Genomic DNA, 60,948 nt, shown 5'->3' on the forward strand with positions numbered 1-60,948 from the left:
CCAGTCATGTCAACTTGAGATAGCTTGGAACTTACTGAGAATCTATTGCTTCTTTGACTTTTTTTTCTTATATTTAGTTTTATAAATTTACTCCAATATAATTTGCACATTCTGAAAAAAATGACATTTGAAACGTTATTTTTCTCTGGATTATGATGTTCAAATTACCAATAATAAGATTCTCAATAAGCGGTATTGTGTTATAACTGGACACCGTTTATCAGTGGAATACCATTATTTCTGAGCTAAACAAAGAAAAAGAAATCCAAATTTGTTTTGTCCTTTTTTTATATAAAAACCGAGAAATCTTCTAGGAATCTATTCGATGATACATGGTGTAATATGACGGAATTATTTTTCCGTTATGCAAGAGAAGAACCCTAATCCAAGGTGTAGGAGTCTTTCGAACTACGCCACTGTCTTTCGAACTTCGTTTCAAACTGATTTTCTGATATTATATCGTTTATTCTCGGCATTTTCCCCAAGTCAAGGTTGCTTAAGATTCCTTGTAATGGTTTGATTTACTAATGAAGCTGTCAGAATGTGATTTATATTTTAGCGTAGTTATGCAACTAGGTGAATAATCATAAATCTAACAGTCTGGGTAATACTGAAAATTTATCCGCAGAATTTATTATTATTTTACAATAAAAAATAAAAATACATATTCAGGGGAATTTTCGAAGAAAAGAAAGAAAAATTATAACAAAAATATGTATTATTTCTTGGATTTATTCAAAAAGAATTATTCGGGAAATTCAACATAATTCGTCTACAGCTGGAGGAACTAAAAGAAATTATTTCCAGTTGGGATGTTGTGTTAATGAAAATTAAAGTATGGGAGCATAAAATAAAAAGCATGTTTTTAGAGATTAAAACGAAAAGAATTAGGAATTATTTTATTATTATTTTATTCTTATAATACAAATCTAAAATCACTTTTTACTTTTTAATAATCTCTCGGTCCTATTTTATTGACATTTAATTCCTGAAAACACCTATTTTATACCTCTTTTACAGAGTGGAAAATTTTCTTTAAAATGATATCAACGTAGCGCAAATGTTTCTTGAATTTAGCAATATTTTTTTTTGTAGAATTTTACAAAAGAAGTTTCATTGTTGTGATGAAATTTACACCATTTATATTGTTTCATCAAATATTCAACCTTGTGATTTTTCTTTCATTTTTAAAAGTTAAGGAAGTAATATTTTGATTAATATTTTTTTGTCAGGACAGTTTTCATGAGGATTCAGAAAATGTATCATATGTCTGCAAAAAAAACAACGAATAGTTCGAAATCGAATATCCGGACACTTAATTTTTAATGGCATGATATCATGCTACTCGACGGCATTTGGAAGATCTATGTTCAGATGAAAAGGACAGACATTTAAATAATATAGCTTTAAAATAATTTATTGGGGAGATCATAAGTATCAAGTAATGGGTAAGAGATTTTATTAATAATAATTTTTAACAAAACATAATCGGCATCCCGATGAAATATCTGGTTACTAAGGCGGTTAAAATTTATTGAAATACTCTTGATTAATTATAAAAAAAGTTACAAATATTTACGATCAAAGCTGACGGTGATAAGAAGTTAGAGGCTCATTATTCTAAAACAATCAACACCAGTGTCGAGGATATCCCGTACGTTAACAAACGGATCTTTCAAGAGGCGGCCATTGAATGGTCAAAAATAATGATATTCAAAATTTCTGGACTGGAAGATTGGAACTTTTTTTTTCTTCAAATAACAGTGCGTGAAGAATATTAATAAATATTAATAATACAATTGGAAAAATGCATAAATATTTAAATTTTATGTATAAATATGTGGAATAAGTATTTTTTAAGTATCATATTTATTAATTTATAATATGAAATACAACGCTTCATGTCCTTTAGAGCAGTTTAATAGTAAAAAGTTTATACACTGTCTTTTATGTTTTAGAAATTAGCTATTAACCCATGATTAGAGAAGATACCCAGTATTTGCAATCTGAGAATATTGCCGCATTGAAAAGAGGCAGTCGACTCTCCATGGCCGGATGGTCATAGCACTGGTCTCTTAATCAAGAGACCGTAAGTTCGAATCCCGCTAGAAATAATGCGATTCACAGTCTGTGTAAATATTTAATTCCTTTATTTCATGTTCCAGCAGATTCTGGACATTTCTTTCGTTTACCAGACAAGTGTTCTGGACTTTTCTTACTGTCTCCAGAAAAGTATTCTGGAACTTTCCCTGTTAGTATAAAAGCAGAAGAACTGTCATTCGCTGTGTTATTAGTTCAGAGTTGAGTTAATAAATTGGTTTAGCTCTACTTCTTGTGTGTGTCATTGAGTTCCACACTAAAGAACTACGTGAGAATATGTTAAAACTTCAACACTTCGCTGACAGGATGTTGTTGGATACTGACATTCTGAAGGCTTACGAACTGATTCCTTGAAATCTGGATTAGACTAATTAGATTTAGACTAATGCCAACATTTTTTTTTTTGGATAAAGTATTGTTTATGTGTCTTTCAACTATAATGGCTTGAAAAGAATTAAGATCGAAATTTCGACAAATAATTTTAGTAGTTACAAATTTAATTCGTTTAATAAAAATTCATTTAAAAGCAGACATTTTAAACATCTTAAAATTGATATTAATCTATATTATTACACATATTGAAAGCTATAATTGAGTTTTAATTTAGATTTCCCCGTTATAGAGATAAAAAAAATCATTAATTTTAATGTACATCTCGAATTATACATTTTTTTATTTTAAAAAGAAAAAATAGTATGGTAAAAAGGTTTAGAAGTATAATTGTAAAGTTCATGACCTTGTTCGTGATTTAAAATTTTTATGCGGAGAGATGGAGATAACCCTTTTAATAGAGAGATCACTTAATTAATAGATTTTTTTTTAATTTAACTTAATTTAATAGAGAGATCACTTAATTAATAGATTTTTTTCATTTAACTTAATTTAATAGAGAGATCACTTAATTAATAGATTTTTTTCATTTAACTTAATTTAATAGAGAGATCACTTAATTAATAGATTTTTTTTTCATTTAACTTAATTTAATAGAGAGATCGAATTACTGAGTTATCACTTCCGCTAAATTGTAATCATCATATCTTTCCAATATTTTTTCTTTTTCTTAAAAAAATCATTTTATATTTTTATTTCTATGTCTTGAAAGGATTAGAAATTTATTACAAATATATAGATACTGAAACCTTAAATTTTCGTAAAAAAATCAAATTAATCCTCTCTTCTCAAAAATGAAATTCTAATTCTATGCCGATAACAAATTGTTCTTATCGTTTTTCTAAACATTTTCCTGTCATGTTTTGCTCGTTGTCCAGTACATGTTAGCATGAACAAGGAAAAGAAAAAAGTACATTTTCGGTGTTTGATGCATTTATTTAGAGCCTAAATGCAAGAATGTATTTCAATTCAAGAAAAGCATATGTTCTGTTAGCCGAGACATTGTTGTCAGACAACGAGTTGACCAATACCATAAATTTAATCCATAAAAATTCAGATGGATTAAACTTGGGGTTTAAGATCAGCAGCATACGTATAGGCCATCTGCGACTTATGATGATTAAAGTATTGATCTCACATAATCAAAGTATTATTCTTCATGAAATAACAGAGAGATCTGGGGCATCGAAATGGATCGCTTAAGAATATTTCATACGACTTGGTTTTATGAATCACCATGATATTTAAGTACTCGATAAGTTTAGAAGGATTTTAACTAAACTGTTTACCCAAATGAAATTTTCTGCTCAAACAGAACAAAAACGATTCATTTTTTAAAAGGTTCATAACGAAAGACGAGAAATGGATCGTTTATAATAATTTTGTGCAAAAACCCACCTGGAATTATTTCAATAAACGAAAATTTAAACTTTCCAGAAAATTATGTTCTAATGATGGTCGATTTGTTAGCAATTGAACATAATTATTAATTACCATTTATCACTAATTACTAACTTTTGCCACTTAAATACACATTTCATTCGGCTAAATAATAGCCATTGGTACAATTTGTGGCAAACCATTGTCCAGAAGCAATCAGAACAAATCAAGTATAAAAAAAAATCTTTCAGCAAGAAAACACTTATAGACGTATGCCTAGGTTGCCCGGCGGAATTTATAATTTGAATAGAATGCCTTACGCAGTCTTCCAAGCAGTATAGACTTGGTATCACTTGTTCTGTTTTTTACAGAATTCTTTAAAAGAAAATTCTTATATTTTTGGAGCATATTGAACTATATTTAGCAATAAGCCAATCGCCTTCTATGAGAACTGGATAACGATACTTCCCAAAAAATGACGAATTTAAGATGCTAAAAATCAAATGGTCTGGGAAATTTTAACAAATTTGAGGGTTCCCTGCAAAAACAATTTGACGCTCCATCAAAATCTAAATTAAGAATAAAATCTGGGCTAGGTATTTGGACTAGTGAAAACAATCACCTAATAAAGTAACTGAGTAACCAAAAAAATTTCACTAGTTCTCTGATAAAAAACTTAGATTTTTTTTCAAAATAGAATTTTCCAAGCAAACCCTTCCCCCTTTCTCGTTGTTTACATGATAAATTTTAATTCTTATAATATTAAAAATTATTTTTTTATATTCTATATGCTTATTCAAATCCAAATTACAACAGTATAAATATTAATATTATTATAACAGCAATATATAGGCATTTTGTATTTGTATCTGTAATGTTATTAAAGAACTAATATGACTCACTATTATGATATTGGGTATCAGAGAGTCACTTATTTTGAATTATAATTAAATAAATTGTTTGATAACACAATCTATCATTTAATAGGACTTTTCGAACGCATATTCTATATAGTTCCCTCTAACACCCTTCACAAATTGAGCAAATATTTTTTGAGCATTCTATATACGAACTTGCCTTATCAACATCTTTGTTTATTTCATAATCATCTTTACAGTCATAACCTTATATTTATATTATTTTACATTCACTACTGTAATATAACTATTAAACGGTTATATTTTTTTAAAAAAATTATATTTAAACAATATTTATGCAGTTAATTATCTACATGTAATAATATTTGAGAACAATTAAATACTGACGACATTGTTATTATATCCTAGCCCAGAAATGAAAAAATATTTATATCACATCCATTTCTAGCAAAAATTGCCAAATGACAAGAATTAGAATCTGCCATCATAAAACAGTGGAATAACAATACGCAACAACTCGTCTATAACTTCAAAAATCTGTTAAGTATTTTGACGCTGTTTTCTTAAGTATAGATTTATAAATATTATATAATTTAATAATCTTTATTTTGATTAAGATATGAAAACTATAACTCCATAAAAAGCGAGGACATTAGCATATAATTACAAATGCCAAGTAAAATGAGAATATACTCTTTTTTTTTCATTCCATTTTATGTGGAATAAGATTTCATTCAATTGGTACTCAGACCTACAATACAATTTTAAGCATTGCAATGCAGAAACACCTGAAAATAAAGTAAGACTGAAATTATCTTTCCAATATTTGAACCAAAAGTAGCTCGTAAGTTATTACAACTCCAAAACTAACAAAAATGAAACTTCTATCTAATTTCCAAACACCCAATGGCTTCACTGTTACATCATCATTGAAATCATCAAAGATTTGGATTATCATGCTTATATCAGAACTTTCTCTTTTGAAATGAGTTTCGCTGCTCCGTGCATGGACTACGGCACTTCTCATTTTCAAAAAAAATGATGGGAATCTCTGCAGACAATGCAACTAAAATAACGAACAGAATGCCATTAATAATCACATTAAAAATAGAATTTTGTGATTCACCATTAGCTATCGAGAAGTCGGAACGTCGATACATTAATTTCGTCAAGTTGAAAAACAGACCTGTCATCCAGAATGCCATAAGGAAAAAAATAATTGGAGATAACACATCATTTGTATTCTTCACGATTCCAGCAATTTTTCTCAAGTCCATCTGCAAAATGGTTTGAATACTTGTCAGCCTATCTTTTCTTATTGCATCCTTCAGAATCTCTAAGAAAGAATTTAACATACAGAGCATTTTAATCAGCAGAACGTAGCAAATAATTGCTGTTAAAAGTGGAAAAGCATGGAAGAAAGCGAAGCATATTGCTATATAAGAGTTCAGTAAAATTATAGTAAATAGAGATTCCATATGAATATCCTTTTGCTGCTTAATACCGAAAGTGAATACGTTTAGAAAAAAATGATATTGTTCTTTTGTCTTCAGTACTCTTGTGGTATTCAAAATAATATAGACAGTCATAAGCAGGGTTAATAAAAACACCATTTTCATGAGATGTTGACATTTTTTCATGTGTCTTGAAGCAAAAAACGTACTCTGAAATAAACTTTGCTTTAATGTTTTTATCCTATAAAACATAAATAACCACAATACCAACATGAATGCAGTCTGAATTGCATGCACTAAGAAAAGTTTGTCAAGAATAAATGCTGAACGCAATGATGATGTGAACGTTATACATATCATTGAACAACAGAAGGACTTGTATATCACACAAATGAATGCAAATATACGCTCAGAAAAGCTTATTCGAACACTTTTCGCAACAATGCTTATTCCAAATAACTTCAATGTGCATATTATCAATTTCTCCTGAAGTGCCATAATGGATATTTGAAGTAGTTTTCAAGATTTAAAACAGTAAAATCAACTTCACAGATATCGTTACTGGTATATAGAAATGCTTCTTCAAAGTTGATACATGACTGAAATATAAGCTCTTTAATTATATATATCTAATATTTAAAAATCTCATGTCACGGTGTTTGTGTTCGTACTCCTCCGAAACGGCTCGACCTATTTTTATGAAATTTTTTATGTGTATTTGGTAGGTATGAGAATCGGTCGTAAAGTATATTTCAAAACGCTAGGTAATTAGGGTGTTCCTATCCACGTTCACCGTACGCTGATGAGATCGATGCTTGAAATCATCGCCAATGTGGCGTAGTGTTGAAAAAATCCAGCTAAAAATAAACATGCGTGTCCAAATGCTACACATTCTCGGACCAATTGTTAGATATCGGCAATGGAAAAGTTGCTGTCTAATAAAATACTCGATGAATAAAATTGCCCTCTAATTTCTGCACTGTATTAGCAAAATGCTCTCATTGACCGCATATTTCCTGATGTACGCACACGATACATAAATCATGCGTGGCTGGCAGAAAGAGCCATTTTGGCAGCAAAAAATGCGGACGTCGACGATTTAAACTTCAAGATACAGCAGTAGTTGCCAGGTGACGTGGTATCATACGATCGATACAGTTTGCGATGCTAACAAGCTGTAAATTATCCAACAGAGTCTTTAAACTCACAGGATTTGCCAGGCATGTCACCAAACCTTCTACGACTGAAAGTTGGATCTCCGGAATTTGAACCCACCATGACTGTGCTATGACACGCGATTGGTCATTTAAATATTGATGATAAACTTTATCGAAGCCACCATTTTGAATGGTAAATTCTGAGCCGAAAATGTTTTGCTGCCACGAATTCTAATGATTCTCACAGACGTGCCAATCGAATTCAAACGCGTTCATTTTCCTATTAGATTCACATTCGCAGTGACAATCAATAAGTCGCAAGGCCAAACGATGTCTGCTTGCGGCTTAGATTTGGGCACATCATGTTTTTCACACGGGGTTTTCACACATTAATTATACGTGGCATGTTCTCGCGTGAGCAAACCATCGAGCTTATTTGTGTTGGCTAAAGACGGACTGAGAAAAAAATATCGTACACTCAATTGCTCTTCGATATGAATATTGATTTTCTTTATTTCATTTTTATATTTTAGGATAAAAAATATATTACTTTTTTTCACTTTACGTTGAACTTTTAAGATATGAAACAATGTATATGTTCGTTACGTTAATGAAATACATTGTATTGAGAAAATGAATGGTTGGTGTTTTTTTTTGCTTTTATCGGCGATCATCGTCTACAGCGTTTCATTCCTCTTTCTTTCATATATCATATCCCCACACACTTACAATGCATTCGTTATTTTTTAATTAACAACCAAAATATTCAATAGTAATCTATACTTATAATAAAGCTCAATGTGTGTGCGTGTGTGTGTGTGTGTGTGTGTGTGTGTGTGTGTGTGTGTGTGTGTTGGCGCTCTACAGGCCAGGTCATTTGACATACAGCTATCAAATTTGGTGCATGTATACCTTAGAGGTCGGGAATGTGCACCTGGGGTCCCTTTTTTGAAATTTTAATTAGAATTTTAATTATTAATTAAAAACTAACTTTCCCGCCAAAAAAATCTTCCATTTTCCACACCGCCAGCTTTTTCGCCAAAAAAATCTTCCATTTTCCCCACCGCCAAATAAGTAAGGCATCAGTTGTTTTTTTCTCCCAACAGTAATGAGGCTAGGGTTAAGATTTTTCGACGGATTATTTCAAACGATTCTGTTTATTTTCTTAATGTTTTATGCATTTAAAATTAAACATTGTTAATTAATCCATGTTTCAGATTCATTCTGAAGTACTTTTGAATTAAAATAACACAGAATAAAGGAAATTAAAAATGTCTAATTTGCATAGCGTTACCCCAACTGGCGTAGAAAAATTTACGCATTTGCGTTAACGTAACTGGCGAAGAAAATCCACGCATGCGCATTGTTCTGATTGTTGGCATGACAACCAACGGACGATTTAAATTATTTTTAGGTTAGTTGCATGCTTTTGTAAGTAAAATGTATTTATGTTAGTTATATATTTTTTGTATATGCTTATAGTTTTAAGTACATCGTTTTTTAAGTAGTTTTTTTTAAACCTGTTTTCGACCGATTATTTTAAACGATTCATTTTATTTTCTTAGTCTTTGATGCATTTAAAATTAAACATTGTTAATGAATCGATCTGTTCATGATGAACCTGAGAAATTTTTGTTGACAAATTCTTGAGATATTACATAAATTAAGAAAGATATTCTTTAGTGACCATAAAGTTTAAACGCTCAGTGACTCTATTATCAGTAATCATATTATTAAAAAAAATGCTTTGTTTCAGTAAAAAATATTATTATATTAATTGCAGATTAATCATTTACACTTTAATTTAAAGCATAATTTCTACGAGGGGTAACAGAAAATGAGAGAGATACATATCACGCTATAACTGAAGGCCTTTATAATATTATGAGTGAATTATATGACTCTCAAAATTTGAAGTTTTAAAATATTTTGCTGAAGAATCTATTAAAGTTGGAATTGCGTAAAATATTTAATGGTACGAATGGAGTTTTATCCCCTGCTTGGCGAAATTTTTAAAAATCACAAACAACGGCCTTGCGAAATGTTCGAAAGCAAAGAAGCAGATGTTCAATTATAGTGCATAATAAAGATTGCCAGCTTTGGTGCGTTATCGCAACTTGGCGAAGAAGGGGGTTAAACTCCGGTTCAACCTATTTAATTATTAAAATTTAAACGAACATTAAGATTGGCGAACCGGCTGGTCGCCAAAGGCGGCTAGTAATTTATAAGGCAGAACAACGTTTGCTGGGTCCGCTAGTATTTACATAATAATTGCCGAGTGAAATAGCTTTTATTTATTTTTAAAACTTGAAATTATAAAGTAAATTATACATCATCTGCTTAAATAATATGTATATACGAAACATTTTAATGACTCTTTTGGCAAGCAATTTCAAACTGACAATAACTTTAAATTTAGTTGAACAATAAACATATATATGTTTATGTATTATTAATTAATGTGCACTTAAATGAATATTTGATTTAAAGATAGTCCAATAAAAAAATTTAAATTGCTTCGTGATATGTTTTCATAATCTCTTTCAAACATAAATGTAACCATATTATTCCCTTGTTTCTTTACTTTTATGAAACATTGTTGTCGCAACCTATGTTGTTGTGAACAGCAGAAAAGTTAATTTTTAAAAAATTTTTTAAAAGAGAGACCAGTTAATTGGCTCTCTGACTGAGATACCGAATATTTAAAGCTCTAATATGCATATAAATTAAACTTACATTTGAAAGAGAGTTAGAAGCTTATTTTATCCATTATGTAGCAGTTATTGAAAAATGTTCCTTGATTGACAGTCACAGTTTTCAAGTGCAGACAAGATGTTTATTTTTGGGTCAGATTATTTAACCAGTTAATTGCGGAATTTATTTTTTAAAGTCCTTAAAATCTTCATTTTAAATAGAACTGATGACGCATACATATCTCAAAAACAATAAAAATAATTGCATAGTAAATTTTACAAAAAAAAAAAAAAAAAAACTATAATGAGGCGAATAAGGCGAATCATTTTTATTAAATAAAAAAACTGCGACTGCCACAAAAATGAAGGTTTGGATTAATGTTATTGCATAGAAAGCTTTTCACCGGTTCAAATATATAAATATTTTATTACGTTTCCCACCGTTAATATTTAACGATGCTAAGGATACAAATTATTGATTTGGTACAAATATTTTAATGTTTTTTATTTACAAGCCACATTTGGTAACCAGCTTGTTTCTTTGAACTGCTCACTTTATAAGATAATATATTTGGAAGATATAGTTAAGTTTAGTTATATATATAAGATAATATTTATCAATATAACATAAGTTATAGTCATATTTATAAGATAATACTTTTGGAAGATATAGTTAAAACGTACTAAAATTTCGTTTATTTATTAATTTGCATATTTTAATTATTTTTGCGAATTTTGTAAAGCTGACAGTGATCTTCCTTATTTTTTTAAAGGCATGCAAGCTAAATTTCATCAAGATCAACCATCAATTGTATATACAAACATACGTAGAGTTTCTCTTTGACATATTAATTTAGAAGTACAGGATGATCAAGAAATAACAGGAGGTGTTCGGAGCTCTGTTGCGTGTTATGTACTGGACGAAATATAACAAAATTTGGCCACTATAGACATAAAAGTATGCGGTTTTGATTTATCAAGAAAAAAAAAATTAGTACTTAAAAACACCGATAGGGGTAATCCTGGCGCTGCAAGCGCATAATATGTGGAAAAAAGAATGCAACTGCCAATGGAAGCAGTAAATAGCAACACACCAAATACCAGTGAAAAACGTTTATTATAGCAACTTACAAATTTAGCTCAAGGTAACCACCAACGTGATGTTCCAATAACTACATGTGGTACACGAGGTTTTCGACGGTGGCGTGAAGCATATCGGCATTTATTTGTCTGACATGAAACGTTATTTGATCTTTTACAGTAGGAATGTCAGAAACATGCCCTTGATGCACAGTGCCTTTCGGTTCAGTGAACCAGAACCGCCTGACAACTAGAAATTACCAAGATTCAGATCAGTGTCATCAGTTAATGGGTGTTATCTTATACGGATAAAATTTCAGGATCTTACTCAATATCTTCTGCATCGTCGAGAACGGGGTATCTGTTTATCGTGATATTGAACGTGCACTGCTGATAATCTGCTTATTAGCTATCGCCTGATCCATAACCACCGTTGCAACTTCTTCAACTTGTTTCTGCTTGATAATTTTACTGGTTACACACCAAGAATTCCTGTTGTTTTAAATCTATGTTAACATTCTTCGTAAGTTATGGCCATCGGTCCTCCACGTAACTGTTTTAACCGCCGGTATTCACGAAATGCAGCTCTGGCATTTTCATCCCACTGCTAAAACAGTTTGAAAAATAAGGCGCGTTTACGTAGTGACAACGCAATCGATGGGCAAATTCTTCCTGAATGATATAAATTCCCGCAACCCTTCCTTTTATCTTCGATGTCATGTCACAAAGTACCGATATAAGCAAATTGCATAATAAAGTTTTCGATCGTAGCTCTAGGATTTCCCATATATGCGTTTTTTGGTACTAATTATTTTCTGGATAAATCGAAACCGTATACTTAAATGTGTATGGTGGCCAAATTTTTTTTATATTTCATCCGGTACACAACACGCTACACACTTTTAAATACCTCCTGTTATTTCTTGATCACCCTGTATTTGCATTTGCTGTTTGGTATATTTATTTAGAGAAAAAAAATTGGAAATAAAATCATATTATTAAAAAAGGAATTTTTTGATTTTTAAGATAGTTGAAAAAAAATATTTATAATATAATGTTTTTTGAAGATATATCGTAATTTCCTGCTTATTATCCGCGACGGCGCATAATCCGAGATGCTCTTTTAACCCTGACAAAAAAAAAGAAAAAAAAAGAAGAAAACAAATTTTTTTCAGTGAATATACCCACAGCCGTATAATCCACGGATTATAAGCAGATAGATTTTCAGCGGAGGCAGATTATTAGTGGCTATTTTTATATTTTTATTAGATAATCCACTGCAGGAAATTAGATTATAACTACAGATTATATGCAGGAAATTACGGTTAAAAGAACCAAAAGTTCGCTTATATATTAATTTGCATATTTAATTTTGTATTTGATTAAATTGAAGATTATTGAATTCCAATAGAATTTTGTGGAATGCCATTCTTGGTGAACTATTTCTAGGGAAAAACACATTGATTATACTGTAAGCACTGTACAATGGTGTATAATACATACTAAACTGTACAGCATTGTCTAATAAATATAGTGACAAATAGAGGATTAGAGGAAGGAAAGCAAATGAGTTTAAATTGGACTTTAACATAATAATATTTGTAAGCTGACTTTCTATTTATAAATATGAATGACAAAAAAAAAAATAGTTTCCGTTTCGGTCGCAAAAAAGAGCAACGATTTTAAAATTTTCTTTAAAAAACTTTTTATTTTAAAAATCCAAATTGCATAAAAAGTAGCAACTAGTTTTTTAATAGAAAAATAGATATTGGCACGAGCAATTTTAATTTTTCTTTTATGGCATTAATTTAAGTTAAATTATACCTCAATTTTTTTGTCTCAAGCATAGATTGTGTGTGTGTGTGTGTGTGTGTGTGTGTGTGTGTGTGTGTGTGTGTGTGTGTGTGTGTGTGTGTGTGTGTGTGTGTGTGTGTGTGTGTGTGTGTGTGTGTGTGTGTGTGTGTGTGTGTGTGTGTGTGTGTGTGAGAGTTCTTAAGAATTGAAATTTTGTCAAAATCAATCACCCATTTTCCACCAATATCCATGAGGTTTTAAATCACAATTTCATTCAAACTTCAAATTAATATAAGAACGAACCAAAATGGCTGATGCCAAGATGTCCCTATTTGGGGCACGGCCCACCTAGGACGTCTCCTCTTTGTTTTCTCCCTCCTACGCGGCGGCGCCTCTCTTCATGTGAAAGATAATAATGTAATATTGTGCAGAGAAGGGTGCGATACTGATTCTGTATTCAAGGGATAGTTTCTTAATTTATCTTCGGATTTGGGAGAAAGGACATACTTGAAGCTAGAAAATATTTCACTCTTGCTTGTTTTTCACGCTCATGCGTAGCTTTATTTTTCGCGATTTTTCTTTCTGAAAATATTTATTTTCATAGTTATGGCAGTTTTCAAATTTTCAATTATTTTTATAAATGAAAATTTGATGCCATCATCAGATGTTCTATTTTATTATTAAAAATCTTCAATTGTATAGAAATTTAAAACTACAAATGATAATTTTCTGACTGCACTTGACAGCAGATTCGATTTCCAAATCAAATTATCTCTCATAATGAATATATTTTTGCATTTCATTATAAGCATTTAATTCTTTTGTTTCTTTTAAATAATATAAGTTTTTAGAAGAAAGCCGATAGTATTAGAATCTAACTTATCATCAAATTAAGTTTTTATTTTATTTACATATTTCATAGTAGAAGTACAAATTTTACCAACTTCTAAAACTTTTAAAGTTCATGCATTATTAAAATTTTTAGCTTTAATTGTTCAATACTTATTCAAATTATACAAAGGTTTGAAACATTCAAATGGAAGCCATTCAAATAATTAAGAAAATAGGAAAGAAATATTTCATATCTCTTATATTCAAGTCAAATATAACTGGGAACTATTCAAATAAAATAAAACAACCTATTATTCAAGCTAATATATAAAACTTGAAGTTATTAAAATCATTTAAAACTTCGAAATAATAAAAAAAATATTAGAAATTTGAAAGTTAAAATCTGAGTAGTATTCAAACTAGGATTTAATAATTTGAATTACAAATCTTCTCACCTTCATCTGATGATCAAACGTTCTAGAATATTGTGCCTAAATCAAAGTTCCAAAATTTTTCATCTCGAATATCTTCAAACGTATTTGGCTTCAAATAAAACTTTCACCTATTTATCGCCATATTTTATTTAAATTTTTCGTTTTATTCTTGAATCTAAATAAAGTGAGGAAAAAGAATTTTTCATAAACATAAAGAAGAATCAAAGCATATTTTTCACAAACATAAAGAAGAATCAAAACATATTTTTCAACTCTATTATAATTAAACCGGATTTGATAATCTCGGTCGGTGTCGAAAGAAACATTCATTTTATATATCTAGTTGAAATACACAACATTAAAATGCATCACAAAAAAGAACAGAGACAGAAACACAGTTGCCAGGACATATTAACACATCTGAAAGAACATTGAAAGAAAAGTTTAAAAGCAGACGAATAATAATTTCCATCAAGGACAAATGCTTTTCTTTTAATCTAAATTGTAGATAATTTCATTTAAAGCAAATTATATAATGCGGCTTTTAATATGAAATAAAAAAAAATATTATATCATTACACTTTTTCTTACTAAACAACATTAAAATGCATCACAAAGAAGAATAAAAACAAAAACATAGTTGCCAAAACATATTAACAAAACTTAAAGAGCACTGAAAGGAAAGTTAAAAGCAGACGATTAATAATTTCCGTCAAGAAGAAATGCTTTACTTTTAATTTAAATTGCAGATAATTTCATTTAAAGCAAATTATATAATGCTGCTTTTAATATGAAATAAAAAAATAATTATATAATTACATTTTTTTTCTTACTAAACAACATTAAAATGCATCACAAAGAAGAATAGAAACAAAAGCATAGTTGCCAAAACATATTAACAAAACTTAAAGAACACTGAAAAAAAGTTTAAAAGCAGACGATTAATAATTTCCATCAAGAACAGATACTTTACTTTAAACATAAATTGCAGATAATTTCATTTAATGCAAATTATATAATGTTGCTTTTAATATGAAATGAGACGAAAATAATCATATTAATATACTTTTTTCTTATTTTCACAAAATGAAGAAAATTTTTAATACAAAGAGAGTTGTTAATTTTATGATGTAGATATCTAATATAACTCAATTATTAAAACTGATTTTTTTAGATTTTTTTTCTGTAAAGTAATCAAGTTTCAAGCAAAAAATTCCTGTATAAAACGCGAAGATGCGACACAAACAGTTCAAAAACTGAATTTCAAAGCATAATTATGCCATTAATTTAGTGGAATTATAAGGGTAAAGAATATTTTTACTTCCTGCTAAGTCACCAAATTATTACTTCAAAAATGAATAATAAAAAAGAAATAGAAAAACAAATATTTAGTATGAAAGTGAATTGCACACTTTTACATGAGCGAAAGAAAAAATTTTCCCTTTTAAAACTTTTTTGCTATAAAAAATGTAAAAAGTTAAAAAGTTATATGTAAAATTTATGTTATATTATATGTAAAAAAATGTTTAAAATTTTATTCTTATTTTTGTGCAATTAAAATGTTTTCATGCAATAGTTTAGTTATATTAACGTCTCATTTGAAAGCAACATTAGAGTTATTTAGTGACGGACCTCGTAATTTTGAACCGCAGTCAAATGACGATGATGACACCTGAGATGGCACCCCCAGCCCCTCTCCACACCACACCACACCACACAAGCGGGAGGACGTTTGGCCCAGATAGATTTAACGTGAACCAGACCAGTTTACACGACGGTTCTTCTGTGAAATCAGATCACGAACCTGAAACCCTCCGGTTCCGAAGCCGAGACCTTACCATAACGCCATTGCGGTCCGTTTTCATACAATAATCTACATTATTTAATGAAATTTTGCAATTAGAACTAAGTGCCTAGTTGTGATAATTATGGAAATATACGCTTGTTCTAGTTTTATTTATTTATTTACTTTGATTACCCTGTATATAAAGATTCCTGTTTTTTAACTCCCACATTAAGGGCAATGTACTATTATTAGGGACAATTACTCTAGCGTTATGCACTCCGTTGGCCTAAGACACATTATTTGCTAATGTTGCTATACACTCTGAAAGCCGAATAATATCTGGAAGATATCGAAACGCTAGGTTTATTTCATTTGTTTTTTAATCCCTTTATTATACTCACTTAAGACATTTAGACTTCTTATTTTAATTATTTTACTATCTTTTCACTGCCAATTTTTTTTAATCACAGCAAATCATCATTAGTTGCAACGTTTACAAGCAAACGCCAATTATTATTAAAACGAAGCGAACTGCTATAATATGTTAGCCGATCATAGAACGATATAGTTCAACTACGTAAAAGATAATAAACTTATTAGAACACGAACCGCAAACATTAGACACGATGCCGCAGAAATACGACTGTTTTCCGATCCGCAGCAATCGCAAAATAATCATTTCGAAGGTAAATGAATCACTTTAATGGATTTGCAAAAAAAAAAGCATATTTTTTTCTTTTTTTTTAATTTCAGCATGTAGAGATAAAAATAATATACAAGTCATTATATTCTTTTCAGTAGGCATGTCCACAACCGTGCAGAAAATCTGAAGAAAAGTAAAATCACAAACGGTTCAACTCTCACGATTCAGTTTACTATAAATCCGTGTTACTAATGATCAGATTTTATTCTATTTTATTATCTAAAAGAATGAAATAATGAATTCACTTATTTATAATTATTCACTTATTAAAATATGAATTCAGTTCTAAAAAGAAGTGAAATCATATTAATATGTAATTAAAATTTGAAAAGATTGTTATAGTAAATCATTATTGATTTACACATTCTATTATCAATTGAACATACTCTCTCCCCAGAACAATCTCAAGTTTGTCATATAATTTTATACAAACGAGCATGCATTGACCAAGATCACCTCAAACTGTTAATTTTAAAGCATTTCTTCAGTCATTTTTCGACGACATCTAACGGTCATTCAATTCGAAGTAATAATGAAATTAAGAAAGAAAACTTCCAGATTTTGAAAAAGATTTGCCTTTTCATATATATAAGAATATTTGTTGTTCTTACAAAAAAGGTAGAGGAATAGAAGCAAAATGGCCCAAAATGCCAACGCCATGCAAGTACATAATACAAGTTTTAAAGGTTATGGATTACTTTTACATTTTCTAAAATTTTCAAGTACAATTACATGGAATATAAAATTAAACAAGCTGGGAAATGGTCATTCTAAAGTCTTCTACTGCTCTTAAATATTTGATCCATATATTCATAATAACATCGTTTGCGATTATTGGGTTCCGTTTTTATGGTGTCATAGCTGTATCATTTATGGGTGCTAATTTGTTTTCCTTCATTCTTTGGCACTTTATGAACAGACAAAAGCGAAAGTTTATAGACTTGCTTATCAAATGCCGAAAAGTAACCTTTAGACTCCGGAATAATCCTAACACAGTAATAAACTCTTCTTTGGTATCAATCTTCTTCATAACACTTTTATCAGCCACGCTTTGTGCAATGAATTTACAGAGTTCTGATGACGATCAAACTGCCTCATACACTTTATACATTGAAATCAAAGGCAACTATAAAATAGCCTTTTTTCTCAGAATCATCATAACTTTTTTCGCATTTTTCTGCTTATACGCGTTTCCGCTAGTAATTGCTGTCTTATGTGGTACGATCTACTATCGGTTTATTGAACTGCTGTCATGTTTCAATGAAAATATCAAGAATTACATTACAGGATAATCCTTCTTACGGTACAATGTCAAAATTAATGGAAAATTACAATCTGCTTTATGATTTATTGCTCGCAATCGAATATGTCTTTTCTCCGGTTGCTTTCTTGCTCCTTTGTTCGCAGGTTTAATGTATGCACATTTCTCTCGCGAGTTTCACTGTATTTGACTCTATACATGCTCAAAACAGCATCAAGTGGCAATTCTTTTCGGGTATAAAAATAATTCCCTCAACTTTGATAGGCATTAACTTATGTGCATCAGCAGTATTATCACAAACGCAATATATAAGAGCAGGCTTGCAAAAGATGCACAATATCTTAATCAAGGACGTCGGAAAGAATTGGAAATCCTTGCTGTTACTGAAAGCAGTGAAAGAAACGGCTTTTCCTCCTCTAATGGCTGGTGGTATAGTGGAAATGAAAAACGGGCTTACTCTCTGAGTGTTCGGAACTTGACTCACATATGGATTACTTTTTATAAACAGTAAACCAGGATAAACGTCGCATTTAAACTACTTCTGCAAGTTATTCTGAAAAGAAATTAAAAAAAAAAAATTGCATTAGATTATTACGTATATGTGATTTTATATTTGAAATCAGTTACGCTGTTTGGAACCAATTTCAAAATGCAAGCTTTGAAATATAGCTGTTTTTGAAAAATGGTACACAAAATATGGAATACCAAGTTTTTTGTTTGTTTGTTTTTAATTTCTCGTATACTTAGCGTAGAGAAAGTATAGTAATTAAAAATAATAGTAAAAAAAATTCGAACTAGAAATTTTGACGAATTTCTGCGTATTAGACCTCCCCCAGTTCAAAAAAAAAAAAAAAAAAAAAATGGAAAATGTCCATCTGTCTATCTGTGACAAAGATAACTCAGAGTTAGATTAGAGTTGGAAGGGTGAAATTTGGTATCCGGTCTTTCCACCAAATTTGCCGACTTCTATCAAATTCTGAATAAAATCGATTTTGAATGTTTTCGTCTACCAGGCCATTATCGGTTCCCTCTTTCAACTTGGAGCACCCCCCATCGAAATCCTCCATAGCCATCGGGCTCCAGAATTCGCAGATCTTGTCACCAAGGCTTTTGGAGGACTCTAATCATTTGCACTAGCACTGTATGCATAGACACGACAACAACAACAACAACACAACAATCGATTCTGAGAGAGTCCGTTTGTCTGGCTGTTCGAATTTAAATTAACATGATAACTTCAAAACGAATAGAACTAGAAGGATAAAATTCTGTACTTATATTTAACATCTATAGCGCAGACACATTTCAAATTAAGACCAACTTGATCATCTTCCTGGCGGCTTATTTTTATGCATGTCAATGTCATAGTTCCAAAACTGGGATGAATTAAACTTTATATGCCACTTCATAATTAAAATTATAAATATATTAAAATTTGGATCCAATTGGTTAAATGAAAGATGTTCAAAATTCCTTCTCGGTTTTTTTGTCAAAATGCTATATATTGAAAGTCGAGGGGGGAAGGAAAGGTGAGTCCTTCTTGTGAACTTGTGTGACCTTGGAAGATTCTCCCCTCCCCCTCTTATCCTTAACACATTCAGCGAATCCACAATGTAGAATTATGTGGTTCGCAAGTTGTTAGAATTGCTGCAATGATAAACATTAAAGTATAAATTCCATCATTGTTTTTTGTAAATTCTGAAATGTAGCAGTTGCTTTTTACTTTACAAAACTTATAAGAGAAGCTATTTTAAGAAATGTAATGTTAGCAAATGTTCGAAAATTAAGGATCAACAAAGGCTCATTTACAAACTTTGGCACCAAGAGTTAATTATTTTACAATTATTTATGAGCATTGGTGCATCATGAAACAAACTTCTGAATAAATAATTGTACGTATTGTTTGAAAATGGTGTACTATCTGTCTAAGGCGAAATCATTGCTCGTTATGCTACGGCAATGTTAGTTCAATATGGCCTTAAAGTGTAAATGTTTAAAATGGGAAAACAATTTAAATTTACCATAATTTGAAGCTTCACTAGAAATTGCGCGATACGATCTCATATTTGTCTCAAGATAAAAATTTGTAGTCCAGTATCTACGCAAATCAATGATTGACATCAATTGGATATTAATCAGATAATCCCCCAAAATTTTCTTGCATACTTTTCAATAAACTTGTCATACAAGAGAACACCTTACATGTCATTAGGATATAATACATACAAAGTATTCTTTTGGAGTGAATTTAGCATTTTTACTGAATCTGTCTTCATATCCTTAGAGAGTTATTTGGCGATTAAAGTCTGGCATGCATTAATAGTATTCAAAAATAGAATTTCTGTTTTAGCCATGTTTTCCTCAACAGATTGAAACAAAAAGTTGATACAAACCTGCACTTGTAGTCTTAAAGCTGCATACAAATTTGTTATATTTAAGTCATTACGCCTTTGAATCATAACGTTTTCTAGTTACTAAAAGCACATACCGAAAGACAGTCAACCCACAAGTTAGATTTGGCTCGAAATTTGACAGATGTCTACACTATGGATGTTAAATCTGTATACCGAATTTTATCCATCTAGTTATCTTCTTTAATTATCGTGTTGTTTTGTGTTCTAATCGCTGGACAAACGGACTTCCTCTGAATAGATTTTGCTCAAAATTTGATAGAAATCTGCAAGTTTGGGGTAAAGACCATATACAAAATCTTATCTTGTTGTCTTAATTTTGTCTATCTTAAAGTGTTTTTGAGTGCTTCTTCCTTTTATATTTTCTATTTGGACTGAAATATGAACATGCTCTTGGAGATATGTGTTTAATAATTGTTTCACAATGTATTCTGCTTATTATCATTTCTTGAAAGACATTACCTGAAACGCTCACGCTGATAAATGAATTATTTATTAATAGTGAAAACTGAGGATAAACATTTTTTTTTACTCTGTTCACCTACAAAAATATCATGCGACATTTCTAAGAAGATATTATATGATCCGATTTTTTTTATTTGCCTCATTTTTTAAAAAACAAACATAGTTTGTCATTTTTTGTTTTTGATATATTTATTAACTAGCCGCCTTTGGCGACCATCCGGTTCGCCAATCTTAATGTTCGTTAAAATTTTAATAATTAAATATTTTTTGCAATTTCTACTTTAATAGCTTCTTCATCAAAATATTTTAAAACTTCAAATTTTGATCATCATATAATTTATTCATAATATTATAAAGGCCTTCAGTCATAACGTAATATGTATCTCTCTCATTTTCTGTTAGCACCCGTAGAATTTATGCTTTAAATTAAAGTGGAAAGAATTTATCTTCAATTAATATAATAATATTTTTTACTGAAACAAAGCATTTTTTTATAATCTGATTACTGAAAATAGAGTCACTCAGCGTTTAAACTTTATGGGCACTAAAGAATATTTTTTTAAATTTATGTAATATCTCAAGAGTTGGTCAACAAAATTTTCTTAGATTCATTATGAGCAGATCGATTAATTAACAATGCTTAAATTTAAATGCATCAAACACTAAGAAAATAAAACGAATCGTTTAAAATAAACGGTTGAAAACAGGTTTTAAAAAAACTACTTAAAAAACGTTGTACTTAAAACTATAAGCATATACATGTTGTCATGGCAACAATCAGAAGAATGCGCATGCGTGAATTTTCTTCGCCGGTTACGTAACGCAAATACGTGATTTTTTCTACGCCAGTTGGGGTAACGCTATGCGGATTAGAAATTTTTAATTTCCTTTATTCTGTTTTATTTTAATTCAAAAGTACTTCAGAATGAATCTGAAAGATTGATTCATTAACAATGTTTAATTTTAAATGCATCAAACATTAAGAAAATAAGCAGAACCGATTGAAATAATCCGCCGAAAAATTTTAACCCTAGCCTCATTACTGTTGGGAGAAAAAAACAACGGAAGCCTTTCTCGTTTGGCGCTGGGGATAATGGAAGATTTTTTTGGCGGAAAAGTTGGCGGTGGGGAAAATGGAAGATTCTTTTGGCGGGAAAGTTAGTTTTTAATTAATAATTAAAATTCTAATTAAAATTTCAAAAAAAGGGACCCCAGGTGCACATTCCCGACCTCTAAGGTATACATGTACCAAATTTGATAGCTGTATGTCAAATGACCTGGCCTGTAGAGCGCCAACACACACACACACACACACACACACACATTGAGCTTTATTATAAGTATAGATGTCCAAAAAATGAATACGTTGCAAGCAAAACTAGCAGATTTGTTAAAAATTCAATGTTAGACCTGAAATTTGTATTCCTTTTATCAGTGTATGTATGTATCTGTTTGTGTGCTGCAACAGTGCTGCACACACTGCAAACAAATTTCAAAGCAAGTAAAAAAAACCAGGTTGTAAAATGTAGGCAGTAATTAAAAAAATTTTTTCTTTCGTGTATATCTCTTGTAAATCAAACGAAAGTATGAAATGATATTTTTATAAATACAGAAGGAACAATTCCGGATCCTCTTAAGTGGTGAGCAGTTAATCAGCTTTCCCTTTGATAATCCAATAATTCTAATGATAATTTGTAGCCTACCAATTTTCTCATAAAGAGGTTTGAATGATTTTTTTATCATGGCCTTTAAGTCATGTTTGTTGCAGTTTACATATTGTATGCCAACCAATAAACGTTATCATGTTAATAACCAGTATTGCTCAGTTTGCTGAATGGTTCTGACGGAGATGCGAGTACTTACATCGTAGTCATCGTAGTTAGATGTTGGGATCTCATAGACAAGAATATTGAGCAGTCTTAACAGTAGATAATAATACTGCTTGCCAAAAGCAGTATTCGGTAATATAAAGAAAGCGAATAAATCAATAGCACAAAAAATCAAATGACTCAAATGCCACTGAAAAAATCCATTGGAAATAATAACAATTTCGATAAAAGCTATCGTTAGAAACTGCAAAGTTGCTTCCCAGCACGGTTAGTTCTATCATCGGAAAGACTGATTTACAATAATCTGCATTGGATGCTACTTGGGTGCCGAGACAGTGATCTTTGAGCTTGGCGACAAAATTGGCGACCATCTGACGACGGTGATGAATTTGGCAACTTCGCGACGAAATAGATAACTTCGAGAATTTTAACGATCTATCCAATAGGAACTGGGATACGCCCAGAACCTTCTCGTTCTACCTCCCGGGAACTATAAAAGGCCGGCAGTCTCAAGCTGCGAGGAGTCGTGAATTAAATCGTAGTCGGAGTCGTAGACAAGTAACGAATCTTCGAAAGGATAGCGAAGCAACGGCAGAGTTCCAGCGTCGTGTGGAGCCCAAACTATTATTGAACTGAGCTGTGTGCCGAGTCCTCTGGCGTTTATTGCGGAAAGCAGTATTAAGTTGTGTGTGGAGTAGCCAGTCGTGTAGTAGTGAGTCGATAGTTGGACACAGTTAAAGCAAAGGAGACAGTGAGAAGTTCAGCCGTTGGAGAGACCGTAGAGCGAAGCTCCGAGGATCCCCTCGCCTGCTGGATTCTGTCTGGCCGCTTTGTGTGCTGTGGTCGATCACTGCTTGTGGGCTACTGTTTGCTGCTATGCGCTGTCCTGTGTTAGTCTCGGCTGTAAATATTCTTCATCTTTGTGTAAAATAAACGTCGTCGTTGTTTCCTACTACAGGACTGTTTATTTCTGCAACGACCATCAAATCTTAAAAGAACCCCAACGGAAGGGGAAGTAAATCCGTAACACTATTGTTATTTTAAAGCACAGATTCTGATCTTTGGATTTATCATGGAATTTCTGCTTAATGAGGAAAAAATCCGAGCAGCTGAAGATGGTGGCTGTGGTTGTTTAGTCCTTGTATTTTATTTCACCACAAGAATTTTCTTTTTGCACCGATATTTCGGGTGACAGATAATTTCTTGAAATAATGAAACTTGTTTATGTGTCGAACTTCCTATAGATTTAGTAGCAAGGACGTTACATCCGCTTTTCATACATTTGTGGTCAAAAGATAACTACATTGTTTTGATTAATCTCATGCATGTAACGTAGTACTTATATGCCAACGTTTAAATTATTATAAGCATTACCCATTACATCTATTAGCATGGATTATATTAAATTATTTCACCAGATTTTGATACAAGCTATAAATATTTCTTAATTACAATTTTAACTCTTCTTAATGAATTTTTTGCTCCATAAAAGGCAGAATGATGAGCTAATAAATGCATGTAAACCTTTATCTTGCTCGGAATCACGGAATTGTATTGATTTCCAAAAATAAATGTTCGTAAGAAATTAAAAATAAAAGTTCTTACAAAATTTGCTGAATTAATTTTATTCGTTTTTCTATCCCAGGCCAAGCCATTCATCATTTTAATGCATTTCTGACAGTTCAATTATTTATAACGTGGAAATCAATCATTCAAGTGTCCATGATATAATGATTGTTCATGACAAACTCTATTTAGTTCGCTTCAAATTTTTTATTTACATGAATTTATATTTTTATAATAATAACGTTTTTCGAAAATTTAATTCAACTTTTAAATTATAAGCTGTAATTCTAAGAATATTATGGGAAAATTAATAATAGCGGTTTCATTTATTGATTGAAACTTATTTTTGGGTCTTATTTCAGTATGATACAGTAAAGATAGAGTGATTATCGGGTGTACCGTGTAATTTGAAGAAGTCAGTTCACGAATAAGTCGATCCACTGTTTGTTCCGGTAATTAAAATCGAAACTGTAGCACTGGGACCAGCCCAGCAGCACACGACAAATGTGAATAACCAGACCGCTGCGACAACGTTAGCGAGAACTAAGTTTGAGTTCCATCAGGAACCACGGCGCAACTTTTCCCGTAGGAGGTATGTCCCGTAATTGAAAGGGGATAGCCGACCCTACACCATTCCTGTACCCACTCGGGTTGCAAGAACCAACCACCATGCCGGAAACTTTTTATCCTCATATCTGAGGTGCCCTCGGTGGGCTATATAATATTAAATATTTTAAAATAGAATATTTCAAGTATTTGAATGATCAAAAGAGAACTTTCGAAATTTTTATCATCTAAATCTTTTAAAGACCAAGATTTTGAAATAATAGAAGAGTATTTCAGCGAACACATGAAATCTATAAACATGAAGAAGCATTGCAAAACAATTCTAATATGGAAACCTGTAAGTTACATATTCTTATTATTCGGTGTTTACATTTTTGATAAAAAGAATAAGCGACCAATATTTCAGCATGTCTTAAAATCTGCCTTTCGATTATACAAAGTCTATTGGGACGTAATGATCGTTTATTTTCTAGTTGCAATGATTTTTGCCGGCTTCTCAGAAGAAAAAATATTTTTCATTCATGTTGCTGATATTTCATTTTTGAATATAATGTGGCTTCTAATGTCTTTACGAATGAAAGTTATCAAGAACAAAATGGAACAAATAGACAGTTTCATGATATATCCTCAAGACAAAATTCAAACTTTACGAATAACAGTTTGTTTCTTTTGTCTCTTGATTTGCATAAACACTATCATTCATGTCACCAGAGTTACAACGGTGCCTGTTGTAATATTGAACATGCAAACTATTAGTTCATTTGGGTACTTCAATCAAAATAATACTCCATTGCCGTTATCTTTTACCGAATGTTTATTGAAAGTTATGTTTGGAAGCTTTAATGCCGTATTTTTAACTCTCCCACCTATCGTAGCTGTAACTCACTTTCTCCTATTCTTTCAAGTGCGCAAAGTGCTAAGGGATCATTTGAGATTGCTTCAAATTTTAGTACAGGAAAAAAATATTCCATGCAATCTCAGACATTTCTTACATGACTTCACGAATGCGGTGGTGTTTCTGAAAAGTATTATTGAGATTTTATCTCCCTTCACATTCGTTCTTATAGCATTCTGGACCACCGGAATATTCTATAACTTAAGCAAGATGTTGTGCAAGAATTCAATGAATAATTTCTTCGACTTCGCATCGGCAAGCTATTACGCCGTCAACTACACCATTTATTTTCTTATTTTCGTGCTGCTCTCATCGGAAATTCCGGCTGTCGTTTCTAAAATGAAAAACTTCGTCTTACAAGGAAGGCATTCTCAAGACTATTTGTTCGTGGATGAAACGAAAGCTGCATCCATCAATTTGTTCATTTCGAAGCTAGATCACCTCAAAGAAGAGATGACAATCACTGGAATGGGAATGTTCAAGCTGGACAGAAGCGTCATTCTGTTAAGCGTAGGCGCTGTGATATCATACGAGTTGCTGTTGGTACAGTTAATGGAGAAATAATTCTGAAATTTGACTTGATTAAATATTTATTTTATGGAATTCGATTAAATCGAGAAAAGACTCCATCAAGTATTGAAAATATATTGCTTTTTCAAGAAGTCCATGTAATAAAGTTTGTCCACCAAAATGGAACAAATATTTATTTCCCATAGAAGTGCACTTCCTATTACAATATTTAATTAAATAATGTAGACAATTTTGTGAAAATGTTGTAGTTTTGTGAAAACTGATAAAAAAAAGTTTAAAATATTAAATTTTTACACAGCCCCCTAAACTTAAAAGTGTCAGCTAGTAAAATGTTTCTCTTACATCCATTTATGCGCACACAAAGTTTAACACTTCTGCCCGCAAAATTTATAATTATTTCTAAGACTAATTAGAGGGATTTGTCACAAATTTAGATGAAAATATTTATTTTAAAGATAAAAACTGATGCATATAAAAAATCTCACAAGGGAATGTTTTTCTACGAATACGTCATTCAATTATCTTGATCTGAAAGAGATTTGCTTGCAAACAGTATTGCCCATATTGTTGGTTAATCATTGCAATCTAGATTTATTAAAGAATTAACAACTGAAACTGCAGTTTCACCTGCATATATATATATATATATATTCTTTATCTCATAACTTTAAACGAGCAATACTTGTATATAGGGATTGCAATACCGGTATACTGGGATACCGAATACCGGTATTTTGAGCCATTTGTACAATTTTGTAATACCGGTATTCACAAGTTTAAATACCGGTTTTTCGGTATTTATTAGACATTTTTTAAATTGTCTCCACTATATGTTCAGGGATCGCCAACATAGCAAAATAGTACACGTTTTTGTTTTTATGTCTCCCTAACGGGCGAAATTAATTAGCTAATTAATGGCTTAATTAATTGCTTAAATCTAAATTAGCGAAACATGGATTATCCCTGAAAGAAGATATTGTATCCATAACGACTCATGGAGCAACAGTTATGAAAAAAGTTGGAAAGTTGATTGGTGCAAATCAGCAATTGTGCTATGCTCTTGGAATTCAATTAGGAGTAATAGGTGTATTATACCAAAAAAATAAAGAACAGAAGAATCCAAATACTGTGGATATTGAAACTTCGGATTCCAACTTTGAAGAGAGTAAGAGTGAGAGTGATGTTGACAATGAAGATAATGATAATGTAATTGTTGAAGAAGATATTGCTAATGAGGATGAAATATTAAAACTTCAAGAATTGCTTCCTATAATTTATAAAGTTCGAAAAATTGTTAAGATATTTAATAACCCCTAAGATATTAATATCCCCTATAAAGAATGACATATTACTAAAATATATACTAACTGAAAATAATATTAGTTTCTAAATATTAATTTAAAATAATTAATATTAATTCTAAACTAAATATTAATTCTAAATATTAATATTAAAATATTATTAATATTAGATTCTAATATTTTGAAACTGAGAAATCCAATCCAAAAAGCAATAATCGACTTAAACCTGTAAATTAATTTTTCAGATAGTGAATTCTACTTAATATCCAGAACTAAATCAGCTCTACTTCCAATAAAACTGATTATTGAGGCATTATGTCGGAGAGATTCTAATTTATTAACAGCTAATGCATCAATAAACTTCATGTTGCAGTCACTGAAAGAACAGCGCACATCACTATCTGAAGAATTATATATTACATTGAAAATTGCACAAAGAAAGGTATACCGAAATAGAAAATGTCTTATGGTATTTACATAATTTATAATGATTTTAAAAATGAAAATGAAAAAGAAGAAAAGAAATTAACCAATTCAAATATGATTAAGTTTAGAGTAAATTTTCTTAAAATGTTTTACCCACAAACCCATCCACATTCAGAAGAATTCGGTTCAGTTGTCGAAGATTATGATGACAATAATGTCGATAGTGAAAAGGAATTGTCTTTTGAACAAAAATTAAAATTAGCGATAAATAAAAAAAACGTCAACGAACAAAAATACAATACAGAAATCAGCTATATACAAAGCCATCCGACGAGAAATCGATTTATTTTATTTATTTGTCGATTTATTTATTTGAAGGGATTTAGAAGTAAATACTTGGAAAAAGTATATCGCGCATTGCTTACAATACCACCAACTAGCGTAGATACCAAAAGAGCGTTTTCGACAGCTGGTAATTTTTACACAAAATTACTCTTCAGGCTTAATGACAGTACAATTGATATATTATGTTTTTTAAGATCACATCTCAAAAAATTGTATTAGAATTGTACTGAATAGCGATATTGTACAAAAAATTGTACTGAATATCAATATTTACACTTTTTTTGTGTGGTTTAAATAAATAAGGTGTTCTATTACTTTTTTGTGATTCTTTATATACTGTTATAATTTATAAGTCACAAATTATTTTTTGTAATATTTACACTCTCTAATAAAACTAGCAAATAAAACAAAGAAACACGAATGCTTTCTTTCGTTTTCTAAAATTTCTAATACGGTATAAAAAATTTGGTCCGATATTGTAATCCCTACTGGTGATAATCGAAACTACTTAGCGGAATCGAAAGGTGCGATACACCAACATGTGCGTAACATTCCTCCTGATATGCTAAGAGCTACTGTTGAGAATGCAGTAATGAATTTAATACAATTTAATTTGCTTTTAGAAAAGGGTGGACGCCATATTGAACATGCTTTGTAACATGTTTCAGAAGCGATTAAGCACATTTTAAACCGATATCTTCATGTCCTATTTAGTGTTAATATTATTTCATACAGCTCCATTTCCCCCTGTTGGTAAGTTTTAGAATTTTTTTTTTTTTGTCGGAAAAGAATTTTCCATGACATCCTTTAAATTATTAGCAAGTTTGATAAAATTTGGTCCAGAAGTTTTCTTTTTATGACCATTTCAAAGTGGAACTTTAGCTATAACCACCCGTGATACTAGAATTACCCGCTTTAAATACTTAACAATTAAATAATATTATTTACCAACCATTTTAATCACATTTTTACCTTTTAAAAATATTCTGTCTTTTATTTCGTTAACAGCTGAGATACTCTGCACATATAATTGAATTTAAATCAATTTAATAAATTTTTTGGGGGATTTTCTTATAACTCTCTAAATTTAACTAATATCAAATTTTTTCGTGATTATTAATTATGTCATAACTAAATATGTAAATGAATGTTCTTTTGTGTGTCTCATTTGATTAAATTCGATACGCTTTCATGTCAAATCGAGGAATAAATGACAGCAAGATCTTGAATTTCAAAAGTTAAATACAAAGTAGGTTAGATTTTTGCTTTTTACAAAATTTCCGAATATTTTATGTCAAGAAAACTGAACATTCGTTCCTCTTAAAATTAAAAAAAAATCGCTTTATTTTTTTAATTGATAATAATAAAATTTTCCCAATTTCAATAAATTTTTAATGATACACAATAATACTTAACACCTCACCACACTTCCGTTTCTAGAATTCAAATAGAACTTTCTGGTTTGGTATAGATGTTGGTGGACTTTAATTAAAAAAATACACTGCAATCAATTCGGAAGAAACATAATACAAATGACAAAATACAAATACATATAATATAACAGAAAATGATAAAAATTTGAATGAAAAATACTTGGAGTACAATAAAACTGGATGACTGAACATGAGGATGTACTACAGTATGAGTAAAAAAATAAAGCAATTATAAAAATTAAGTACTTGAGGAGACTTAAGAATGCATTATGAATAAAATACACAATAATTTCTACAACAATAATAATTTTAATGACACTAAAAAGAAGTTGTACGATAAAAGGCATTGAATGAAATAATATCATTTGTATTTTATTTCCCTGACAGAAAAAAGCTAATATAAAAAAAGCCTTCTTTCTACATTTTTTTCAAGAACCCACCGGGGGGCACCTCGAAATTGAGGATGAGAAGCTTCCGGCATGGTGGTTGGTTCTTGCCACCATGTGGATATACGAAGAGGTGGGGGTCTGGCTCCTCCCATCGATGACGGAACGTACTTCCTTAGGGAAGGGTTGTACTGTGGCCGGTGATGGCCCTTAGGACTCAACCACAGTTGCCGCCAGTGTTGCTGTCGCGGTGATACGGTCATTCAGTATTTATTATCCGTGTGTATTTGGGAGGGTCGGAGAATCAGTGCTATGGCTGCACTTTTCTCAATTTTTTTACAATCTTTTGAGTAGTTCAGGATGAGTATAATTTTTAAATGTCTATTCACTTTGCAGGAGATTCGATGGTCGCTCACCACACAATGCAAAATTTTCTACTAAAGATGCAGATAATGACAACCAGAAGGAAAACAATTGTGCTTTGAAGTTTAGCAATCAAGTTAACATAAAGCAATTATCTGATTAAAATGTTGAACATTTCATCAAGATAATGTTCATTCATTTTCTAAAAGTGATATTTTATTTTGGAAAGGAGGCATCAAGAAATTATTGCCTAACAAATGCTGTTATCTGTAAAATAAAACCAATCAGAGTGGGCTCTCTAAAACATGTTATATATTTGCATATACTCGAATAAACATGTTATCCCAGAAAACGCCTAGCATAGAAATGGCGTACATTAATTACGAAATATTAATCCTTGGCGAGAATTTAGCAATTTTACTGAATTTATCGTCTCCTACTTGTCGAGTTGTTTGGTGATTAATTCCTGGAATGCGATTAATATTACCCGAAAACATAATTTGTGTTTCAGACACGTTTTTCCCAACCAATTGAAACAAAAAACGGATACAAAACTGCTTTTGTGTCAGTTTTTTTCCATACCAAATTTGATATACTTAAATATTTGTGTTTTTGAGTTATTGTTCTTACAAGTTTCTGAAAGTACAGACCGACAGACAGTCAATCCATTCTTGAATTTGTCTCAAAATTTGACTGGTGTCGACACTGTAGATGTTAAATCTCTGTACGGAATTTTATTTATCTGGATCTCTTCGTTTTGTCATTATTATGTTATATTTCGAACAGGGCCTGTTTCCTCCGAACTGATTTGATTAAAACTTTGACAGAAATCGGCAATTTTGGTGTAAAAGTATTCAATTTCAGTTGTCAAGTTCAAATCTTTCTTGAGTTATTTTTTTCACAGACATACAGATGGATATTTTCCAAAAATGTGTTTTTTGAACTCATGGAGATTCGTAAAAATCTCGAGTTCGCATTTTTTGATGATCACTATACTTTCTCTGTTGCTACGTATACGAGAAATTAAAAAAGGAACATATATTGAACTATAAATTGAATTTTGGTTGATTCTGTAATAAATTGTAAACTGTAATATGTTTGAATTGACAGTATTACATTCGGCAATCAAATAAACATTAAGCAATAATCTGATTAAAATATTGAAAGTCTCCTCAAGGTCAGAAAAAGGGGTAAAGTTGCTTTGAAAAAGAGGCATCAAGAAATCATTGCTTAGCAAATGCTGTTATCTATATTATGAAAACATAACAGGCTGTTGCAAAAGAACTGCTTCCTTTCTAAACTGTCTGGAAAGGAAGTTGTAATAGATCGCTTTGGCTTGTTAGATTGTTCTTGCGAAATTTTTTCACGTCTGTGGTTAAGTAGACATCTTAGAAATTTCAGCAGTAGAGCAGGAAAACGTCACTGAAACATTTTCACTCATCAAATCAATTTGTATTCTTTATATAAGAAACATCTACTCTTCTGTAAAATGTGAGTTTTTCTCTTATATTATCTCATTTGAAAATTTTTATATATATTTTTCGATCATGTAAATAATTCTAAATATTAATTATTGTTTATTTTATTTCTTATCGGTTCCTTTCATATTTAAAATATTAAAATTCGTAAAATAATTAGAGATGTAACAGTGAATATTTTGTGTTCGTCAGGAAATCATGATATCTTTCAGGAATGTTTAATGATATCTTTGATTCCTGAGAGTTAAAAAATGGATATTTGATGTTAGATCGTAGATAATTAAAACCAATGAAATACATAATAGATTTAGAATGGCGCGATTGCATTTAAAATTATTTGCTGAAAGTTCTGACGCCATAGACATTAACAACTGGATTAAAAATAGCTTGAAAGGCAATTTAATTGGCCTAGATTTACTACATTTGAAAGGTAGCTATTTCCTGCATTAGTAACTTAATAAGAAAGTATCTTAAAAAATTTTCATTGATTTTTATTTTTAAAAAATCATTTAAATTTCAACCCTTTTCCCGCCAATTTCAAGGGTAACCGTTTGAATACTAAAAAAGCTAATCAAAGCTTTTCAAATCTAAAAAAATTGGATCAGAAATTTGATTCTCTCTGATTCCAGACAGGGCATCAGTAATAGTATTATTTATTTCTTTCGTCTGCTGAATATCAGAGAAGTAATATTTAGCTGCCATCTTTAACCCGTAACTGGAGACATTAATTTCCTCACGTGGCCAGAGCCATGGAGTCAAAGTGACTCCACTGTTATTTTTTTTATTTATTTACTTATTTATTGTCTTTTGTAAACAACACTGGAATTTATTTTGGAGACGCAATACATTCTGAAAATCAAGTAGTTACCAAAAATATTAATATTAAAAAAGTTAAATTATATGTTATAATATCAAATGGTGGAAAGATGTTATTAGAAAAACCTAAACTATATTTTAATGAGTATTTTCTTCGTTTAGATAATACGAAATGACACTAATGTTAATAATTGTTAGAATTTAACAAAGAAAAGAAAGAATACAATATTTTAAAATATTATTTTAAGAATATTTCTTTCTTTCTTTATTTTTATTTTTATTTGCATTATTCAAAATGAAAAGCAGTTTCAGAGACATGGAGTCTGTGATTCCATAAATAACAACAAAAGCTTTGAAAAAGAATAACTCGGTTATTCGCAAGTGTTCATACTTAGATTTTTGCCAACATACTGCTGAAAGAACAACTTGAAGTGACTGAGGAGATGATTGTATTCAAGGACAAATTACCGCGTAATAATCAGAGCTGATGAACAACACGGAGGCATTTTGACTTTCTTTGACTTAACGAGGATTATATTTATTCAGGTTTTATATAAAAGTATAAATTAAAGGCTTTTTAGCCCTTATATATGGAAGAATTTTGATTCTCTAGCATGTGTCGAAAGATTTTACGGCGCTGTATATGGCCAATAGTTCTCTTTCGTAGGCTGAAAATATTTGAGTGAATTTGTCACTTTGCTGATAGAAAATCAATCGACTACCGATTATGTCGATACTTTTGTATCAGTTAATCACCACGTTTTTAATAAAAAAAATGCGCACTATCTGTTATTTCATTAGGGTTCATTGTTATACGTTGGCGTTTAGAAGTTAATAAAATCACATTTATTAAAAAAACTGAAAATTGTTATGGTTGTTTAGAGGATTGTTTACGAACGTTTAAAAAATGCGCAGTATCTGTTAGTTTATCTGCATTGATGCGAAATAATAATCATGCGCATATAATATAAATAATAAATAAGCAAAGAGTTGTTAGGTTGCTGCTATTAGTTCCTCGAAAGAACTATCAACACGATCTGGGAGTTTGATTATTGATTATTATTTATATTATTTATCGTATTAGTAACATAAATAAATATAATATTCTATAATATAAATGTAAGAATCGATAACATAAATAATAAGTATTAAATAATAACGCGCATACAATTATAAATAAGAGATGTACTCATAATAAAATAAATAATAATCATGCGCATTTATTTTATAAAAAATGCTCAGTATCTGTTAATTCATTATGATTCATTGTTACACGTTAGGGTTTAGAAGTTAATAAATTCACGTTTAATACAAAACTGAAAACTGTTAGGGTTGTTTAGAAGCTTGTTAACAAACATTTTCAAATTACAAAAAAAAAATCGAAATCTGTTGATACTAGTAATAAATCGGAAATGCAATAAATAGTTTAGAGAAATACCATGAGAAAATAAATTATTAAACTGATTTCGCTAATTTTTATTTCATATGAAAGCTAGCTCTAGATACATCATCCCTCCGCTTCCAAGACAACCCTCTGTAGCCCTACGTTTCCAAGAAAAATTGAGGGGGAAAAAACAGTGTTTTCTTGGCAGTGAAAAAAATTCTACCGTGCTCCCTAGATTATACAATGTACCGATTTCAATTGTTTTTATTTCATATGAAAGAATATGAGCTCTAGAAGCATCATCAGTGACCGAATCCTCTCCGTATCTCAGAGAAATCGAGGAGAAAAAACTACCTCATTTTGTTTTCTTTGCAGTGAAAATATTCTACAGTGCTCGCCAATCCATTGTACCGATTTCGTACATTTTTGTTTTCATGATCTCTAGATACATTATCGTTGGTTTTTCCACGAATCTTGATCTGTTACCTATAATTAATTACAACTTCCCGAAATTAATTGAAAGAAAATTGAAGAAATTTGTGCAAATTTTGAAGCTGCGGCCTATGCTTTAGGTACATTTTGGAATTTTTTAAAAAATTGAGATGAACGAGTCGGATAACCCTTGATTAAATGTTTAGGAATCATAAAATTTCATGTGAAATAAAAATTTTCGCAACTATTACTTTAGATAATTTATTTAATTGTTGTGACGTACGAACACCGTTAATATATTTCATAGTTCTACGGAATCCGTTGTTTTCTTACTCAAAAGTTGGATAGTTAAAGAGCATAACAGCCAGTCACAATAATCAATGTTTATACGGTTTAGTTATATGGTAACGTATTGACTGGCTGCAATTTAAAAAAATATCTTAGATATTTAGATGCTCATCGGGTATCTCATATAATTTTCACTATTCATATTTATAATTTTTAGGTTTTATCATCTTATTTCCGTGTTCTTTGCAATCTTGCAAGTATTTGGAAACATATATGCGTGTAACCACAGCGATGTCTCTTTCACCTTACTGGACGTTGCAACGGAAATGATTGCTAAAGCAAAGCTTAATATTCCAGTCTGTAAGCTGATTTATTTTAAAATTGCTTATTTTTGTATTCAAAAAGTATTTAGTCATTAATGCATTTTTCTTCTGGTTACTGGAAATTACAAATTTCTATAATTTATGTTTTTTAATGTATTTTAATTATTTCAGGCTCAACTTCGTCTCCAAGAACGATAACTAAGCCAATAGACTGTGAAGAAGTTTTGCGCAATGGGCATTCCGAAACTGGTATCTACACCGTATGGCCTCGGAGTAGGGTGTCCGATGAGAAATCTTTGCAGGTGTATTGCGACATGGACACCAACGGAGGGGGGTGGACTGTAGGTCATGCACTGTTTTATTCGCGATTTTACTGTTTCATTGGCAATTTTATTTTAATTACACTCAGGCCGCGGTGGCCTCGTGGTAAGGTCTCGCTTTCCGAGTCGGAGGTTTTCAGATTCGAAACCCGAAGATTACATCGAAGAACCATCGTGTAAGCAGGTCTGGTATACGTTAAATGCGTCGGGGCCAAACGTCCTCCCGCTGATGTGGTGTGGAAGTTTGAAGAGGAGGTTCTAGATCAGGTATCGTCCTCCTCACCTGACAGCGATTCAAAATTACGAGGTTTGCCCAAAAATAGCCGTAATGTTGCTTTAAAACGAATAGTTAATATAACTAAACTAATTTCACTCCTTGAGGAAATTTGATTATCAAATTCAATAAAAAAATGAATGAATAAATGAAGCATGCGAACGAGGAAACTTAAACTATATCCTTTAAAACACAATAAAGAATAATTTTTTTAGGATGCACGACGGATTTAGCATGCACGCTGGTCTTCAATGAAATCGGGCTCGAACCTGAAACCCTCCGATTCCGAAACCTTACCACCAGGCCCTACAGATATGTAACAAAAGTAAAGCAAGATAAAAGTACATAAACAAATAGCAGAAGCGATTATAAAATTCTTTTCAAAATAATGTATGCAACAGACACAAAGGAATATCAAAAAGGCACAAAAAGGTATAATATAATAAAATGTAGTCAGTGGGAGTAGTTTCCACAAAGCTTTCTCGCTTTCTACCTGATAAAGGTGTTATATCCCCCCCCCTGATTAAGACTGTGGGCTTTGGAAAAGACTGTAAATGTCCGGAGTGCTCAGGATTTTATTTTATTACAATATTACTTTCTCTTTGTATGATTCTTATAAAAGAATATATGAAAACTTAAAAGATAAGATCAAAATAATCCATGCCTGTAATAGAAAGTGCATGGATGTATGCACGTATGTCTGCGGTATGCATACAAATTTAACTTTCTTATAGACAAGAAATTTGGTTTATAGGGGATCGTAATAGTAGATCAATCCATCTTGTAGCTCGAGAATCTAGACATTCTTTTATTCAATGCTTTATATTGTTTTCGATCATTTTTCGCCCTGTTTGTCCTTAATATGACTCCTAGTGAATTGTAGAAAAGAATCTGCATAGTTGAAAAGAACCAACAATGAAGATATACAAGTTTTGTTACGCTTCTGACATAATTTACTGAATTTTGAAATATATATATATATATATTAGTCACTTTTTACGAAAATTTAAAAACAAAAATGTCCCGTATAAGACATTTTAATTCAGTTTCCTATTCAAATTTTTTGAAGTTATTACTCCAGGATTTTCCTTAATTTAGAACAATAAAAATCAAAATTTCTTCTCTATTGATTTTAATTAATTATTTTCCGGTTGAAATCAAAGCGTTTTTTCGCTGATTCACTCAGTTGTTAATACGTTTAGACTGTTTATATGTTTGAAACGGCGGGAAGTCTGTAACAATGGTTTCTTTTTAGTTAGATAGTTGGAGAAAAATGAATTTGTTGTGCAGTTTCGATTATAAGGAATTTAAAATCAACACGGAAGAAAATGTGATTTCAAATGATTTTCAACTTAATTGTTGTCGCTCCAAATGTAGAAAGTATCAAACATATACAGGGTGATTCAAAACTTTGTTCAAATTTCGTGGGAAAGTAGGGATTACGCCAAGAAACCGATTTCACTTAGGAAAGTATGTCCGCAAACATCAATTGCATGGACAAAAATAGACAAGTAAAGTGAATACAAAGAAATAGCAAATTTAAGTGGTAACGAATGTGATTTTTATTCCAACAAGATAAAAAGTAAGTAATCAAAATTGCCACCATTTACAAACAACAGGATTCACAGCGCATTTGCATTCCTCTTGCAATATCCGCGACACTGCAGATTGAGAGACCCCAAACAGCTTGAAAAATTTCTCGTGTACTGGTATTCGGGTTATCTTCGATGGACAGTAGGACAGTCGTCTTCTCCCCGTATACAGCATGTTACTGTGCAATGAACCACTTTCGCATAATTTGCGGAGTTGTCGGGTGAGCTAAACTGGTTAGGTACAAACAGCGCTCTCTACATATACATGCGTACATTTGTGGACATATTTTCCTATGTGAAATCGATTTCCTGAATTTTGAATCACCCTGTATATCTAGAAGTTTCAAATGAATTATTTCTGATGATGTAAACTATCTTGATTTTTATATGCCATGAAATTATATATTTAACCTTTCAAATGTTTTTCTCTTTCTCTTTTTTCTTTGGATTTTTGTTATTTGTAGATCACAATCATATTCTTCTGAAATAAAATTAATTATATTTCTTAAAATTAATTAAAACCAAATATAAAAAAAATGCATGGCAATAAAATTTGTATTATTGAAAAGATACTTGTTTAAATTAATTAAGATGATTTTTGTGTTTTAATTATTTATTATCAAAATCACAAAAAACAATTAAAATCAAAATTATTTTTGCATCATGTTTACAGTTTTGTTTTATGTTTTTATTTTCCACTTTGACTTCATTAACTTTCATCACCTCAAGGACAAAATCTGACAGTATCTGCTGTTATGAAAATAATCTAACACACCTATTAGAAACAACTGATAGTTCTGAATAAATTTGTTATTAAATGAGTAAAAAAAATATGACTTTCTACCTGTATATGACAAGTAATATTCATTTTGGTCCGGAATAAGAAATTTAATGATGTTTCTTTTTTTTCCAAAGCTTTTTTACTCTATTAAAATCTTTTCTTTTCATAAAAAGCACATATATTGTTGCCCTGCTTTTTAAGGTGTGGTTTTGCTTTATGAGGATAGCATAAAGGTGCCGAAGATATATTTTAATGACATATCTTGGTCAAAAAAGAAAAGCTAGATATTTTTAAGTTTTAAATTACTGCATAATAGATAAAAATATTTTTTAACTTTTTTTTAACTTGCCTCTACCATTTTTTAAATTAAAAATTAAGTATCTAAGAATCGTCTGTAGATATTCAAGTTAGTGAAATCTGATTTAAAATGTTTTTCAAACAAGGGTGATAAATTTAAGTACTATAAAAAAAACTACTGGATTTATAATAGGATTATTTTATTACCATATGTTATATTCATAAGATATCTCCTTTATGTTATTGGTTTTTTTTTTTTTTGCATTATAAATCCAAAAATGTGTTGCTGAATATATGACTTTTTAATGTGTTTTTTATATTCAAATTGAAAGTCATTTCATCAACACATGTACTGATTTTTCATAGGTAATTCAACGAAGAGGAGATTTCGGTAGAGCCCGAGATTATTTCTTCAAAGACTGGGAAAGTTACAAGAAAGGCTTCGGTGATATTGAAAAAGATTTTTGGTTTGGTAAGATGTTTCAAGAAATATCTGCATCGAAACGGAATCAATTTAACAAATTTTTCAACACAATTTTATTTCATTCCGGAATATTGTTGATATCATAGAAAGCTATATTAATTTTTTTAATCGAAAAGTTTAAAATGTCACTCCTTTGTCTTGATTTCACGTAATTCCTTTATAGTTTTCTGGATGTAATGTCTCAACCTTTCAATTTTTACTACTTTTATCTACTTTTGGTTTGATAAGATGATTTAAGAAATATCTGCATCCGAAGGAAAGCAATTAACAGATTTTTCAAGATAATTTTATTTTATTCCAGAATAATGCTTGCATTCTAGAAAGCTATATTACTTTTTTTTAAATAGAAAAGTTTGAAATGCCACGCCTTTGTCATGATTTCACGTAATTCCTTTATAGTTTTATGCATGAAATGTCTCAACTTAAATTTTTACTGCTTTTTATCTACTTTTGATTTGGTAAGGCATTTTAAGAAATATCTGCATCTAAAGGAGAGCAATTTAACACATTTTTCAAGACAGAACAGAATCTATTCATATATAATATTTCCTCGCCTTTGAAGCATATTAGCTGTTATATTCAATCATATTGTTTCTAATATAATGATGAAATTAATCAATTTGTTGTTTTTTCAGGGAACGATAACATATTTGCCTTGACCAGTCAACGTTTGTACTCAATTCGATTTGATTTGAAGGCAGTCGATGGAGAAACAAGCTATGCTCTGTACGATACTTTCTGGATCGACGATGAAGATCACAGTTATGCGCTGCATATCAAAGATTATTCAGGAAACGCAGGTTCGAAAAGCCCATTTTAAAATATCGTGAATTCTATTTTTCTGATGAATTTGTAATGTTAACAAGTATGAGAATGGTCATTTTATGTACTTCGAAAATACTAATAACATTTTAAATTAAGAATTTCATAATGTTAAAAAATATTAGAATGGTCCTTTTATGTACTTCGAAAATACTAATAACATTTTAAATTAAGAATTTCATAATGTTAACAAATATTAGAATGGTCATTTTATGTACTTCGAAAATACTAATAACATTTTAAATTAAGAATTTCATAATGTTAACAAATATTAGAATAGTCATTTTATGTACTTCGAAAATACTAATAACATTTTAAATTTTTATATACATTCTGAGCGTTGAAAAATATTTGGCAATTGAATTTTTAAAGTTAGTTCTAATACTTTAAAGGTTCAGCTACTTTGTCTATATAACTGAATTTAAATTAATTTAATAAATTATGTTAGTAGAAACATTCTTTTTCTTCTGTATCCAAGTAACAACAAAAGTCAGCATATTCATTAATTATTATACCACATCCCTCTATATAAGTCTGCATGCGTATGTGTGTTCTCTATAAAAGTCCACAGATATTTCTCAAATATTAATGAAACTGATCATCTTAATTAAGGAATTTGCAAATCAGATTTTTTATTTATTTAGGTTCCAGATGGCAGCACTCGTCTGGAACCAAAATTTGATTGATTTAATCACATAGTTGATAATAAAGTTACGAAAATATTAAAACAGTATAACACCCATCTTGATGTGTATAACTGTTTAAACTTTTTTTTTCAGTTTATGCTAACTGAATAAAGTGATTTTTTTTTCATTTCTAAAGTTTAGAATATAATAATATTTTTTCGCACCAAACGCAAATTAGTGGTATTTCTAATGCATTAGCAAACATTTACTCTTTGGTTTGCTTTCTAATTGAAGATTTTGGTTTCATTATAATTTCGCAATTATTATAATTTGTTTTTATTTTAGATATCCAGGTTAATAAGTGTATGAAAAAATTATTATTCCCAAAATTCAACATTTGGAAGATTCTGAAATTTAACTGCTTCTGATTGATATTTTTGTTGAATTAAAAAAGACAATGTATGTTCAACAAACTGGAATTTTTTATATGATCTTCAATTTTGGTATAGGAGTGAAAACGCTTGGAATCTAATAAACATTCCGGTTCTTCGTTTATTTCGAAAGAAGTATGGAAAAAGTAACTAATTTTCACTTGAATTTCAATTTCTATTAAATTCATATTCGTCTGTATTATTTAAAGATAATATACAATTTAAAATAGTTAATAATCCCACATAAACAGTTTAACATTTAAGAAAAAAGCATGTCGGGTTATACAAAACTGTCATCAAAAACAACCAATTTTTAAATAAAATTATTTTTTAACTTCATCTTTTAATAAAATAGTAGACATTTCAATAAATTCAAATTTTAAATTATCTAAATAATTTTCTAAGGATAAAAGCATTTTTATTAATTTTTATAATTTATATATACACTGATGTGCAAAACTTAAGCAACGATATAAATTTTAAGCAGGTAGTCATGAAATTGCAGAAAAGGGGTTATTACGATTCAGTATTTACAATTCAGTAAAAAGATGATGCGTATGCAAATGTCAGGAACAAAACATCATAGGCGACGTGAGTGTACGCAAAACGTGTGCTGTCGGCTCGCAAACTCAAGGCTACAAGGAAAGGAAGAACGAAGGCGCAAAAAAAGACATTCGCTTCAAGTGCAAGTTAGTTCTTTCGTGAAATATGGCTAGTAGAAGTCACTTATATGACTCCACACGTGGAAGAATGATTGGAAAGCTGGAGGAGGGGCGCAGTTTGAAGAGTTCGGGATCAACAAAAGTGTCGTTTCGCGCTCTTGGAAATCCTTCTAAATCATTGGTGCAGTTGTTTGAAAGGTTGGTGGTGGCCGCCCTAGGAAAACAACTGCAGTGGATGACCGATATATCGTCCTGCAGACGAAAAGAGCCCGATACCAGTCAGCTTGAGCCACTGCTCAGCCACTGTGTACAGAAACAAGACGACAAGTGTCGCGGTTTACTGTGGTCAGGTGCCTTAAGAAAGGTGGTCTATTCGCCCACCAACCTGAACGTTGCATCCCTTTGGAAGTTGGCCATCGGTAGCACGGTTTAGAATGGTATAAGGAGCACAAAAACTGGATATCTCATCAAGGGAGTCGTGCCCTCCTTAAGGATGAGAGTCGTTTCAGTGCAATAAGTGATTCTCCAGTTGATTTAGAAACAGGTCGGGATACGGTTTCATCCCAGTAACATCATGGAAAGAGACAGCTACCGGAGTCCTGGAGTTGTCATCGGGGAGGCATTATGCTGAACCGATGGACTGAGCTCCAGGATTTCGATAGAGGTTCTGTAACCGAAGAACGTTATTGTAAGGAGGTGATTCTTCACCATGTGCGTCTGTTCCGTGGTGCTATTCGACTAGACTTCATTTTTATGGATGACAGTGCACGGCCACACCGGACTGCTAATGATCAGCAGTTACTGGAAAGTGAAGATATCACTCGATTGGATTGATCAGCATTCTCTCCTGATTTAAATCCCATAGAACAACAGATACTGATTGAGGAATGGGCACTCTTACCTCAAGAACTGTTGGACAATCTTGTACTGAGTTTGGAAAGACGATCCAAAACAACCATTACAGTAAGGGTAGGGCATATCTCATACTAAGGTACATATGCTTGTTGTTTTTTCTCTTGAACAGACAATCATATGTAGCTATACTATGAGTTCAATAAAGCCTTTTCTTGTTTGATTCCATACAATATGCATTGTATTCATTTTTGAGTAACTATGCTTTCGTCATCGTTTAAGTACAAAATGCTGTCACTCATTTCTGAATTTCATGTCTCTCAGATGGTTTTTCGTGAGTTATGGCAAAAAAAGCACCTGTTGCTTAAGTTTTGCACACCAGGGTATATACAAATATATCAATCAATTATATCAAAAATTTATGTAAACATTGTGCTTTCTTTGAGATTGGTAAATAGCGAGTCACCTGACCCATGATATTTGAGATCTGTTTTGCCAATAGCTGTTTGAAATATTTAATGAAAATTTTATTACGTAATATTTATATTACATTTGAAGTCAACTTCAAGTGTAATGGATTAAGTAAATCGTGATTGAAAAAAGGGAAAAGTAAAGCTTTAATTAACATAAATTAACAGCAAATAAGTTTTAAAATTTTTATTCGTTAATTTTATTTTTAGACATAAAAATTATAGATACAAAGATGAATAAAGAAAACGGAAAATACATGTTCTCATCATGAAAAGATCTAGCATTGAATGAATGTCTAGTGGAGTTTAAAAACAATACGTACAGTATTGGACAACATCAAGGTTGGCAAACGAAACCGAGCAGGAGACGCAGTTCCGTTGCAAGGATATATAAATATTTCATTCTCAGGACACGGGGAAGAAAACGAATTAAATAACTATTCCTATAAAGTAGTTTTCAAGATACATTGCCTTGGATAAAACTATTTTTATTGTATCTAAGTTCTTTAAAAGAAAAATTAGCATTTGAATAAAAAACAATTAATGAATGTTTCTCAATCTTCGTATTATTTTCCGATGGTTACTGATTTACTGCATTTTAGAATCTTAATCTCACTTTACAGGAGATTCGATGGCCGCCCACCACAACAACGCGAAGTTTTCTACTGAAGATGTCGATAACGACAACCGTGAAAACGAGAATTGTGCGTTGAAGTTCAAAGGTGCCTGGTGGTATAACTCCTGTCACCTTTCAAATCTGAATGGCCTTTATTTGAAGGGACATCATGAAAGTTATGCAGATGGCGTCAACTGGTACAGCTGGAAGGACCAAAACGAGTCGCTTGAGTTTACTGAAATGAAGATACGTCCAAGTAATTTTATCAAAAATGATATAACTATGAATACGCCTCCAAATCTCTGACACTTTACTTTTAAATCTCTTATTAGCATGACACTTACTTTTCTAATTAAACTTGAAATCATTACTGTTTTCATAATTGATTACAAGTGATGTATTTTACTTAGTTTTTAATAAAATTTTCTAATTAGTGGAGCGTTGATGTTGATTGTTGCATACTTCGCTCTTGTCAAAACCCTAACAAAAAATTTTAAAAATAGTCCCAATAACGTATAAAAGATCAGGTATTCTCTCAATTTTTAATTTTTTGTTTTGTTTGGTATAGGGCACCTAGTGTAGATTGGTGCTCAGGAACACTAGTATATTTCTAAAACTGTGATTGGATAGGTTCAACATCAAATGGATAGATTTCTATCTTCAATGCTTATATGGGAAGTTATACCTACATCCCTTCAGACATATGGCGTGGTAATTCTTAGACCAGGGCATATTTTTAAGTCATGCTTAATCCGAAGTAATTTAAGAATAAACTCTTACCATCTCATCTAAGTGATGTTTAATCTGAGTTTGAATTATATATCTCTAATATTTTGCAGTGATTCCGATTGGTCCAAGGGATTTATTCCAAAGACTGCAAGAAAAATCGTTTCCTCGAAGTTTCCTCACATTCTCTCTAATAAATGTACTTGTACAACTATTAAACGCATACACACGCAAATAATATTTATGAAAAAAATTATTATAATGCCAACTTTGGCGATTAATTGCTGATATGTGATAACAACAAAAAAAATACGTTTTACGAAAAATGCGTTTTTCGGATTCAAGGAGGTATGAAACGTGAAGATTCGTCCAAATCTCAAGTTCGAATTAGAATACTTTCCCGAAATAACGTTTGCATATTTCGCTTACAAGCAAGCAAAAGTTTATTTTCCTTAACAATATTAAGTTTTGAAGTAATTTCCTATCGGTTTTGCATGACAACTTGTTTTAAGTAAAACGACTAAATGTGATTTATTAACATATAATTTCTACAAGTATCAATGTCTTATAAATCCAGTATGATTTACAATACATTGGTATTCGTATAATTTATAAAGATGGATTTTTTTTTTTTACTTTCTCGTGTTCATAGTATATGAGAAAATAAAAAGGTTAATAACGATAATTGCCGATTATCTAATATCTGGACAGAGTTTAATGGAACTCGGCGTATTACATAAAGTTAAGTATCGTACGATAGTTATGCTCTTATTGCAGGATCGTAATGCTCTACTACAAGATTAACCTGTTGCAAAGTATTAGTGCTCAGTTTGAAGCATTTGCCTAATATTTGCTTGTATAAGGTGTAATGCTGAAGTTATGAATTAAAAATATTATAGCCATGGTTCAGATATTTTTGCATGATGATTCAATACAATTTGTAGAAAAACTGTTTTTCTATGTTTGCGATCACATGATATCTTTCATCTAACGCATTTAAATAAAAAATATCATAGATAGAATTTCATATTTTACTAGTATTTTATGTAATATATATTATTAAAGGAAAACTATGCTAGATATAGATGTTAATCTAATATAATAATGTATAGATAATTAATTAATTATATTTACAAAAAATCATATTATAACTTTTAGAAGAAAGATGTGATCGTTTAGCAGTTTTTTTTTCTTCAAATTTTTAGTGGGGGAGGATTAAGGAGGGAAACTCTCCCTTCGAGGGGGGGGGGGCTTCTCGGTTCTCATATCCTTAAGATCAAATAATATCCGATCAAAATTTTGAAAAAAAAATGTGCATGATGTGTTTTTTAATTTTTTTTCTTATTTTGTCTATTTGCAACAGATTATTGGATCAGTTTTGAAAGTAATCATAGCGAACCTGATATTTTGTAGAAGAAGGAATATATAAGAGAAAAGGTATAATGTATCAAAAAGAAAATGGTAAATTTATTGTTAGTCTTGCACTTTAGTATTCGGTGTTTTCGAAATATTATCCGAATTCTAATACAATTTTAAAGTTCTTTACAACCATTTAATCTTAGATTTTGATTTTTAAAGGTATCCCCAAATTAACGCAAGATTTGAATTTGCTACGAGTCGTGCAGTAAAGTATAGGCAACCCTATTAAAAAGCATTTGGCATCTGATAGTTTCAATTCTGTTCAAATTCATTTACTTAATTTTTTATTTCAAAATAAACGTTTACCGAATAAAGTCATAAGAATGCTTTTTTCAAGCTCATGAAACATTTGCGTGGAGTAATAAAGTTTTAATTACAAATGATGCAGAAACAAGGAGAAAGGAATTATCTGCGCTGCGGCTATCACACAACAATAGAACAACAAATTTCCTGATCAGTCTCTGATCTCAACAGTACTTTTACATGCGAATAACTAGCAATCTTCTTTTTCCAGATTTGTACAGACAGGCATTGATTATGTCTTATTCACAGATATAAGTTTCACAAGTTCGTATTAATATTATTAATAAACGCGCTTGATTAGTTGCATTAATCCGACAAAAATTGTTGTTCTCTCAAAATAAGATTAAATTCTTAGAACTTATTTGGATCCCAGGCTCAGGTAACACAGCCTGTTGCACAATATTGTGCGATATTATATGATATGAAACAATATTCCACAATATTAAACAATATTGCGAATATTGATCAATGCGATACAATATTGTACTTTTGTGTGCTACTAGGGAATCATGATAGTATCTCAAAAAACGAACAAGCGAATTGTTTAACTCGAAAAAACCAAACTTCTGAAACTTGAAAAGGATATCTATCGAAGGTGTCAAAAAAAAAACGAAAGGCTGGGCCGTTTTACACTGAAGAACGTTTTTTACATGACTGGAATTTACAGGGTTCTGAGGGTAGAAAATCAGACGGTTTCTTATTGGCTGAGTTTAGTGATGACGCGAGCGCCGCCAGGATGACACTCCGGACACTACAAATATGTGTAAGTTTAATAATTAAGATTTAAAAAAACTTTCCACTGTTTTTAAGCAACTTGTATGTTCTGTAAGTTTCATCAAATCCACACAATCTGTTACCTATCTCGAAGACTCCAGAATAATTCTGTAGTTGGCAACAGTTTTTTTTTTTTTTTACACTATGTAATTCAAAAAAAAAAAAGGATGCAAAATGATTGTTCCATTTTGATTGAAAATATTAATTAATTTTCATAATTTTTCTTCAGCAAAACTGGAGTTACAATGAAACTTTATGAGGCTTTATTTATGTTAAATATCATATATTATATTCATAGTTATCATTATTCCATATAGGATATAAAGGGTTAAAAATACCAATTCTTGATAAAAATCTGATTTTTTTTTATCAAAACCGATTATTTAATATTTTAATTTCGTAATTAGTTTTGTAATTACATAGAAGGTGAAAAAAATTAACTAGCACCGTAACCATAGACATCATATTTAAACAACAAAGCTCTTAAACACTGTGTCATGGTAATAGACAGAGTATTGTTCAAACGTATATATATATGTATAAATCTGATTTTTTCAGGCTCTATTCAAATCTTATTCATGGCATACACTGAAAATGAATCGAACCGATGATCAAATGAGAATACATGCTTCCCCCTCCCCATTAAATATCAGATTATGTACAGTTGCGTTAACCTGATATCAGTGAACATATAAAACGATTTCATTGCGCAAATGTTATTTGCATAAATCAGTTTTCATGAATCCTTTTATTAGCATTGAGACATTGTCCGAGATTCTCAAATAATAACTATTTTTTTTAAATAATCTTTGAATATATATGTGGATATCTCTATTACAAAAGCGATAAAAAATACAATGTTAATGAAACATTTGATGAATTTGTTTTTTAAGTAATGAAATTTTTTAAATTCTTTTTCTCATTCTATATTGTGAAACAGAATTGGCCTACTCGTCATTAAATTCATTTCATTGAATGTATCAGAGATTGTCGTGTAGGAAACATTTAGGAAAAAAAATAATAAAGATACTTCACTTCTTACAATTCTTATGATAGATTTTATATTTTTTTTTATCTAAAAAACCAAAATCATGTAATTTAGTTTTTAGTTATCGTATAATTAAAATTCGTAAAGAATGCCATAATATACCATTATTGATTTTCGGGACTTATCATTTATTGAAGTAATTTCCCTTAAGAACAACATGAACAAAAACAATTTATCTTTTGTTATGCAAATGAGCATGAATAAAGCAAGGACGTTACCAATCAATCAGTTATTTAATCGGCTGCGCTCAATACGATTCGAAATATTCAGAGTAATAACAGAAAGCTCCAGATTTTGTCAAAGTTCAGCTCTTTATGTACTACATCACCAATTTCGTAGTACGTACATATAACCAAGAGGATTAAAAGAAAAATGAACCGTAATGAAAATGGCTCGCGGTTAAATGTTCCATACTTCGAAGGCCATGGATTTCTGTTACATTTTCTTCAATTTTCAGGTATAAATGTTATGGAACATAAAATAAAACCAGCCGAAAAAAGATCATTAATGAAATCAATCTTAAAATTCCCTGCTATTTTTATGCATTTGATGCAAATATTCATTATAATATCGGCGGTAATTACAATTATACGATCTCCTTTTTATACTGTCATTGTTGTATCTTTTACGGTAGCAAACATGCTTTCCATAGTTCTTTGGCATGTTATGTACAGAAAAAAGCGAAAGTTTAGAAATTTGCTAACCAAGTGTCATAAAATTACCGGTAGACTCCATAGAAATAGGAAAAATCTCACTACAGCAATAAATATATATTTGGGCTTAATCGTTTTTATCATATTTCTGTCAACAATACTTTGTGCAATGAATTTACAAAAATCAGTCTACGAACAAACTGCCTCTTATACTCTTTATATTGAAATCGAAGCTGACAGTAAAATAGTCTTTTTTGTCAGAATTATCGCAGTTTCTTTGACATTTTCTTGCATGTACGCGTTTCCATCAGTAATGTCAGTTGTATGTGGGACGATCTACTATCGCTTTCATGAATTGTTATCCTATTTCAATGACATTATCAAGAATTATAGCACGAGACCTCCTTCCTACGATGCATTGTCAAAACTCATGGAAAATTATGATCTACTTTATGATTTATTGTTCTCAATCGAAGATGTCTTTTCTCCAATTGCCTTCCTTCTACTTTGTTCGCAGATTTTATGTATGTACATTGCTCTTTCGAGTTTTGTTCTGTTTGATTCTACACATGCTCCATACAGCATCAAGTGGCAGTCCTTTCCGGGTATGACACTAATTCCAGCTACGTTGATAGGCATTAACCTATGCGCATCATCAGTGTTATCTCAAAAGCAATACATCAGATCAAGCTTGCAAACGATGCACAATATCTTAATCAAAGACTTTGAAAAGAATTGGAAGTCCTTGCTCCTGCTGAAAGCAATGAAAGAAACGACTTTTCCTTCTGTAACGGCTGGCGGTGTACTGGAAATGAAAGTCGGGCTTACTCTTTCTGTTTTCGGGACTTTACTCACATATGGATTGCTTTTTATAAATACCAGAACAGGATAGCGATGCTTTAGAACAATTACTATGCTTTATAAGTACTCAGAATGGTGGTATAAAACTACAGCAACCAATCTATAGATCAAAAATTATTATATCATTTTCAAAGTAATCTCTTCTTTGTGTAATGCAGTTTTCCTAACATTTTTCGAATCATTAAAACACGGATTAACTTTTCATATCCTGAAGGTACTTGTAAATACCAATATCTTTTTTTTCTATTCTTTCTGATTGTATTCAAAAGAGCACGAAGACCGTGACACCGACAACAAGCAACAGGTATGAGCTAAAGGCAGAAATTAAAAATCTTTAATGATTAATTACATTAATTAAATCAGTTTAGTTAATTTAATTAATCATATTCTTAGTTGCTATTATTTTGCACCAATACTTATTTAATGATGTACAAGTAAAATTCATAAATTAACTATAAAATAATTCAGTAAATAAAAGTTTAAAGTCGTTTTTTGAAACTCCTTATGTCTATTGCGAACATTCTTTTTTCAAATCAATGGAGTAACCAATAATACCACCAAAACATGGATAACGAAGAGGCAATTTCATCCATGGGAATTAGAAAAAGTCACACGGTGTCATAGCAATCGAATGTGGAGTATGTGGATTCGCATTTGTTGAAAGTTTAGTTAAAAATTCAAGAATTATGACTGCACTGTGAGAAAGCACATTCTGGTGGTGCCAAATCCATGATTTTTTTTCTCCACATTTCAGCCCGTTCTCGACAAACTGGCTCACTAGAACGGCGCGAAACAAAAAAAAAACAATCTTCGTTTACTGTATGTCCAAATTACATGAATTCGTAATGCACAACCCTAAGACAAAGACAAAAGACAAGTTTCAGTCATCTTTTCGATTTTGATCTTTGAGCGACTTGGACGAGGTGTTTTCACTCTTGCTTTATTTTACAACCTCAATTTACTTGATTATTGAACTGTTTCTTCTTCAAATGCATGCATATAATTTTCATCACTAATAATAATATGGTTTAGTAAGAAATCTTTTTTAAATAGTAGCTCTCGGACTATTTAAACTCTTTATCGTTTTTGGAATAAATTCAAAGTTATTCGAAGACTCTGAGAAGTGACGCATGGCAACCTTAAACAATATTTAAAATTGTTTGTCAGATTTCAAATGATATAGAAGTTTGTTTAAAAATGTCTTTTATGGTTAATTGACGATCGCCAAACATCATTTTTTTTTTAATTTATCGATATCTTGATTATGTATCGAACTAGATAATCTTGAGGCAGACCATTTACGAAGGATTTTATCTATCATTAATACCGCTGTTTATGCCATTTTTTATACTTTTATTAAGAGTATAAAAAGTTTTTTTTTACTCTAAATGAGAGAATACTTTTTACTAAAAAGTCATCTTTAAAATTTGTATAAAATTTTAAAATTTGTTGGTCAAGAGAAACTTGAAATGCGTTGACAACATTCGCCTAATGAATCGATTTTCTGTATCTTAGTTGCTTATATTTTATCCATATCTTTGATATTCACGTAGATTAGAAAATGATCACAATCAAAAGGATCCACATGAACTTGAAAGAACGTCACGGGAAAAATATCAGAAAATGATATACGGCAAGATCAGGAAGATTATAACATGTTGAAATAAAGTGTGTTGGGTTTTTGATATTCAATAAAATTATATGATTGTTTGTATCCCAATCTTAAACTAGATTCGTAGAAAAAATAATTCCATTTTAGTGCTGGCTGCTTGATATTGAAATAACCAAGGATTAAGAAAGAGTCAGCATAATAAGGAAGCAAGTTTGTTAAACCATGCCTCAGAAAAGAAAAAAAACTCTTGGAAAAGAGATGTTAAGTATAGTTAAAGAGAATTTTTGAAGAAATTCTTAACTTTTATCGCTTTACTATCTGTTGCCAATAAATATCTTAAATAAATAATATGACATGATATCTTAGAATTAATTGTAATAAAAAATCCATCCCCTTTGCCAAGGGCGATAGACCTATCTTTTTGAAAGAAATTTTTATTTGGAAAATGAAATGAACCAGGCTATCTCAAGAAAATTTCTTGAAAAACGAGAAAGTCTTTAAGGAAGATTTTTTTTTAACCAAAGCAGTTTAGATTTGAGGCTAGGCACCTTCCATTGACTTACGAAGACAAGAAAACTCATAAAAGGAAGAAAAGTAGAAAATGCATAAAAGACAGCAAAAAAAAAAAAAAGGAAACGCCCCGAACAAAGAAAAAGAGAAGAAAATAATACCCACTTGAAAGATCCATTTCTCCAGATTTGTCCAAAACATTAGAAGCTGAAAAGTATTCTTCTTCAAAAGCAAATCTAAAATTCTGGTCTCAAATACTTAAGGAATGGCAGTAATTTTCGAATTCTTAGATTTTTTCCCTTACTTTCATGATTTTATCCCCTTCATTACTAAGACCAAATTGTAAAGTATTTTGAATCAACAACGAAAACATCAGAGAAATATTTTAAATAAAGTTTTTGAACATAGAGTTGAAAAACTTTATTTGATCTGAAATTGCAGTTGGACTAACTTGCATATTTCATTGATATAGGCCTTTGACATATTGGAAAATTCTATTTATATGAGTTTTTCCACTGATCGTTCAGTTTGCTCTTAACAAACTTTAATCTATCATGACTTTGAAATAGAATGTTGAAAAAAGCGCCCCGCTTCAATAAATGCCATGTTGTTTAAACCTTTAGTTTTAAAAATTTCTTCCCGTTCAATCTTCTCGGAAAGTTAATGTCTGTCGCTTTATGCTCGTCTAAGCAATTAATGCATTTAAATATAGACTTGTTACAAAAGTTATCTTTTCCTGAAAATCTTTCACCGCATTTTTCACATTCTGCATCTTTTCCACATTTCTGTCTTGGAAGAGAAGAACACCTTAAGCATTACTTATTATCGATAAAAAAAATTTACTCTTCATCTTGTTAGCCGTACCTTAATTTATTCCAGAACTATAGTACCAACAATTGTGACTGAAACAGATTCTGAAGGATTATTTGGGTTTCTCTTAGGTTAAAAACAACTTCCCTACAAGCATAAAATGCCCAACAACATTGTTACTATATCTTCACGATATTGTCCACATTCAAAACATCGAATAACATTGCAATTATATCATAAAATAATCTGTGATAATAGGGTTAATATTTTAATTTTATTATATTAACTAGCCGTCTTTGGCGACCAGCCGGTTCGCCAGTATTACCGTTCGCTACAATTTTCAATTAAATATTTTAAGTAACTGGTCTCTTAATAGATTCTCAAACAAAACATTTTTAATCTTCAAATGTTGATAGTCATACCAAACTTATATTGTTGTTTAGGTCGTTCCGTTCAATTTATTATATGTATATTTTCCTAATTTGTTGTCATTTCCGGTAAAATTTCAACTTTAATTTAAAGTGGAAATGCTGAAATTGCAATTAATACAAAGATATTTTTTAATGAAACCAAGCGTTTTATTTTATTTATCATCTTTATTGTTATTTATTTATTATTATTATTATTGAATATGAGTACTGCAAACAGAAACGCTCAGTATTTAAGTCTTATGTGAACTACAAAATATTTTTCATAATTTATGTAATATCTCAGAGAATAATTCAACAGAAATTTCTCAGATTCAGCATAAAATTCAGTTTTTAGTTTTGCTTTCAAAAGGATTGAAATGAAATCAATAATAATATTTTGTCCCGGCCTATAAATATATTTCGAAAACTATGAAGTCTAAATTTAATGAAGTAAGGTATCATATTCTGAGAAATATTCTGGACACACCAAATTTTAAATAAATGAATGAACTTTCTATTTTCCACGATCAACTGAGACTGATTTATGAAACTTTGAAAGTGAAAAATTTAGAAAAACTCAACATTTTCATAATGTTAGGCCAATTAATCTTGAGAAACCTGCGCGCTGATTGGCGTATTTTCTTTCAAACGATCGATGGAAAATCTAAAATTATCCTTTTTTTATTGAATAGTGATATTCAAATTTTCATAAATCAGTCAGTTTAAGTGATTGATTTAGTTGATTGGAAATTATTTTTTATTATCTTTTTATTTAAAATATTAGTGTTTCAAGAACATTTTGTTATTCGTGATTTCCACAGCAGAAGCTTTATGTAAAATCAAAAATTCGTTATTTATTAGAGCATTTATTGAATCAAGTTACATAAAATATAACCATTTTCCATTTAGACCATTTTAGCAGATCTGTGTCTTACTAAATGTTTACAAATTAGCTGTGTAGCTCTGATATGAATGGATATCCTGTTTATATTAAACAAAACTTGCCTTAAAATAAAACTGATTTATTGGATCAATAATATAGAGAGTGTAAAAAATCATAAGAGAGAATTTATTTTTTTAAAAAAAAATAATATTTCATATTTGTTTTATTTCCAACAGACACGTGCTGAAAATTATATTTTTGCAGATTTCATTTCCAAAAAGATTTAATTTATTTTTATTTGGAGCTTTAATCAATATGACGGCACACTTTGAAAAAAGCTAATTTTCCCCCATGAATGCAAAACGTGCTCTTGTAGCTTAAATTTTATTTTTATTTTGTACGAAAAAAATTGTTGAAATATATAGTTAAAATATTTATTTAAAAATTAATTAAAAATAGAAATTTAATTTTAAAGTTAAAACATTGGTATCATTTAAAAGATAAATTTTTTATCTTCAACTTGATGTAAAAATCTTTTTTGTGCGATAATATTTTCAGAAGTTATATCAGAAACACGTCAAAATTTCGCTTAATTTTTAAATAAATGAAATTCTAATTAAAAATTCGAAAAAATAACCCCCAGGTGCACATTCCCGGCCTCCAAAGTATACACGTGCCAAATTTAGTAGCTGTAGGTTGAATGGTCTGGCCTGTAGAGCGCCAACACACACACACACACACATATTGAGCTTTATTATAAGTATATAGATATAGATATTGGATTTTAATACTTTCTGTCTCTAATTCTTCTTTCGGATCGAAGAGGTCAGTATTGCACAATGTTATGCAACAAAGACCTGAAAGTAATGTGCTCGGTTTGTATTTTAGATCTAATTGGCATACCCCTAATTGCTTGAATGCGTACTTTGGCCATACTTTACGAATATGGCGATTTCGAGTTTAAAGAAATAAATTTCCTTCCATTGTAATGAAAACCAAAGTAAACTTATTTGTGTTTGCTTCTGATGCTTTTTCGATTATATCAATATTGGTATGAAAAATCATCTTATGCTCATCCACGATTCTTTCAACGAAGGGAAGTTCTTTCGCTGGAAGATTATTAGATTGTTTGTACTGCTTAGTGATACACATTTAGCAAAGCGTGCATCAGTATGCGTTACTGCGCATACTGCAAGGTTTACCAGAAAGCCGTGTTTAGATTAGCTGTAGGTTTGGTCATACTGAAAAGTAAAAACAAATTGGCAACATCCGGACCATCCACAGTATCGGAAGTACCACTTCTCACTAATTAGAGAACAATATTGTTTCTAACAATTAGAATCAATGTCCACATTCACATACAAAAGCAATGACTACGTTTTTTCTCTGTACTCAATAAGAAAAGATTCAGCTGAATCTTGAAAAGTGTTGTGCTACAATTCAACATATTGTTACGAAATTTCCGGGGGTGCGTTTGGATAGTGGGAGTTATATGGTGTGGAAAACACTCAATCAGCAGGCGGCAGTAGAAAATGAAACAACGACGTTTATTTACACGAAGACACACAGGACAACACAAAGACGATTACTATATACAGCACATAAGACGATTATCTTCAGCCGAGACGTGCAGCATACAACAGCATACACAGCAGCGCACAACAATACACACAGCAGCATACAACAGTATACACAGCAGCTCTACTCCGTCGCTGATCCGCTAGTCCTTGGAAGACGAGTTCTTCAGCGTCACTTCCGACTACTCTTCGACTCCACTGGTCTACGACTCAATTCACCGTCCGTTCACCACTACTGGGTCACGACTCCAATTCACCACTCGACTCACCACTCCTCTGCTCTGCTCTGCCGCTTCCGACTTCTTCACAATTCACCGCTCCAGTTCACGACTGCCTGGCAGCTGCGGCTGCTTCCTTTTATAGGTCTCAGGAGGCTGGGCTAGACGCCTCTCAACCAATCAGGAACGTTCGATTCGTATCTCCGTTCCTACTCGACGGATCGGGAAAATTCAGGATGTTTCGGGTATAATCTATTTTGGCGCCAAGTTTGTCGCCAATCTCTGGGACCTCCTATGGAACCAGCTATGCTGGGAAGCCGCATCACAGGTTCGTAACAATATAAATGAGAATATTTATCTCCAGCTGCCTCTGTCTCTCGAACATTTCTGCTTCCGAAATGTATAGTTGCGATGGATTATTATTATTAACTATTACAAAGATACAGCTTTCTTTACCAGTTAGCACTTGACGTCGAGAAGGCTCATTCTATACCGTCTTTTTCACTGCTGTGCTGGCTATGGCTTGATATTTACTTAGTTCTTGTTACTTCATTCAAAATTGATAACAATTCTTTTTCATCGGCTTTGTACTGGGAAAATATTGTGCGCCTGACTTTCGGTTCACTTATCGTTATTGGAGTTGTTTTATGCGCTTCAGCAATTCCTACTCGTGCTTGTGAAATCAAATAGTGTTTACAGCTCATTCTCAATTCTTTATTGAGGGATATCACAAAAAATTATGAAAGTATACAACTCGTGTTGTCCATGAATAACACTGAGTTCCCACAAATGACAGCGTGAGTTGTATTTGAATTGAAACCAACACTTATTCTAACATACTTTGGTTCTCTATTAACATATGGTTTGTTGATTACAAATATTAAATTGTAAAAATATTCCAATAATTACGATGGTGGTTCCTGTTCTACTTGGATTATGAAGCTTAACCAAGTCTATGTACTTACATACTTTAATGAAGTGTAAAGTATAAATCTGTTTGCTTCTTCAATTTTAAAAGGGATTATGCACAAAGAGGATGAAAGGGGTTTCAGAACGAATTGAGGAAGGGTTGAATTTTGACTTTTCTCAGCCATACGGCAGTTGTTGAATGCATTAATGAGTGATTTCTGGTTGTGAATTTCAATCCCCTCTCTGAGTCCTCTACCCATGTTTATCCTAAAGGAAACATTTTTTGAGAAAAATATATCTCATTTGACTTCCAAAAATTATTGGAGCAAGACAGTGCAGATTCTCAGAATATGTTGGAACGAAACAATCTGATAATAATTAAAGCTTCAGAATGTTTTCAGTTTTTGTTTTTATCGTATTCATGATTTGTTTCCTACTCATTTTTCATATAAGAATTATCATATGCAAACTCAAAAGTTTCTTTTCAGTTTTTGAGCGCCAGATAATGTAACTTCTGAATAAATTTTATAAATTTCATTTATAAATTAAAAAAATTACATTAATTACATAATTACAAATTTACATAAAAAATTTACATTACATTTATTTACTTTAACATTTCTTCTTCTTTTTCTGATATAAATTTTATTCCTGGCAATACCTTATCACACTACATCATTTGTATTAACACAAATACATACAAATATCATTCTAAAAAATTATAGTAAAGTTTGTTCCTTGATTACCCGAATCATTTCTCCTTTCGCAAACTTTAGAATATGCTTATTTATTTGCCAACATTTTTAATACTTTTTTTTTCCTTTTTTCTGGTTTTTGCTGATCTTTTGCTAAATTCGGTATAAACTATTGATTGCAAAAGATAATTCGTCATATTTTTCTAGGATATTATTTTATTGCTGTAATATTATTTTTTAGCAATGCAACCAAATTTCAAGATAACTCATAGTTTGTTTTCTTTAGTTTCCTTAATTTTATTTCCTTCCTAAATTTTAAGCACATACAAATACCATTCTTTAAAGTTGCAGAAAGGTTTATTCCTTGATCTCCCGAATTAATTTTCCTTTCGCAAACTTTAGAATATGCGTATTTATTTGCCAATATTTTTAATACATTTTTTGCGATATTTCTGATTTTTGCTGATTCTTTTGCGAAATTCGTTATAAACTATTAATTGCAAAAGATAATTCGCCATATTTTTCTAGGATATTATTTTATTGCTATAATATTATTTTTTTTATCAATGCAACCAAGTTTCAAGGTAACTCATGGTTTGTTTGCTTTAGTTTCCTTAATTTCATTTTGAATCTCACCAAATATTAATGGCGAGCCTTTAACAGTTAATTCATATTTTGAAGACTATTTTTATTTGCTTTCATAAAGTCACTATTCGGAGCTATGACCGAAATTTTCGACTGCAAAAATGATTAAAATGTTAAGAGCTGTTTCCTACATTTCTTAATTACAAAGGATTTCGGAGGTCTAGGTTGTTGTGGGTTTTTTTAAATTCTAAAATGAAGATAGAAGGTTTTTTTGCTTCAATTTATTGAAAACCGTTAAAATTTTGAATAATGTTTAATATAAAACCTAAGCTTATAGTTTGATATACTATCTTTAAATTGATTTTACTATATGTATAATGAAAAAAATCGCTAAAAATGCTCTACAGAGCAGAAAGCTGCATCTAGAAAAGCTGCACATAAACAAACTAGGCATATAATTACTTCATAAAAAGTAGACCTTCATTACCTATGGTTTTTAAGATTTTGATAAGAATCTCAATTAAAAATTAATCAATATTTTAAAGTTTTTCCTCAATAATTTCCGAGAATATTATTAATCGAAATACATTTCTATACAACTTCGCAATGCCAAAAAAATTAGCCTTTCAAGAGTGCCAATAATTTTATATAGTCATTTTCTCTTATCACAATGAATTTTTAAAGCAAAATATATTAAAAAATATTTCTTAACAATACTTTTTATTATACTAATTATTGGATTCATACGCACACGTAATGAGGAAATTAAATGCATTTTTGCTTGCACAATATGGCTGTTATATAATAAAGACTAAAATTTAAAAATGAAATGAGAATGCATGAATTAAACCTAAAATATTTTCATGCCGTGATGTTTAAGTCTAAATGCTCATATTTTCATTAAATATTTTTAATAACAAGATGGGAAAACAGCATCAATGTGATTCTGAGCCATTTTGCTACTTAAACAACGGTTTCGATTTTTATAATACCAAAGAAAGAACAATAAAAAGATCACAAGAAAAATTTAACCTCCGGTTGCAATACATTCACTTCATAAAACGCAACATAAGAAGAAAAAATGTCTCAACACCACCCAGACAATCATTATTCCGAATCTAAAATCAGAGCATTCAGGGATAACGGACAGAATACTTACAAAAAATAGAATAAAAGTTAACATATGTGAATAGGTTTCCTTCCTGAAAAACACCCACAAAAAACAGATCCTCATATGTGCTATATAAAGAAAAAAAAAGGCAAACTTTAAGCAAAAAGCTAATCATTAATGAAAAATCGGTTGTTAAGACAAACAACTTTCTATTAGTTTTTGAATAAAGCTAATTAAGAACACATCTAAAGAATAAAAACCATTAGCCTCTTCCCCTGATTCATATTTTTCAATAATGTTATACATTAACCAATCAAGCTGTTGGTGAACTCGCTGAATATACATATATTTACCCATTTATATATTTAAAATAATTGTAAAGAAAGAAATCAATGCCCAAGTGCCAAGCACTGTACTTTTATTTTATTTAAAATAAAAATACAAAAAGCTTATGAACTCTAAATAAGCCATCAAAGATCAATTATCGCCACTAACTCCTATTTCCAAGAAAAACCACAAAAGCGTTACTTCACCGTACATTCTCTGTGAGACAAATCGCAAAAAAAAAGCCTCTCTATCTCAATCATTGTACCTATTACGCTAATTTTTTTTCCATTTCAAGTTCGTGATGTTATATACATCATTAATGATTGCCTATCTACTCCAACTTTCTCCATTTTCATGAGTTATCCCGAATGAAAATCTTGATACTACTCTCAGGCTCAACAACTGGGAAAATTTCACTAATTAATTTCGCTACTATGATTGTATAGATAAATAACCATTCAAAATGTTCTATGTTTTTATGTAACTGCAATTCTAGTCATTTGATGTGATAAGATATACTTCATCGAAATTGTTTGACGTTATTGATCAATGCTATTAATATGATAGGCGAGGAGCTGGTCACCAAGGACGGCAAAAAATAAATTAAAACTGAAAGAATTATATAAATCGTAATATATAACAATCTGCGATATTCCTAAAGCGTATGTTATCCTGAAATTGTGAGTGATATTAAGATAAGAATGATATAATAAAAATAGATTAATAGCTTCAAATACATTTTTAAAAGGACGGAATCTTCTTAAAATCCTTATCACTTGAGTAGAAAATGATAATAAAACTCTCTATCGTTTAACAATAAAAAAAATTCAAGAAATTTAAAGGATGATTATTTTAACACCATATTCCCCCTTTATCAACAAAAATAAAAACCTAAATATGAAAGTAAGACTGAATTCAACGATTATGACTAACTCTTTCTTCGCAGTTGTTGCTGTTGATCCATTAAAATTGAATTTTTGCTACATTCGCTAAAATCTTATCTTTCATCTTAGAAAAGCTTCTCTCCGTTTATCATGTTTTCCTTATTCATGTTTATGTTATGTCATTATCACAGATATGATGTAGTATTTCTAAGCCTACACGCGGCAAAGCTCTCACAGATTTCTTTAAATTTCTTTACTGGAAAATTTAGCTTTATCCTAGAACAAATTCTTTTGCATTTGAAAGAAGTGTTCTCTAATTTTGAAAACTTCATTGATAAGAGCTAAATACTTCATTGATAAGAGTTGGCTGCTTGAATGCTGGGCATTTAATTGGCACTCCGAACCTAGTCTGCTCGATACATCTGAATGACTAGGTTACCACAAACAAGCAAAAGGAATATTATTAATTGCGAAAGTTCCATCATCTGCCCGTACAGCAACCAATCGCGTAGGAAATACGTCATCAGCTGTATTTCATTTCAAAAATGAACCTGTTCTCATTTAGTAACTTCTCATCCCTGTACTCATGGTGCAATTCCCATACAAAAGGATTGTTATTTAATGTATTAAACTTACTTTCCCAGTACATTTTAGAATTTAAAATATTTCTGCCGACTTAATTTTTTTAAATTTCTTGTGATTACTTCATCTTCCACGGATTCCACGGATTTCTTGACGATTTTTTTATTTATGTTTTTTTATACGAAATACAGAAAGGCAAACTATTATAATCACCAAAGAATTCAACTTTAAGATTTTGATTAATCTCAACTTTTAAGATGTTCTTCAATTCGAAACCACCATTTCTGAATCCATGTGTGCCAAATTGCTGATCGGCAAGAACCAAAATTCAGAAACGGTTAAAATTAGAAGGTTAACTTTATTAACTGCACTATTATGCGTACAGTTCTTTCGAATCTCAATGAAGTTCGTCAATTGGAAATATATCTCTCCATCCACTGAATCTGTTGATTTAAAAAGAGAAAGATCTAGATGAATAAGACGTGGTGTATGTTTTTATCACCATAATTAATGATTTTTGTCAAATTTTAGATGAAATCCATCAGCTGCTTGATTTATTTTATCTATCTGTTTATTCGCGTCTATGTAAATGATTATTCAAAAGTGATACCAGATTCCTAAAAAAGATGGTAAATTCATAAGAA

The 60,948-nt window shown here is 30.7% G+C and overlaps 1 protein-coding gene across 1 annotated transcript; it reads left to right on the forward strand.

The window, feature by feature from the left end:
* The first annotated feature begins 31,755 nt into the window (after nucleotides 1-31,755).
* On the forward strand, nucleotides 31,756-43,843 carry LOC129985280 (techylectin-5A-like). The gene is made up of 6 exons (XM_056095250.1): nucleotides 31,756-31,950; nucleotides 35,075-35,217; nucleotides 35,352-35,521; nucleotides 38,811-38,916; nucleotides 39,564-39,728; nucleotides 43,415-43,843. Coding segments are annotated over exons 1-6 (885 nt in total). The 5' UTR covers nucleotides 31,756-31,948; the 3' UTR covers nucleotides 43,714-43,843.
* The last annotated feature ends 17,105 nt before the right edge of the window (nucleotides 43,844-60,948 follow it).

Source organism: Argiope bruennichi, chromosome 9 (genome assembly GCF_947563725.1).
Source record: "Argiope bruennichi chromosome 9, qqArgBrue1.1, whole genome shotgun sequence".
Taxonomy (NCBI): Eukaryota; Metazoa; Arthropoda; class Arachnida; order Araneae; family Araneidae; genus Argiope; species Argiope bruennichi.

Bases quoted from the DNA above. Each gene is read 5' to 3' on its own strand.
- LOC129985280 (XM_056095250.1), top strand. The intron at 35,218-35,351 runs GTAAGCTGATTT...TAATTATTTCAG, and splicing joins AAAGCTTAATATTCCAGTCT to GCTCAACTTCGTCTCCAAGA. The intron at 35,522-38,810 runs GTAGGTCATGCA...GATTTTTCATAG, and splicing joins CCAACGGAGGGGGGTGGACT to GTAATTCAACGAAGAGGAGA.